Genomic DNA, 69,913 nt, shown 5'->3' on the forward strand with positions numbered 1-69,913 from the left:
TCTGCCCCAGCTCTGGGGCCTCCAGCCCCTTCTGGGAAGGACTCCCACCTGTTGTAACACCTCCTTCTTTGCATGACACCGTTTCTTCCCAGAGCCCGTGTCTCCTTCCACAGAACAACGACCACACAAGTAGTCAAGCTTTGGACAACTCAACCCAGAACGCTGTCAGAACTGGGTGGCCCGGCTGGGTACAGTGGAGACAATACGCAGCCACCCCCTGCTATGGAGAAGTGACCCATCCCCGCAGTGCAGGGCCCCAGGCCAAGGCGACCAGCAGGGGAGGGTGTGAGTGACGTCAGCACACGCCACTCCGTCCCCATTTCCTAGCGCTGTAGTACGAAGCAGCACCAGCTGTGTAGCTTAAAACAACAAATGTGTTCCAGAGGTCAGAAGTCCAAAGTGGAAGTGTCCCCAGGGCCATTCTCGGCCTGAAACCTGCCGGAGGGAACCCTTCCTTGCCTCCTCCTCCCTTCCGGTGGTGGCCAGCAATCCTTAGGGCTGTAGCCCCTCAAAGTTCCTGTGTTGACACCCCACCTCCAACGCAGTGGTATTTGGAGGAGGGGTCCCTGAGAGGTGATGAGGTCATGAGGGTGGGGCCCTCAGGGATGGGATCAGAGCCCTTGAAAAGGTCAGGGAGGTAGTGCTCTGTCTCTGCCTGGTGGGGGCGCAGGAACTGACCTCCACTTGAGGAAGGGGGCCTCGCTGTGGCTGAGCCACCGTTCAGGGCACTTTGTCACAGCAGTCCACGCCGAGACACCCGCTTCCCACGGCGTGAGCTGCAGCCCTCCCATCGCTGCCCCCACGGTCACGTGGCCTCCTCCCCCCATGTCTGTGTCTCCTCTTATTGGATCAGGGCACCCCCCGACACACCATGACTGCATTATAACTCACTCCGTCTACAGAGACCATATTTCCAAGTTAGGTCACATTCTGAGGTCCTAGGGGTCAGGACTTCGACACATCTTTGTGGGGAGGGGACACAAGGCAACCCGTGACCACCCCCGAAACCTTTCAGCGGCTCCTCTCCGCTCGGAAAATGAAGCCCATGCCACTGGGCCTGCGTCCAGGCCTCCGTGCGTAAGCAGCTACCCACCCAGCAGGCTCTGTACCCAGACGTCTGGCCCCGCACCTTCCTGGGTGTCCAGATGCTAGAAGGGAGTCCAGGTCACTGAGCACATCCATTTCGCAAACACCCGCAGCCATCCTGCCCACTTCAGACTTCTTCCTTAACGCCACTCGAGCACAGAGTATCCTGCCGTGTTGACCTCTGCGTGTAAATAAAGCTTCCTCTCAGTCTAGAACGAGTGGTGTTGACATTGGGTTCAGAGCTGGTTCTCATGCTTTGGTCTCAGCGGTGATGGACGGTCGGGCCGGGACCCCCAGGGCCTGTGCCCTCCCCTGGTGAAGACCGGGGCCCTCACAGAGGACACGTGCCCACGGGAACTGGCCCTGCCCCTCCCACGGTGCGCGCCAGCCCTCTGTGTATTCTGGCTGGATTTCCAGCAGAGTCCTCAGCACAGTGAGCATACTTACCGCTCGCTGATGGGACGACGGAGGCAGGGCACTAACGGGGCTGCTGCCTCTGAGTCGGGAGGCCTCGTGCCTGGGGACAGGCTGACCCCCCACCGGCCCCCGGGGCACCATTAGGTTTGAAATTCCACAAGTCACAATCTCTTCCTTCTGCTTCACCCCATCAAGCAGTTATCAAATCTTTTCTGAAATGTCTTCAGTGACAGGGTTTCCCCGCGTGTGGAGGCAGGTCAGCCCATTCTCAGCTCTCCCTGCCGGGCAGGAAAGACGATTCGCCGCGCCCCTGGTCTCGGCGCGCGCTTGAGTCACACGAGCTGGGATGGGGGACCTGGACCCCCACCCAGGCATGCGCCCTGACCAGGAGTCAAACCTGCAGCCCTTCTGTTCGTGGGAGGACGCCCAACCCATGGAGCCACACCAGTCAGGGCCCAGGTGCTTCTTGACAAGATCCTTTGGCAAACAGTACATTGGAAGCCATGGGGAACAGAACAGTGAGGCTGTGTACTTAGGCCAGGTGAGCAAACCGCAAAGTGAGTCACTAAACCTAGAACGTAAAAGAAGCTACGGCTCAGATTTCAGCTGGGTTCAAAGCTGAACGGGAACATGCAGCATGGCATTCTCAGCACTGAACTCCTGAGCCCCAGGCACCGCCCCCTGAGCCCCAGGCACCGCCCACTGGAGCCCAGGCACCGCCCACCGGAACCCCAGGCACCGCCCCCCTGAGCCCCAGGCACCGCCCACTGGAGCCCCAGGCACCGCCCACTGGAGCCCCAGGCACCGCCCCCTGAGCCCCAGGCACCGCCCCCCTGAGCCCCAGGCACCGCCCACTGGAGCCCCAGGCACCGCCCACCTGAGCCCCAGGCACCGCCCGCTGGAGCCCCAGGCACCGCCCACCTGAGCCCCAGGCACCGCCCCCCGGAGCCCCAGGCACCGCCCACCGGAACCCCAGGCACCGCCCACCGGAACCCCAGGCACCGCCCACCGGAACCCCAGGCACCGCCCCCCTGAGCCCCAGGTACCGCCCACTGAGCCCCAGGCACCGCCCCCCTGAGTCCCAGGCACCGCCCACCTGAGCCCCAGGTGCTCATTCGATCTCACCCCAATTCTGAGCTACCACCATCACCTCCACTTTACAAATGAGGAAACTGAGGGCCCGAGAGGTTAAGCAAGCTACCCGTTCACCTGGGACCGGGTGACAGAGCCAGGACTCGAGCAAGGCCGGGTGTCTGAATCCCAGACCCCTCGTCTGTCGCCCTGAGCCGCCTGCCCTGGGAGGGGAGGGAGGGCTGCACAAGGTTTGGAGAAACTGTTTGCAGTATCTGGATTTGAAGGAAATATGTCCCTCTCCTTTGCCCCGCTAAGTACCTCCTGGGAATCCGCCCACATAAAATATCCCAGAATATGGGGGAGAAGAGCTTTAAGTACGGAGATGCCCACTGCTTTATTATTTATTCAGATACCCTGTATTCAGAAAACATCTAAATGTCCAACAGTAGGGAGATGATGGAATACATTAAACTATGGTTTTATATGTTTTTATTAAAAAGATACTACTTAGAAAACACATTATAATTTTAAATAAAAACTTCCGTTAAATGAGACTACAAAGTGATTTATATCAGTGTTCTGCACGCTTATGCAAGGCCATTTAGGGAGCGCCATCTGGGTGCTGAGGATAAACCGGAAAACGGGAGAAGCTCAGATCCTGTCTCCTGGTGCCTGCAGCCGAGGGACCATTACACCGGGTTAGAAAACTCGTGCGTGGGACAAAAATAGGTGCAAACATACACCAAAGAGAGACAGCAGTGGACATTCGATTGGGAAAGTGAAGATAGGTTTTTAATTCCTCTCTTCTTTTTACTCTTGTTGCGTCGTTAAATGAGCAGCAATGAGTAGGTATTGCTTTCTTTAATAAGACATACACCTTATTGTCTAAAAAGCTTGTGCTCCCTCCTTGATCTCGCATCAGCCCCGCAGCCATGGTTGTGAGCGCCCCGAGTTGGGGACCAGGCCTGCTTTCTCTCCAAGGCCCTGCCATGTGCCCACCAGGCCCCGGGCATCTAGCAAATGCCCCCAAGGGAGCAGCGCCGTTCAATGAAGAGGCTCAGCTTTGCCACAGGGCGGGTCTCAGTGTGACTCCCAGGTCCGCCTGCCCCCCAGCTGTGTGGCCCTGGGATTGGGGTTCCCCAAGCCTCCCCCCCCCCCGGCCCCTCCATTCTCTGTCCCGTGGGATGAGCAGCCCTCCCGCGCAGTGTGGACCCCCGTAGACGGAGCGCACGCAGAGGCTCCCGGTCACCGCAGGTCACAGTTTGCAGGAATTCTCTGAGCCCCGGCCCCCTCCGGCTGCTGCCCTCACCGGGTCGCTCTGTTCTGTTTCCATTTGACAAATGTCACTAAGCCTGTTTGTCAGAAAGACTCAGGCTGAGGTACCCTGGTCCAGGAGGCGCTCAGCAGCCACGGAGCCTTTCAGCACCTCCCCTGGAAGGCAACGGGGCGCGCTCCGCCTGCTCCCCTCCTCGGTGGACCCAGAAGAGCTATGTGTGTGGTTGGCAGCCCATCTCCCGCGGAACCTGAACGCCTCCGGTGAGAGGGCAGTTTTCAGATGAGTTGATGTAAGCACTGTGCGATTTTCTCTGACCTTCCCCGTCAGCCTCACACAACGGGCGGATGGTAGCCTTTCACTGTCTCTGAGGACAGCCCCAGACGGCAAAGAATGAACCCACGCAAACACGCGATCTCATTCGGAGACTTTCAGGTTTGAATGTGTGGCTTTCTTGCATGAGGCACTTCTGCGTCTGAAGAGAATCCTTTTTCTTCCCCTTCCCCTTCCCCTGGAGAATGATGGTGGAGCATCCCCAGCGGCCCTCGGGATGGTGCAGGTCCCCCTGCCCTGCCCACGCCCGGCTGTGAAATGCCCGATCCGGGCGAGGTGGCCCCAGATCCCTGCCACAGGCCTCCGGCTGTGCTCAGACCCTTCCCAGCTTTTCTCCTGGCTCTTCTGACCCCACTTAATAGGTCGCAGTGCTTTCCTTCCCGTGTCACATGTACCTGCTCATTGGACCGATCTGCCGGGGATGGGAGCGTTTGGGAAAGAGAGACCCAGTGGCACCTGCCCCCTCTGAGAGGTGCCGGGAGGGCTGTGTGGCAGCAGGCAGCGTCTCGGGGACAGATGCACGCCCACTCTGAGACCCCAGACCCCAGAAACTGCGCAAGACCCTATCTCATCGGCTCGCCCCCCAGCCCACTGCACCCCGTGGGTGGCCCTGAGCCCGTGAGAGCAACAGCAGGAAGCATGTGGCCGCACGCTGCTGTCCTCTGCCCACAGACTGTGGACGTGTCCCGTCGGCATCAGCTGGCCAGAGCTGCCACAACAAAGCACCCCGCGCTGCTACGCGGCTGAAACGACAGAAATTTACTTTCTCTCGGTCCTGCGGGCCCGAAGCCCAAGGCCAGCGTGCGGGCGGGGCTGGGTTCCCCTGAGACCTCGCTGCTTGCCTTGCAGACAACCGGTCTTCTCACTGCGTCCTCCCATGGTCACCCCTTCGTGTGCGCCTGGGTCCTAACATCTTCTTGCCAGGACGCCGGTCGGTCGCATTAGGGCCCACCCATGGGACTTCATTTGACCTCAGTCACCCACCTCTATAAAACTCTAGCTCCAAATGCACCTTCTGAGAGAGTGGGGGTTTCGCCTGCAATGGTGAACTTGGGATGACACAGGCAGGTCGTAAAGCCATCGAAACTGTTAATTTACGGGCAAGAATGCCGCGCTATTTCTATACAGATCTCAGAGCCAAGCGGCATTGGGAGCCGGAGTCCGGGGCCCTGAGCCCACAGCCCCTGCCCCGCCGACCGTCCCTCCCATCATGCTGATAGCTCTGCCCAGTCCTGGGATTAATTACCTCTGTCCAGGGCCCAGGGCCCACCTGCTTCCTTGTGGAAGAGCATCAGAGCGGAAGGCAGGAGGCTCATGGATCCCACTCAGCCACCGGCTCTGGCCTTGGGCAAGTCATTTAAAGCTCGCCCCGGGGCCTGAATATCCTCTGCTGTGACGTGGGGGTTAATACTAAATTCCTAGGGTGTGACCTCTGCCAGCAGGAGAAGCCCAGAGGTTCCAGACCCAGGCTTCGTGTTGGTCCGTGATGTGGAAACGCCACTCTAGCCTCCGGTTACTCACCTGTAAAGTCAGAGAGAAGGCGAATTGTCGCTGAGCCCTAAGGCGGCCGGCGGAAGGAGAGAGGACGTGGCCTTGCGGACAGGCGGACGCCCTCTGCACCTCCACTAGGTGGCTGGCGGCCAGGGCCGGCTGCTCCAGGCGTTCGTGCGCACACTTGACCGATGAAGCCTCCCGCGTGGCTGTGCAGGACAGCGCGGGGCTGGCACAGGGTCAGCATCACGTACATGTTAGTTTCCTCCCCGTGTCCCAACGAGCCGGGGGCGGGAGCAAGGCCTTCTCCGCTCCAGCGCCTGCGGAGACGCTGACATCGCCTTCAGTGCGCAGAGGGGGTTGCAGTTTAGAAAGCGGAGCCCGTCGCTGATCGGACGACCCACACGGGACCCTGGGACCGCACCAGCCCATTCCATTCTCACCCGGAGAGGTTCCGCGGCCCTTCCCTGGGCCTGCTGACCCCAGAGCCAGGACGCTTTACCCATAAAGAGTAAAGTAAGCCAGGCTTCTCCTCTTTGCTGCAGAACGCCGCTGCCTGCCTGAGGCCTGCCCTGAAAGGTCCGCAGGGCGCACTCGCTCCAGGCGACAGGACTAAGATGACTTTCCAAAGTCCCCTTTAAGTTCACGCCATTCGGTTCCCAGCATTCTCCTCGCGTGGCTCTCTCTCCTTCTTTAAGCTAAATTCTTCCAATTATTAAAATAAAGGAAAGGAGGGAGGAAGGGAGAAAAGGGAGGGCGGTTATACAAGGCTGATGTAGGTTAATAATAATAATAAATAATAACACAGGAATAAACTCTGTTTCACATACTCACACCTGTAAACCTCCTTGTGCCCCACCCTGCATTTCTAAATCCTGCATTTTTCACCCTGATGTTCTATTTTCCTGTTTCTTTAATGAGATTTGATGATAAACTGAGTTTCCCCTTTGAGATTTGAACGTTTCTTTTGGCCTGCAGGCAATCAAAGAAATCCACCCTCACCAACCCCCCAAACTCCCACGGCCCCTTTCTAACGCTCCCTGTAAGTGTCGGGGGGATGGGCGTGGGGGTCAGCCTGCAGAGAGGACCCAGCGCCGCCTGAAAGCCTCCCGGGCTGCATTCCACGTGGTGAGTCAGGCCTAGCCGGCCTCCCGTCCCTTAGCGCTGGAATGTGCAGCACGTACGGCTCCTCCTCCTCTTTCTGATGAGGCTCCTGATAGGGGCGGCCCTCCTCCCGCAGCTGCGGCCCTTCACCTCCCACCGTGGGTGTCGGTCACAGGACCTCGCACGCAGGGTGCCAGCCAGCCCCGGTCTGCGAGGACGGCCACACCCAGCTCCTCCAGGCCAGGAACTCAAGAACCAGGCACCACGCTGCGGCCACAAAGTCCAGCCTTTGAGACTCATGGCTACATTCAGTAATAACACCACGACTTCACCACAGAGCATTATACTGAAGGCTGAGTTATATCAGGTGCTTAAGGTAACATCTTATCTGCACAGCGTGGTCCAAATAGATGGTGAGCGCACGATGGTTAGGCTCCTGATGTCCGTTAGCGTGAGCACTCTGGACGTGCGTGCGGCCTTCAAGCACATGGACAGCTAACACTGCACACACACGTGTGTGTCTTTTAAGGTGGTGGCCCAGTAGGAACAAGAGGGTTTGGGTTTCCATGTAAACAGGAACGTAGCCGTCCCCTCCAGCCCAGGGCGGTAGGCTGTCCTCTCCAAGAATGCTCTCTTCCGGAAGCCAACCCCGCTGTCCCCAGCTGCTGTGCTGTATGAATGACAGTGATTTCTGTTTATCGATGCCTCTGTGTGCTAGGCCCTGTGCTCGGCCCTGAACGCAAACACCTCAATTAGTTTGTCCTTGCGGCACTAATAACAACAAAGACCACTACCCCCGTTGGAAGAAGGTCACGTTGAGGTTCTAAGAGGGCAGATGACAGGTGTGAGGCCACACAGCTGGGAGCAGGACTCAGGTCTGGCTTCCTCCTCCCTCGGCCACCAGAGAGCTCTGAGTGACCCTGGGAGCGAAGACCCTCACTCCGGTACAGGGCATGGAGGGAACCACACCCTGAGGTCTGAGCCAGTAAGGACCACCTTCCCCACCATCCTCTGCCTCGTCTCCAGGGGCTGGGCAGCGACTGGGCAGCTGCAGGGGTCCTCAGAGGATGTGACTCCTTGGGCCCTGATGCATCTTGGAGTCACCCACAGAGTCACCATGTTCCTCCTCCTGCCATGGCCCATGGGTCCCCACTCAGATCCACGCGGGACGGCTCCCACCTGGACAAGAATCATCACTGCGTCTAATCCCCAGGGTCACCCGAGCAGGTGGTTTCCGAGTGGGATTTCTCTTCCCAACAGTGAAAGATATCCCTCCCTTCACACGGCAGACACCAAGCTGCCCTGAGGGCCCCTCACAGCTCACCGGCCCCCCAGCCCAAGACACGCCCTCCACCCGCATCAGACCGCAGCCTCCGCTTTCGGCTTTCGGGCCGCGCCAGCAGTCCAGATGCCGAGTCCCCAACGTGGAGGCTTGCCTAGAATTCCTTCCAGCGACTGCGGCCACCTCGCCCCTCTCTGGACTCAGGAGATGCGCTAACCAGTAGCTTTGACTAACTTGAGTTCAACTCTGACCCCTGTGAAGAAAGCCAGAGGGCTGGAGACTGCCTGAGACGCCAATTATACAGTAGATAGCAGCGCTAGTTGTGGGTTACAGTTCACACGCAATACACCTTCCTGTAACACGACACCTTGGATTATATTGCACGAAAGCAATGAATCGGCTCAAGTTCTTTAAAAAGTATTTTCTGGAAGCACATGAACACTGCACGCGAGGGGAATCCTCTGTCTCCATCCATGGCCCAGGGGGACCTCACCTTGGCCATGGAGCTCTGCGTCCTCGCGCCCTTCCCACAGAGGCTGACAGCGGCGCCTGCCATGTCCTGGCCTGAGCCTGGGCTGCTGACAGCCACCACTCAGAGATGCTGGAGGCAGGTGGCAGAGGCCACTGAAGAGCCTGCTGCCAAGGGGTCTCTAGAGAGCCCCATGCAGGAGAGAGCTGTCACCAGCAAATGGGATGGCGTGCCTGTCGGCTCGGCCGCCCTCACCCCCAGAGAAATTACGTTCGGGACCTCTATCTCATTAGAGCCAATCTGGAGTGACAAGTGTCCACAGAAAATCACAGGCGGCAGGGCAGCGGGCAGGGCAGCGTCAGGAAGCATTCACGCAGGTGTGGTCCTTGCTAACTCCAGGGGACGTCTCTCCGAGGTCAAATCCCAGCTCTGTCCTCCTCACCAGTAAAGCCTGGGCAGGTGTCTTTGCCCCATTTGTCACCTGGAGGTGACAGCAGGACGGACCCCACACAGCTGTCACGGGGGTTACATGGGAGACCCGTGCGAAGCCCCGAGCCCCGCGTCCACACTCAGGGAGCACCAGCCGGACAGCAGCCGGGGTCCCGGGCAGGCACAGAGGCGCGTTTCCCTGGGAGCATCGCCTTCCCCACACGGGTCGTCCTGGCAACACGTGTCTGCACTGCCCAGCCACAAAAAGTCCCCGGCCCACCGTCCCCGTCTTTCTAACCCCACCGCATCTTGGGGCGTCCTTGGACTTCCAATATAGATCGTGACGTCTGCAGAGGTCCCATCTGAGAGTCGCCAAGCCGAGTCAGGGACCCTCCCTGACTCTCATCGCTGCTCCGCAACCACTCCTGTGTCTGTCCCCACCCCCATCCTCTCTCTCCGGCTGTCCTCTCGGGCAGCACAGAGAAGCTCTGCAAACGTTTGCTTCATGCACAGCGCTGCCTCGCCTGCCCACAGAGGCACCCATGCGGGTCCCAGTGCAGTTCCTGCGACGGCCAAGCGAAGGGCGACTCTCAATGGCAACCACGCTTGGGTCTAGCACGCGGGGGAATTCACCCACAGCCCACGCCGGTCTTGGGACAGTCAGCCTTCTCCTAAAAATAACGAGAGGACGCTTCAGCACCCCGCATGCCGCAGGCCTGCGCCCCGGGGAGGACAGGGGCTGCCCAGGCCGCGCCGTCCTTGCCCGTTGAGGAAGGTCGGGCGGGCCCCACGGTACTGATGAGCTTGCAAAGGCCCGGCCAGTCCGCTTGGCCAAAGAGCACGCAGCTACCGGGTGTCGTCTGCCCTTGAAAACGCAAGAGCTGTCGATGTCTGTTCTAGGAATTAGGGACGCTGATGCCAAGGACACTTAAAAACAGGCCTGTGTGTGCTCCCTCTCCTGAAACGGTTTCCTAATGAAGGACGTCGCAGAAAAATCCAGCAAAATAACTCCGTTCCCAGCGAGGTGTCACTTCTCCACGTCCCTTTGGGGCAACGCCAGCAAAGGCTGCAAGAACAGAAACAGAAAGAGAGGTTCTCCGCGGCCTGAAGGCCGTCGCCCGCAGCCGCTCGGTCACTGGGCCCTCGCCAGGCAGGACCTGCCGTGAAGTCAGGGCGGCCCGGCGGTCCGCTTCCCGTCCGCCGAACACGCTGCCGCGCAGAGGGTCTCGGGCCCTGCGTCCCGGAGCTCGGCGCCCTGTCCGTGGCAGCCGGCTCAGGGGTGCCTTCGCCCAGAGGGAGCTCTGGGAGAGGCCACGGGGCTGCCTCGGGGCCCTCAGGACCCACGGGCTCAGGCCCTGCTCCCCCACCGCTCAGAGCCGCCCCTGCTCCCGGCCCGCACCTGCCCCTCTCCTCCCCCCTCCTCCTCCTCATTCCTCCTCCTCCTCCTCCTCCTCCTGCTCCTCCTCCTGATTCCTCCTGCCGCTCCTCCTCTTCCTCTTCCTCCTCCTCCCAGCAGGGCCCTCTGGCCCCTGGTGGCCGGTGAGCACCCCGCAGGGCCGCTCGCTGTAAGTGTTATCAGAGGAAACCCCTGAGAACCAAGAAGCAAACAGAAATCCTCCCACACCTGCTGTCCCTCGGCCACCTCCAGTGCCCCAGCCTCCTCCCAGGTGTCCTGGAAGAAAAGGTCCTTTCAGGACTCTGGCCGGCAGCTCTCGGGCCAAGTTTCTCCCACAGGACACAAAGAAAGGAAAGCAACCGGAGACAGCAGAGCGTGCTCAGGACTCGGAGCAGGGCCCAGCGGGAGCTCACCGCAGCTGTGGCCCGGCCGTGCGGCCCCAGGGCGCACGTCACGTTCGTGGCCTCAGTCGGGACATCTGTGCTTCAGGCTCCTAAGGTCTGGGACTCCTCACAGGGCTGTGTAAATGCAACACGAGGTAGCGCCCTAAACCACGGAACACTGCACACTAAGGTTCCCGAGGCCACGGGTCCGGTCCATTCCCATGGCCTTTCCTCGTATTCACAGCGACACCCCCTCTTTTCTCACGACCAGCAACAGTATGAAGAGCTGTAGTTCGCTTTACTGCTGCAAAGGGGGAGCGAGGCTCAGATGGGGGGGTGACCTGCCTGTGGTAGGGATGCGGTGACCTGGAGGGTCAAGGCCCACCTGGGTTATGCTGCCCCCCCCCCCGCTCCTCCTCCCAGAGCATCATGGAGACTGAGGGGCCCACAGGCTCCTCAGGTTAGGGGGTCCTGCCCTGAGGAGGCAGCGGCGTCACCCCAGGGTGGAAGGTGACATGAAGTCACATGTGTTGACTGTCCCCCGGAAGGAATGGCTTTAGGGTACCCTTTAATGACCTTCTGTCCACCCCAGTGATTTCAGGGACTTGTCCAAGGCCACACAGCTCGGGATTGCCTGTCCCAAGGCTCCTGTCTCAGCTCCTCTCTTTCACGAGTAATGGGGGTTTGCACCCACAGGTACAGTGGTGGGGTGCTGAAGCCAGCCAATGGGAGCATCGTTTCCCAGGTGTGCACTCGGCGTTAAAGTGGGGGAGGGGTGTCCCTGGAGCCCATGGGTGGACAGGCAGGATGGGGTCTCATCGTGAAACCTCGACCCCCCTCCCCGTCCCCCCTTCTTTTAGATGCCAAGGAGCCCAGCTGGGGACCACTGGACCTCCAAGGGTGACTGAGTGCACATATCACAGGAACGAAGCCCTGGGACGGGACGTGTGATCTCTTCCCAGCCCTACCAGTCACGTGGTCTCTAACGCAGCCCCTGTAGCATCACGGAGCTGGCAAGGCTGCCGTCACTTCCGCTGCGGGAGGAGGCCACCGCAGGGAAGAGCAGCAGGACAGGGCCCTGCGAGTCCCGAAGGCCGGCGGTCCACACCAGACGTCATGACCGGGCAGCCATCCGCTTCTGCATGGGCTTCCCCAAGCTACCCGCAGCGTTCCTCCTCCTGGCAGGCCCTCAGAGACCCCCGGCGAGGGGCCCTTGTCTGAGGAGCCCAGACGCAAAGAGCCGCTGTTCACAGGAGCGTGGGTAAGGCTTCCCGGCTCCGTCCCCGAGGTGCGCGCTGAGTGGCACCGGGAGAGCCGGCCCCCGGCTGCAGCCGCCTTCACGTTCGCCGCACCCCCGCCTTTGTCCGTGCGCAGCTGAGGCTCGTTCCAGGCCACGTGTCAGGACACGGCAAAGCGGGGGCCAGAGCGCCTGGTCCCCCTGTCCTCAGTACTACACGGCCGGCCAGCGCGCCGTTGGCACTGCCCCGGAGCCGGGCCCTCGGGGGTGACGCTGCTGACCTCTCCTTCCAGCTGACAGTCTGCCCAGGCCTCCTTGCAGCCGTTAGCCTGCACCAGGTGATGCTTCAGCGCGCAGACGTGCGGCGGGGGCCCTCCTCCTGCAGAGCCTGGCTGGGGCTGCTGCCGGTCGGGTCACGGAGACATGGGGGTGCAGCAGTGTTACAGGGTCTGCCCTCTGGCCCTGGCCTCCTGGTCCAGCTGCTTCCTGACCGCCGGATCGCGGCTTCGGGTGGCCGTTCTCCAGCAGCAGCAGAGACCGCAGCTTCTTGCCTCCAGCCCTGCTTGGGGAAGGGGGGGGGGGGGGCAGGGGTCAGAGGCAGCAGGTCTGCCCACACCAGCTCCAAGTTCTTCAGGAGTCATGCCAGGGACCAGGCCTAGGCCTTGCTCCTTCAGCACTTCCGTCCATTTTGTAAAGACCAAATTCCTGTGTTAAGACCCTTTCTGCTTAATGTGACTAGTGCGGCTTCTATTCCCTGTCATGAGCGCTGCCAAGCGTCTGCCCCGGGGTTCTCAGATCTTGGGGTGTGCTGTGAGTTTAAGGATCGGCTACCTGAGAAATCGGGGTGCCTGAATCCACGGCCAGCTCCTGTACACGGTCGGGGGCTCACCGCAACCTCACCCTCCCCTGGCTCTCTATTCATGAGCATCAGGACTCGCGGGGTGCTGGGTCAGGGCATGGCAGGGGCCTCTCTCACTCACAAGCAGGTCAGATACATGCTGGTATAGACCCCTCTCTACTAAAGAAAAACTCGGGGGCTCAAGCAAAAGCACCCCTCCCCTTAGACCTTGATGGGGAAGAATTCCCTGTAGATAGATCAACAAGAGCTGGAGGACCATTCTCCTTCTGAAAAACCCTACAGCTCAATTTTAAGACCGGGGCAAAGCCAGAATCTTCTATTGTCTGGTCCACAGACCAAATCTCATCCTGAGCGCAGCCACGGCACGCCCCCCCCCCCCCCCCCCAGGGCCACTGCAGATCATTCACAGGACAGGGGAGATCAGCAGCCCTGGGCAGGGCGACTGGGCTCAGCTCCCCTCTGGACGCCCCCACATGCACGGTGACACCAAGGCCCGCCCTCCTGCCCCCTGTAGGCGCACGCACCCCCAGGAAAAGCAGAAGCACGCGTCCCTTTGCTCTCTGCTGATTTCGTCGCTGTCATCTGGTTCAAGGACAGACTGAGGTCATCTTCTCATTTCTGCTTCATGTTATGTCATCCAAGACACGTGTCCAGCTGCTGAGCAGAGCTGGAAGCATGTGTCAGCCGCCATGGCAGGGCAGGGAGGGATTTTCCTGAGAAGCTGGTTTCAACACGGCTTTCTGGAAGGTGAGGCAGTAGGAAAGTCGCGAACCAAGTGTTGGACAGAGGGGGGCTCCAGCCCCCCAGCTGCCGGCCTCTCTGCCCCGGGCCCCGCCCCGCCCCACTGCTGCAGATGACCAGGGCAATCCCCACCCATCGTCCAAGGCCGATGACAGGCACCGGGGATTCCCCTCACACTCATCATCAGCCCACTCCCTCCTGGGCTCAGCCAGAGGAGCCCCGACACGGCCTGCTCCCCAGGGGCAGGAGCCTCGGGGCTCCCCCACACTGAGTCAGTCTGCAACATGGCGCCCCTGCATTGCACTGTTTCCGTTTGATTTCAATTGTTCTTTTAATTGAAAAAGTCATGCACACGCATGGTAACAAAAAAGTCAGAGCATGGAAGGACGTGTAATGAAAAAGCAAGCTGCGCCTCCCTCCCTGGGCCCACTTCCCATTCCTCAGCAATGGCTCCCGAGAGCCACCGTGGGCCCCTCCCCGCGGGCCCTTTCCGTGCTCGGGGCACGCGCTGCCTAACTGAACAGCTTTCCCAGAACCCTCTTCCTGGCTGGAGTGCGTGGGAGGCCAGGTGCTTGCGTTCACAGCCATCCCTGTCTGGACAGTGACATGGGGGCGGGGAGTGAGCTGGCCAGTGAGGGGGGTGGCCAGGTGACATCTGGGAAACTCCATTTCCAGATTTTAAAAAAAAAAAAAACTATTGTGTCTGGCACTGAGCGGTCTCCCTCCTCAGTTTTTGAACGTGGATGTAATGTCTTCCTCTGTGGCAGCTCTCTCAGCTCTCGACCATGAGGAAGTGAGTGTAAAAACCTTTTAAACCAACACCTCTCGTGAAGGTGGTACGGGAAAGAAAGAAGCCGGGTCCCCGTCAGCCTTGGTCAGCAGCAGCTGCTTGTCTCAAGACAGGGGTTACACGAGAGAAATAAACCATTATGTTTAAAGTCTGTGTTAGTCAGGGTCTTCCTTGCAGAAGAACTGACCCTGCATGATAGCACATAACAATAGGTTCCCTTTTATGCAAATAGCACATGGATGCTCTGGGCTCCGCACTTGGCTTTTCTCACTCAGCAGTGCGGGCATTTTTATTCGATTTATTTAAACTAAAGAAAAATAAAAACAGTTCACCCGTGGATCCCACCCCCACCCACCCACCAATCTGTTCTCTGTATTTACGAGCTCGGTGTGTGCGTATGTGGTGCGTAGACCTTTCTGAGTTTGTGTTTCTCTTCTCTTCAGATAAACACCCAGAAGGAGAATTGCTGGACTTATAACAGTTCCATTTTTAGTTTTCTGAGGAATCTCCACACCGTTTTCCACAGCGGCCGCACCAGCCTGCGTTCCCACCCGCAGGGCACAAGGGCTCCCCTCTCTCCACGTCCTCGCTAGCACTCATTCTTTGGGGACTTACTGATGACGACCATTCTGACCGGTGTGAGGTGACATCTCATTGCGGTTTTGGTTTGCATCTCCCTGATGATTAGTGATGCCGAGCGCCTTTTCGTGGACCTGTTGGTCATCTGCACGTCTTCTTCAGAAAAACGCCCGTTCCCATCTTTGCCCACTTTCAATCAGATGAGTTGCTATTGAGTGGTATGAGTTATTGCTAGATGCTGAACATGAGCCCCGTATCAGACGGGTGATTCACGGGTACCTTCTCTCCTTCAGTGAGTTGCCTCTTCATTTTGTGCGTGGTTTCCTTTGCTGAGCAAACGCTTTTTAGTCTGATGTCATCCCCCTTGTTTATTTTTGCTTTTGTGGCTTTTGCCTCTAGTGTCGGATTCAAACCTCATTGCCCAGACCAAAGTCAAGGCCCATCACAAACAGCTCCTTCCACAAACACCTCGGTAGGTGCATCTGTACGCATATGTGGGGATTCGTCTGGACAGGGATCTGTGCAATGATTTGTGCAGAAAGGAAGGCCGGAGACCCGCCCCCGTGGGTTGTCTTTGCTGCCACTCACGCCCTGGACTGGGCGCTCTGAGCCCCGCTCGCCCTGCCAGGCCGCCATCCTCGGGGCTCACCCTTGGATCCCCCTTTCCCTCCCTCCCTCCCCGCCCAGCCTCGACTCCTGGGGACCCGTGCCTTGGCTGGGCTCCCCCTAACTTGTGCCTCAGTCTGGGCAGGTGCCTTCAGCCTCCTTCCACTGCTGTCTGCCGGCCCTGCCTTCAGCCCTCTCCCCGTCTGCCCCCACCCCGTGCTAACCCCGACAGGCTGTGGGCACCTGGGTCTGTTCCCCAGCCCACCCTCCCGGGCTGCCCCTTCCTGCCTGGCCCACGGAGGCCCAGCTCCCACAGGAAGCTCAGCGACAGGCCACACCCCACCTACAGCCAGGCGGTGGCCCCTGGTTTCAGCACCTGTAACCAACCTCTCGGAAACTCACACCAAAAACCCAACCTCACACCCCAGCCCCAAGCCGGCGTTGTGACAGAAGCTGACGAACACCGCTGCTGGGGAGGGAAGGGCACACGGAGCTGGAGACCAGACACCTAGGGACCCGTACGACATGCATGCGTGTTGTGTGCCCACGAAAGCAAGGGACCCAACACTCCGCCAGCCAGAAGCGGCGCGTGGTCTCCGACCTGCGCCCAGCCAGCCGGGGCATGCTGGGGGCTGGAACACGTGGCGGGGGTGGGGGGCTCAGTCTAGACAGGCAGGTTACATTTTCCGTGTAAAGTGTTGTCTGTGGTCTTCTAGGGCCAAGAGCCGTCATCTCGGATGGGCAGGCTGGGGGGCTGTGGCCGGCCACGGGCCAGGCTGCTGGGCGCCTGGCGTCCTGCCTGCGGGCTCCCCCGCTGGGCCTCCGGGAACCTCAGGGAAGGGGCTCCTCCGCGAGCCCCCGGTGCGGTCCCCTGCCTTGACAGACAAGGAAACTAAGTTTCCAAGTGTCCAGAAAGCCTGCATGGTCACCCGGAGACAGAGCCAGAGGCAGGCCCGGGGACCGCGAACGCCCCACCTCCGCGGCTCTCAAAGCCCCGCCCCCCCGCGGGTGCCACCGCCCCCGCCCCCCCCACCCCACCCCCGCAGACGGGACACGAGGCTGGCGGAGGCGCAGGCCATTGTTCCAGGCCACACAGCAGGTCAGGAGCCGAGCGTGGAGACAGACGCGGCCCCCGCCTGGCCCCCTTACCTGTCACCGCGTGACGCCCACTCCTGGGACCGCAGTGAGAACCGGGTCAGAGAGGAAGAGTGGGCAGGGAAGGGGTGGGCCGTTACTATGAGACAAGGAAAATGCGCGCGCCCCCCGCAGACGCCCGCAGGGGTCGGCCCGGTGTCCCCACCGAGGTCCCTGGACACCCCAGTGTGGGGCGCGGTCACGGGGCGCAGGGGCCAACCTGAGCGCGCTCCCGGGGCCGGCGCCGGGCTCAGGCCAGCAACGAAGCAAGCGATGCCGTTTTAGGGTGGAACCCAAAGTTTAAAAGAAATGGGGGCGACGCTGCTATAAATCAGACGTTGACTAAATGAGCAACAGGGAGAAGAGGCCGTCTGTCCTGACAGAGGAATCCCAAACAATTTCTGCAGACGCTGCCCCCTGGGTGTGGGCTGCGCCCTGCGACTTGCTTAAAGGGGACAGTATGGCAGGTGGGGGGTGACACCACAGTGGCCGCAGCCAGGCTATGGGACGAGCACATGACAGCACCGTCCCTGCGCGGGGCCGAGACAGCATTGCGCCTCCGTGGCCTTCCTTCCAAGCCCCCCCCCCGTCTAACCGGGAGGAAAACGTCAGACAGGCCCAGAGGGCAGGCACCCTACGACACGCGCGACCTCCAAAGCCCGCGGTCTCCCAGAGCGAGGCAAGGCTGAGGGACGGCACGGAGCACAGGAGTCCCCAGAGGCGCGAAGGCAGATGTATCAAGGGGTCCTGGAGGGGACCCAGGACAGGAAGGGCCCCAGGAAAACCAAAATCCCGGCACCTATGAGTTAACAGCAATGGACAGATGCCCCCTGTGTCTGCTGGCCGTTAGCAAGAGGCGAGGGGCGAGGAGGGCAGGGGTGTTGCTCTAAACACCGGCCCGCAGTGAGGCGGAGGCAGGACGCAGAGGCGGCGGCTCCTGGCTCAGCCACGGCCCACTCGGCCCCTCGGAGGTGCTGCGCCCGGAGCCGCCGTGGCTCAAGTGCACGGGAAGACCTGGGCTGCCCTGAGCATTGAACATCCTCGAGTTCCCACGATGTCCCCGGTGCAGGCCGGGCCGAGACCGTGAGGCAGGTAAGACGTGAGTCCCCCCAAAGGGCTGGCTCCCGGGAGGCAGAGGGACTTCCGCGCAAGCGCCAGAGTTCTGACCGAGTGAAAAGGAGCCGCACTGCGCTGGTTCCTGCCCAGACCATGTCTCCAAAGCGTTCCTTGTCAGACCCTTGGCGCCTCTGGTTCTCAGGGTCCTGCGGTAACCAGGTGGTCAGGGGCTCAGATTTCCTTTGGGTGTGAAAATGCAAAGTGACCTGGGCCAGTGAGGAAAAGAGCAGGTGCCCTTCTTCATCCAGCTGGGGTCACTGTGCCCTAAGGGGCCCCGGTCAGCCCTTCCTGCCACACCAGGCCTCAGAGCTGGCATTCGGCCGGACTTGGCTGTGCTCCAGGCAGACTGTCATCCCAGGAGCGCACAGCCTGCAGCGGCCTGGGAAGACCTGGCCCCCAAGCCCGGACGGAGGGGGCAGGCAAGCTGGCCCCCAGCCAGTGGGTCCCCAGACACCATACAACACACACCTGAGCAGGTAAGAGAATCGGTGTGTGCCAACAGCGTTTGACAAAGAAACGAGCCCTTCAAATAAATACAGCACTTGTTAACACAGGTGTTTATAGGTGGCATTATTTTTCCAGGGCTCCTATCTCCCAACCTCCTTTGTAAGTCTCAGGTCACACCTGCGGGGACTTCCTGTTCCGTGAGGCGCAGGGGAAACAGATAGTCCACGTGGACCTCGCAGAGCCGGGGGTCAGTGCCCGGCCGGCCGCGGGCTGGGCTCCTTTTCCCGTGTCGCTCACTGCAGCCGCTTTCATTTCTTTAACCTGCTCTAACAGGATTCGGCCTGTTCCCTGCGTCCCGATAGGCTGAGACGCTGCGCATGGCCGTCCGAGGGCTGTCACTGTGCCACCGGCCTGCCTGGGGCCCGCGGGTGCTGGTCGCTTTCTGGGCTTTCTCTTCCTCTATGCTCTTTCCCTGGGGAAGGCTCCCGACTTCTATTTTATGGACAAAAAACCCAAACACACTTGTCTGAAGTCACAGAGCTCATCGGTGGGGCATACCAGGGCCGACACCCAACCAGGACGGGACTTAAAACTTCAGCTGCAAAGGGCTCCAGAGGTGTCCCAGAGGGGACTGAAGTCACCCACGGCCCCAGGGCTCCTGTGGGGCACAGACACAGTCCCCTGAACAATGGGGGGCTCGTGATCTCGTCCTCCCTCAGAGGAGGCCGCATGTTGGGTGGGGACAAGTCACCAAGGACGGAACACTAGACGAGAAACTCGCCCCACGGAACCCACGCTTAAAGATGGTTAAGACGGTGAATTCTCATGTGTGTGTGTTACCACAGCTGAGAGCACGTGTGGGAGAGAGACTCAGAGCTGAGAACATCCCACCCTGAGCGGGGACCTAACGCAGAGGTGGTGACATGTCCTCGGTCTGTCTGCCTAGTGGGGACTGACCGCTTTTGTGTCCGGAGCGGCTCTGTCCTCTGGAGAGACCTGCTCTCAGCTGAGACTTTGGTTCGTGCGGGCGGGGCCAGGAATCCCCATGGGGGGGGGGGGGCTAAAAGGCGAAAGGCCGCAAATGCAGATCCTTCTGGCTGAGGTGAGGGTTCTGTTGCCCAGTCTCAAGGACAGGGACAGAGGGAGCAGGGAGGGGTGGGGACGCTCATTTGGGGAAGGAGAGCGGCCGTGGCCACTGTAGGGACAGGTGGGAAGAGCCTAAGGGCCTGGCTCTGGGCCCCGGGAACAGCCCTGCAGCAGCCGCAGCCAGTGAACTTGGCAGCCTGGGGGACTCGGAGGCTCTGACCCCCCGGAGGGGCAGCACTGGGAGAGCAGGACCACGGACACTGGGACCAGTGGGCAGAGGCCCCTGACGGGCAGGCCTGACCATGGCAGCCTGGCCGGGTGACTGGGCAGAGCAGGATGCAGGGACCCTCAGCCCAGAGCTCTCCGAGAAGCCTGCATGCAAGGGCCCGAGCTGCCTGCAGGCACACGAGAGAGGACAACGGGACAGGGGACCCACCCCAGGCAGTGGGGAGCTCGGGGTCACGTGCCTCCCGCGGCCTTTGAAGCCACTCCATCCGCAGGCCAGGCGGAGACGTTGCCTGGTTGTAGCGGCCACCCTTCCATCAGGAACATCGGGCAGAACCCATCGTTCTGTTCTGGCCTCCCGCTTTGACCTCCGCTCACAGACCACCCCCATGTCACAGATGAGGACACTGAGGGTCAGGGACAGTCACTGGTGGGCCTGGCTCTGGGAGGCTGTCCAGGGTTGAAGCCCAGGCGTCCTGGACCCCAGTGCGGGTTTTCTGTCCTCTGTGACACTCTCCCCATGAAGAAGAGGGTCCCCGTGAGCAAGGGGCTCTGGCCCTCCCTCCAGATCCCCACAGGCCTGGGCACCCCTGGAGGCCAGGGTGCTGGTCTGCTCTGTCTCTTGCCACGGGCCGTGGAGGGGGACGGGGAGCGGACACCGCTTGAGAACAGAAAAGCTCACCCCCAAGAAGCGGATCTGTGACAAGGCTCTGAAAGATGGGACAGGGCCTAATGAGATGTTATTTTATGTCGTTCTAATCAAGATGACCTCATATCATAATCACAGACCCGCTCCATTCCTTGGGCACAGTTAGAACGCTGGGGTGTTCTCCGCCCGCCACGTGGGAAGCCCAGGCTTCACGCTGACACCCTCAGTCCACCTCAGTCGCCTTTGGGAGGGACAGAAGGCAGAGCCCGGGGACAAGCAGCTGCCTGTCCAGCCCGCGTCCCCACCAGTGAGCACATGTGCAGTGAGCCCTGTGCGCCGAGAGGTGCGTCACGCAAAGACCTGGATCCGTCGTGCCGGGGTCGCGGCTCTAACTCGCTCTCGGTGCGGGGACTGCCACCAAAGTGCCGCACGCTCACACTCACGGCCACGTGCTCACACACAGTCACACTTGTACTCACACACAGACACACTTATACATGCTCACATAGTCACACACATACTCACACACTTATACATGCTCACAGTCACACTCATACTCACACAGACACACTCATACACACTCATACGCACTCATACATGCTCACACACAGTCAGACACGTACTCATGCACACACACTCATACATGCTCACAGTCACACTCGTACTCACACAGAGACATACATACACACTCATACATGCTCACACACTTGTACTCATAGACACACTCATACATGCTCTGTCACGGACGTACTCACACACACTCATACATGTTCACAGTCACACATGTTCTCACACAGAGACACCCATGCATGTTCACAGTCGCACAGAGAGAGACACGTACACACTCATACATGCTCACACAGTCACACTCGTACTCACACACAGACACACAATCTCACACACACACAGGGACACACAGTCCACACACTCCTGGGACACTTCTCTGATGTGAACTCTGGCGTCCAGCTCTGAACTTGAACCTACACCCACGCCGGCCGTGCCTGCGGACCGTCCCTCCCTGCCCAGTGCTGGCGTGATGCCCGGGGCCACCCGGGTCTCCTATGGATTGTTCAGTCACCTGGGACAACCTGAGCCATACAGGGGTCCTCTCAGCTGACGGTGCGTGAAGCACCTGCGACTCTGAGCCTGAGGGAGTGTCTCGCACCTGCATGCCCTCCGACCCGGCAACTCCACCTGGGACAGCATCCCATGCGTGGGCACAGCCCAGGGGCCCACGTACCCAGGCAATGGGCATCTCTGCGCATGTCCGGGGCTTGCTGGGCGGCTCACCGTGACCCAGCACTGTTTCAGGCCGCCCGGGCTGACTCCTCTCATGCGGTGTGAGGACATGTCACCCATGAATAGCCGTGCGATGAAGGGCAGTAATTAATATTTAGCTTTGCCAGAGGGGAGCGCTTGGAGAGAAACCATGAGTCTGGGGCCAGTATCTGTCAGCTGGAGGGCAGGGCTAATTAGAGACATCAGCAAAGATGACGAGGAGCGGAAGAGAGCTTGTCAGCTCCGAAGTGACTTCCCGGGGACGCTGAGGTGCCGAGTGGTGCCTGCAGAGGCTGGCCCGCACACAGGTGAGTCTTTCACTCCCCACGCACGTCCGAGCTCCGAGGGCTGAGACCAGGCCCAGAGCCGCGCAGGCCGTCCCTTGCTGGTCTTTCCCCTCCCTCGGAGCCGGCCTCAGGGTCTACCTGAGTGGCGTGGTGAGCGGGACGGGCCCAGGCAGGCCAGCCCTCTGCCGTGGTGCACCAGACTAGGTCCCCCCAGAGACACATGCCAAAGCCCTGGCCACCCGTGTGATAGCGTTTGAAGACAGGGCTCTTAGGAGACCCTGAAGGTGAGATGAGGTCAGAAGCACGGGGTCCTAACCCAGCGGGATTGGGGGCCTTATAAGAAGAGAAGGGACCAGAGCTCTCTCCCGAACCTGACCGTGCCGACACCTTGATCTGGGACTCCCAGCCTCCGGGACCACGAGCGTCTCTGCTGCTTAACCGCCCAGCCTTCGGGCATTTGTCCCGGGAGCTCGAGCTGACGGAGCTGCTCTCTCCCTGCCCTCCCAGGACACTCCCTCGAAAAAGCCCCCTGACGAGGCTTGATTGACTACCTGCAGGGATGGGGTACCCCCACCCAGGGCCCTCCTTTCTGGGGAAGGGTCTCAGCACACGCACACAGATGTGCAGACATGTGCATGTGCATACATACATGCTACATGCATGCACATGCACACACATGTTTGGGAGTACACATCCCCTCCAGCCATTCTGTTCGGGGCCATTGCTCTGACCTCCAACAACTCCTCCTGGGGTCCCGCAGCCCCGCCCGGACTGACCGCGACAAGCCGTGTCCGTCCTTCAAGTCCCGGTTTGCTCACCTGTCAAGTGGGAATGATACAGTCGTACCTGCTCACTGGGGAGTCACGGGCTTTCCATGGAAGGACGCCGATAAGGTCCCCGACACAGTCTGGGAGGTGTAGGGTCTGATGAATCCTGGCTGCCCTCCCTCAGGAAAAGGCAGAGCTACAGGGCAGGGCACGTGGAAAAGGGGAAAGAAAATCAGAAGGGGGGAGCGGGGACATAGGTTCAAGGGGCAGCGGGCCCCAATCCGTTAGCCTAAAAGGTCACACTAAGGTCTGACAGGTGCTCATCTGTTCACTCTGGAGAGGGGCGCTTACCCAGTTCTCTCTGGCACTGGGTCCTGCTGGACTAACACTTCTCTCCATGCGACATTGCCCTCTGGGACATCAACTCCCCAACACACACACACAAGTCAAGAAATGAACCCCAGAGCAAAGCATCATGGGTCAAACCCACGGGGGCAGTTCTGGGGAGCAGAGGCCTCCTCCCATTGGAGGCTCTGGACGGGACAGAGGGTCTTCCGGCCCCGGTGTCTGCGTCGGGCCTGGTTCCACAAACACACAGGGCAGTGGGGCCCCGCGTGGCCGTCATCGCTGGTGGCGGCCTTGCCTGACCGTCCCCACCGACCCCGCCCCGCCCCAGCCACACAGGATCCCTCTGGCCAACTGCACTCACCCCAGGTCCCTACCACCCCGCGGTGTCAGCCCGCCCCCACAGCCCAGCTCTGCCACCCAGCTCTGCCCCAAAGCCGTCCCTCGCTCAGGGCTCTGGAAGCACCCAACGGTCAGTAGGCTGGGGGTGCCAAGGCAGCGTCCAGGCGAGGATGCTGGGGGATGGGCAGAGCGGGGACCCAAGAGCTGGGCCGGAGCACCGGGGTCAGCGCGTGGGTGTGGAACTAGAGGCCGGTCAGGGCAAGGGAGGGCCCCTGCTAGCCCGTGCAGGGAGGCAGGCCCAGGGGGCAGGGCCCTGAGAGGCTGCTGAGGTTTCATACGAACGAAGCCCAGCACCCAGCGCTCAGCGACCGCCAGCTGCGCGGAGAGAGGCCTGAACACACCTGGGCCACAGCCTCGGTGGGAACCCGCCCTGCCGGCACCTTGATCTTGGCCCTCGTCTGCGGGCTGAGCTGCCTGGCCCACTGTTGGGCTGCGGACGCCCGAGCGGACCGGCGCAGCCACCCGGGAGACCTGGGGCGGCGACTCCCGGTTACAGGGAGGACCCGGGAGTCTGGGAAGCTGAGAAATTCACCAAGGCCGCGCGGCCGGCTTGGTGGACAGCGGAGCGGGGCGCCATCCTGCACCTGGGTGGGTCCACCACGCCACGGAGCCCGCGAACTTCAGCGGGTCCAGCGGTCTCTTCGTCTCCCGGGCAGCCAGCACCCAGTCCAGACCGGCTGGGAAAGGCGGCTGACCCCTGGCACGGTCACCCCGGCAAAGAGCTGAGTCAGCGGTACGTGCGCCTCCGGGAAGGGGAGCCAGAGGCCAAGGGCCCTCGGCCGCGTCAGCCGGCGGGGGAATCAGGAAGTAGGTCCCAGCTGCCTGGCTGAGAGGCTTCTTAAGCTGCTGCCACCTCCCCGCTGTTTTCCCGCTGCAGCCGCCCTCCTGCCCTGCGGGCCGTCAGCGAAGCCTCACCGGGGCACGGCCCCAAGTGGGGGGCCCGCCAGGCTGCAGGGAGCAGGCTCCACGCTCCGGCTTCCACCCTCTGTGTAGGCCAGGCCGGCCCCCCAACAGGGTCCTGCAGACAGAAATGCCCTGGGCCCCAGCACCCTGGGGGGGGTTGGGGGGGACAGGTGACCTGAGGGGTAAGTATACCCTCCATTCCCCCTGGGGTGGGGGCCCGGGTGCTGCTGAAACTTCCAGTCCCGACTGCTCAGCAAGGGTCTGCCCTGAGCGAGCAGCTATCAGAGGAGGAGGCCAGAGACCCCAGAGGCTGCTTTGCTGGTCACGTGCTTTTTCTGCCCCTCCCAGCGGCTGCCCGGCCTCACCCTCCTCCCGTCCTCTGCCCCGGGCTCTGGCAGGTGAACCCAGGTCTGGTGGTCTCTGCTCCGCGGCGGAAGGGGCAGGAGAAGTGGGTGATCATAGGAGAAGAGCAGAGCGCTCCCCAAAACACGCAGCAATTCATTCAGACCCAGAGTGCGCACACATGTGCGCTGGGGTGGTAGCATTCAAGTAGGTATTTGGGAACTAAAAATGCATTTTTTACATACATGATTCCCTGCAATCCTCACAGCAATCCCATGAGGTAGAAATTGTGTGAACACACAGGTGGGGACACTGAGATTTAAGCCGGCTCGGGGGCCCGGGGGCCTCTCCGTGGTGCCCGCAGGTGTCACGGAGCCCGTCTTGTTTCCAGGTGGATCTCGGCTCCGAGGCAGCACCTCCCCGCCTGTAAGAGCAGAGCTGACCCCACCCCCGCCAGCTCCCGTGCCCCCCTCACCCTGCCGGCTGGAGTCTGAGCCCCTTCCTGAGTGTGTCCAGAGCGGAGTCGCACCAGCCACTCCACACCCGCCATCAGCGTCCGCCCGCTCCTGCCCACGGCGCCATCCTGCATCCGCAGGCTCTTCTGCCCCCAGCCTTCGCTGCTGCTTCTGATTTGTCAGCCTTTGCTAATCTCTGGGGGCAGCGGTCTGGGGGTGGGCGCCACGTGGGGGGCAGAGGCCGCAGTTGGAGCTCTCGGCCGCAGCGTCCTTGGGCTCCTGCTTCCAAATAGCAGCAGCCCCACCCGTGTGGGCAGCGGAAGGAGGCCATCCTCAGCCCAGACTGGCAGAGGCTCCCAGGCCACCGGCCAGCCACAGCAGTCCCCGCCGCCCTCCGCCCGCGCCCCGGCCCTGCTCTACCCGTGGCCACTCCCCCATCTCTACTGGTCCCCTCTTCTGAATCGGCTCTCCCTGGCCGAGCCCCGCCCCACACACCCTGGGGTCCTCTGCGAAACCTGGCAAGTGTCCCGTCCTCTGTCCTCAGGGTTATGACACCGGCAAGCAGGCCTGGGCCAGGGGGTCCTTGTGAGGCCCTCTCTGTGTGGGTGGGCACTTGGGGGCTTTGGCCCACCCAGCTTGGGCCTCAGAGATCTGGACAAATATCCTCCGTTTTCTGGTGGGCGTGACAGACAGCTGTCGCTCTCCTGCAACCTGCAAGCGTGTCATTGCCTGGGAGGATGTGGGGAGTGAGAACCGGTCCCCAGAGGCCCCGGACGCCCAGCATCTTGTTCCCTTGTCTGCACCCACAGCGGCTGACCCCCACGGGGCGGAAGCAGAGGCAGGCCGCCCTCTCGGGAAGGTTCTGTCCCCCCTGCCGGCCAGCCCCAAGCCGTCAGCTTTCCCAGGCGCCCCCTCCAGCCCCTTTCCAGGTTCCGATTCCAGCCAAGCCCTGGGACACCCCCGCTAGCCGTTGTCACCTCCCCTGGGTTCTCTGCAAAGGAGCGTGGCCGGCCCTGTCACCTGTGCCCCCCAGTTGGAAAGCTCGCCCAGCACAGAGCTGCGAGCCCCCTGCCCCTGTCCAGTCCTGGCTTCTGCTTCCCAAAATCAGTAATACGGCGGGACTTGAGCCATGAATGCGTCGTGGCCTATTTTCATTTCACGCAGTTGGGAGAAATTAATAAAGAAACCCTCCGTTGCCCTGGCCCGTGTGGAGCCGAGGGTTGGGCGTCACCCTGCAAACCTAGTGGTCGCCGGTTTGATTCCCGGTCAGGGCACATGCCTGGGTCTCAGACCAGGTATCTGCTTGGGGGCCGGTGAGAGGCAGCTGATGGATGTTTCTCTCCCTCTCTTTCTCCCTCCCTTCCCCTTTGTCTAAAAATAAACAAATAAAATCTTTTGTTCTTTTTTTTTTTAATTCTCTTTTAAGAGATGAAAGCCAGGCAGCAGCATGTTTAGCAAGGGTCTGACAGCCAGGTCTCGCCCTCTGGAAAAAACAGGGCTCCCAGGTTCCACGCAGACCCCCGCCCTGTCAGCATCGGAGAAACAACTGAACCCCGAGAGCTCACACAGCCCCTCCGCCCCTCGGCCTGTCCTCTCCACAGCCACAGTCCCCAGGGAGGGCCGTTCCCATTCCAGTGCCAAGGCGCCAGGCTGGGATGTGCTCCCTGAGCGGGTGCTCCTGGGACGGGGACCAAGGCTGCCGCCAAGAGTCAGGGGCTCGGGGGTCCCCGCTGTGCTGGCCGTTCCTCTCCCACTGACCCCCACCACCTGGACGCCAGCCTGCCCGCGCCCCTGACCGGTCCCTGTCCCTGACAGAAGGCCACCTGCCCTTTCTCTCCAGGCCTAGCCTGGATGAAACGAGCCAACTCAGCCAGAGACTGTCATCTTCCGAGGAGCGTCATCTCCCCCTGGGTCCCGGAGGTGAAGAGGGAGGAGCCGAAGGAGTTGTCCCCACCGGGTGGAAGGCTGAACCTGACAGTCCCCCCAGCCAAGGTTCTGGGAGTCCCCAGGGAAACGGGATGCACTGTTCGGTCACCCCCCAGCCAGCGGCCTCGCCCCCTCCTCCCAGCGCCTGCAGAGCCTGGCAGCCACTTTCAAGGAGGAAAGAACCCAGAATCATGAAGCGGAGGAGAGACTTCATCAAAGCGGGCTTGGCCAGTCCCCATCACGGTCAGGTGCGGCTCTTTTCATTCCGCGGTTTTCAGTGGGTCACGTCTCCGTCTGCCCTAACCCTACCGCACTGAACGCCTGGAATAACTAAAGCATCTCAGAAAGGTTACAGCCCCGCCCCCCGGCTCTCCCCCACCCCGGCCCCCACCTCCCCGCTCTCTCTCCGTGTCTGTCCTGCTGGGCCAGTCCTCATTCCGCTCCCTCCCCGACACCCCAGCCCCTTCCTCCCGACCCGCCCCCCCCCCTATCTTTTGTCTCTCCTTCTCCCCCCAGAGGGAGCTCTGCTTTTTCTGCCCCGCTCCCCAAATGAATGTCTCAACATCAACGAATGTTAACCTCATTACTTTGGGGAAAGTTTATCAGTGCAGAGGTTAATTGTCTTTCTCTGACATGTTTTCACTGAATACATCTGGGTGACAAAAATTAATTTCCTCATTAGCTATTTTTGAAAGTGGAACAAGATCAAGGGGAAATCAGGGCAGGCAGGCCTTTGCAGGGCACGCTGTTCTGCCTGGCACCCGGGTGCCCCTCCCCGAGGTGACAGAGGAACCGGGGTCAGGGGTCAGGAGCGGGAGGGATTCCTGGCAGGAGGAGAGCCTGGTGGAAACCTGAGGTCGAAGTTCCGGGGCAAAGACTGGTCTCCATGGTCCCTCCCGGGAGCTACAGGGAGGCCACGCCAGGGAGAGGCCTGGGCCCAGGGACCAGGACTTGGGACCCCCCTTGGCTGCTCCAGACCCCACCCCTCCCCATGACAGAACACTGCTTCCTAGTTGGGCACCCATGTCATAGCTCTTTGGGGCACAATAAGAGCAGCAGATAGAAATGGACAGGACATCAAAAGAATCTTAGCTCCGAGACCTGCCGCACGGAGCCCGGGGACCCGGCTCGCTGTGTTCATGATGGATGGTGGCCTCCAGCCCAGACGTCTCAGCGGGAACGGCTCCTGAGCTGCGCCCCACCACCACACAGGCCCTGAAATTCAGAATGGGGTCATCCCAGGACACCTGATGAAAGGTCACCCGTGGGGAGGCTGGTGGTGTCATGTAGCTGGCAGCCATGGGACCCTGGGCCCGTCACTCAACTCTTGTGGCGTCAGTGTCCCAGGCCATGAAGGAGACAGGCCCACTGCCTCACACCAATCCTGGCTGCACACGCAGAGGTCCCGGGCGCTCCCGCCACTGGACCCCACAGCCGTCCCAGCCCCTCCCCCCTTCCAGGTGACCTTTCCCGTCACTCTCATTTGACGCGTCAGTTCTGATCGCCCAGGACAGAGACCACCGGGACTGGGAGGCCCGGCAAGACAGGAGTCCAGAGCTTTCCGAGCCGAACCAGCTCCTTTCAGGCTGGCAGGCTGGTGCTCTGGGCCTGGTTCTAGCAGAGAGAGAACGCCAGCACCATGGGCCGGGCCAGGCCATGTCCAGAGCCCCTTCCTCCGGGCCCAGCCCCAGTCCAGGGCCCTCACCGAACGTGGGGCAGCTGGGGGCAAACTCGGGCAGGGAGTCTCGGGTCTCTCCGCAGCACAGCCCGCCTGCAGCTCCTGGGACAGTGGAGACCAGTCTCCCAGAGCTCAGGTCTCCCCCAGGCCCTCCTCCCCCTGACCCCTGACCCCTACCCTCTGCCCTCGGTGCCTCTCTCACCCCTGGGAGGGGACCTGGGGCAGATCCTCACTGTCAGCCCCACCCCAGCCTCTGCCCCTCCTCTCTAGGACACTGGGCAGCCCAGGACAGGGGCTGATACAAACCCTGAATTTCCTGTTTCTATAAACTGAGATATCACACTGCGGGGCGGGGGACGGGGGATGCTCCCCAAAGACCAGTTCTGGCCTGGAAGAAACTGCCTTTCCGCAGCAATTTCAGGAACAGGAAAAACCAGACCCGGGAGCTGTCTGAATGTCACCAGGCAGCCCGGGGCAGGAATGCGCAGGCACCAGCAGCTGCCCTGCCCCTCTGTGTCTCCGCTCCATGGGGCCTCTCCTTTCTCACGGCCCCTCCCCCGCCCAAGACTGCTCAGCTGGGGCCGAAGGCTCACTCTGGCAACCCCTGGCCCCCTGACAGAGCAGCCCCCAGCCGGCCAGCCCAAGAGCAACTCCTGGTCTCATGCAGGCAGGAGGCGGGCGCTCGCCCCCCCGGAGCCCCCCCACCCCCCTTCCCAGGAACCCGCCCCACCCAGCTCCATCCAGTACACTTTGAGCCTGAAAGGCCTGCCCCTGCCTCCGGCCCTGTGCAGGGCCCCTCCCTGCTTCCAGGTCTCAGGGCACCTTGCAAGCCTCTGACGCTGAGCCTGAGGACGAAGGAACACAGGGGCCTGGGAAGGCTTCCCGGTGGGGATGGTCAGAGTGGGTTCTGCAGGATGAAGAGGAGTTTGCTGAGCCAATCGGAGAAGGCGTGCTGCAAGGCGGCAGCATGTGCGGAGTCTGCACCCCGAAAGGAGCCCAGGGACTCGGGACCTGGGAGCTGCTGGGAGCACCGATGCGGGACTCGGGGGCCTGGCCGTTCTGCAGACGGCACATAGGGCGGCTGGGTCTGCATGTGGACTGTGAGAACCACAGGAAGGCAGTACCGAGGCCGAGCTGGGGCTGAGAGCCACAGGGACACTGCTCACCTCAAGGTCAGGGCATCCCTGTCCTAAGAAAGAGAACGGAGAAGCATCAGGGCTCTCAGAGAAGCTCCGGGAGGAGACGGGAAGGCTCTCAGGTCCCAGGGCACAGCAGGCAGGCAGGCAGGCAGTGTCCTGGCCAGAGAAGTCCCATCGTGCCCCGCTGTGGAGATGGGGAAACCGAGATAGAGAGGCCGCGTGTCACAGCCAGGCAGCACCCGCGCGAGGAACCGCGCTCCCAGCAGCCTGGACTCCCACACCGGACCGCACGCCTCTGATGTGGCTGCCCCAGCTGCACGCACTCTCCTGCGAATGCACCTGGGATGTGCGTCGCCTCCAAGCGTGGGCGTCCGGGTGCTTCGAGGTGCCCCACCCGGAACGCGCCGCCCCCCCTTCCGCAGCCGCCACACAGAGTCGTGCAGGAAGAAGAAGGCGTGAGCAAGACGTAAGGCCAGAAAGGAGAGTGGGTGCCGAGCTCCCCGCCGCCAGAGGCTCTGTCCCGCCCGTCCTCGCCCACAGACCTTCGTGGGTTGTCTGTTGAACGCGTCTGGCCCAGTAGACGGGATGCGCTAAGGACAGGGGCATGGACAGGGCCACCGTCGCGCGTCTGTACCCAGGCTGCCCTGGGACGGGAGGGCCTGAGGGTGGAGCTGCCCCAGAAAGTCCCAGGGGGCTTCCCAAAGGCTCAGCTGCCCTGCGACCTGCTGCTCTTCTTGCTCCTGGGTTTTGAGGCTGGACAGACCAAATCCTGGTCAGGTGTCTCTTCCTCAGTGCCCAGAGCCACGCCGGCCAGCAGGGCTGGGACACAGGTCACCCGGGTGGGGACTCCCAGAACTGGTCCCAAGAGCCACCACGAGGGGCAAAGCCACTGTTTCCCCGCATTCTGGGCCCTGTGACTTCCATGCGGGAACACAGGGTCGGCTCCTGCAGTTCTGCTCTCCACCCGAAGGAACGCTGCCTGGGAAGTGGCTGGGGTCTGCCAGCGGCGGGAAGGCCCAGAACTATGGCGATGGGGAATGGGGTCACGCTGTAGGATAGAAGATGTCCCTCAGACATGTCGTAAACATGGGGACAGCTTGAAATATGAAAGAACGTGTGTCTTTGCTCACCCCAGAGCCTGTCCTGGCCTGACAGCACAAGGCATCGCCAGGGGTGGTTGAAGCATTATGTTCATGTCACGCAACCAGCTAAGAAACCCTCCATCGCTCCCAGCTGCCCTTTCGGATGCAAGAATTATTCTTGCCTTTATTCAGTTTACTGAGGGCTGTGCGAAGCGCTTTGCGTGTACAGTGGACCCCTGAACACCTCAGGGGTGGGCGTGACGAGCCCCTGCCGTGGCGCTGTCACTACGGTCAGCCCCTCCCCCGCGAATCGACACAGCCCTTGAACACAGGGCTCTGACCGACGCAGAGCCACGGGCACATGGACGATTTTGGTCATCATGCACGTGGGCCTCACGACTTCAAATCCGTGCTGTTCAAGCGTCAGCTAAATCACGTCATGTCGAGGAAAATGTCATCACACCCATGACACGGGTGGGAAAACTGAGGCAGGGGGAGGCGCAGGGACTCGTCTGAGCTGACCGTGCCACGCCCCGTCAGAGCTGGGGTGAACCGCAACCCTACGGAGGCCATTCCCAGCATCCCGCCCCCCCACGCCGCCATCTGCCAACTTCTCCCGCCCCTTCCCCGAGTTCCCACCCAGGACGAATGCGCTCAGGTCCCACTTGCTGCCCCAGGGAACCCTGCCTGCCCCGCCCTGCGCATCCGATTAGGGAGCTTCTGCTTCTCCCCCATGAGGAGGCACCTGACTGTCCCTTCGGTCTGCTTCCTCCACCCGGGGGCCCCTGAGGACCAGGATTGGGGCTCGGGCGCCGGGGGTCCCTTTCCTCATCTAGCACAGCGCCTGGGACTCGCACAGGGAGGCAGCCAACACGTGCGGAATGAATCACTCAGTTCCTCACTGGAGTATCATCTTTATTCTTCACAAAACTAGTAACAGCTACCAATGACGTCTAGCGTGTTGCTTCTCACGGGAGAGTCATGTAAAAGCTGGGCCTGCTCAGAGGCTTCGCTCCGTGGGCCGGGGTGGGGCCTGTCCAGGCTGGAACCCACCCTCACCGCCACTTCGGGCCCCTTGGAGACCGGTCCGCAGCAGAAGACAAGGAACGGACCGCCCTAAGGTTTCTATTTGAAGGGCCCGCTGCTAGGGTGGGGGCTTTTCCTCTGCATTTTTGAAAATGCCAGAAAATAAAACTTTACCTGTGATGACAGCGCCCTGACCTGGGCCACGGCGAGCTCACCGCAGTCGCCCCTCAGAGAGAAGCCGGGCGCCCCGAGAAAGCGGCAGAGCCCGGGTGGCGTTCTGTGCTGACTCCCCACAACACGGTGCCGCTTACACTGGCTCTGGGGCATTCACAGAAAAATCCCTTCTCGCCCCACGATGGGCTTTCTGTGTGTCACTCGGGGGGGCAGGGAGGGGGCCTAGGGGACGATGGTGCTGCCCTCTGCGCTGCAAGGGGCCGCCATGGCAGGCCCGCGGGCTCCCGACAGCCAGCGCTGGTGAGTCACGCGGCCCCATGTCCTCGCCCAGTCCCGGTACTGGTGGAGCTGACTGGGAGACCAGTAGCAGCTGGCAGGAAATGGGCGAGAACAGTGACCACAGATAAACGGTGGGACCCACAGGGCGGCGGACAAGCTCCGAGACAGGAAGCCGCGCTGTCAGGCCTCCGCCGCCTGCTCCCAGGGCCACTCCCAGGGCCTCCGGAGGCGCCCACCCTGATAAGGCCCGGGGACACAGCTGCGGGTCACGAGGCCCGGAGGCTGGCAGGTCCGGGCGGCCCTCCCTGCTGCCGGAGGCTGCAGTTTGACTCATCTGGCCTGTGAGGAAATGGCAGCAGGCAGGGGCTCAGTCCACCGTGAGGACCCAATCAGCTGCAGCCCGTGCATTTCTTAACCCGGGTCCCTGTCGCAGACATGACCAGCGGTGGGGCGTGGCAGGGGAGGGCACCCTGAAAAAGAGAGGTGGGGGTCCTCCTTTGCAGAGTGTCACCCCTAAAGTCTCCCAACACTCCCGCAGCTTTTTGGCCAGTCCAAGGAGCTGGCCCTCTGCCCTGACAGCGTTCACAGATATCACAGAATGTAGGTCAGATTAACCCCCATTAAAAAAAAAAAGATTTTGTTTATTTACTTTTAGAAAGAGATGGGAAGGGAAGGAGAAAGAGAGAGAGAGAAACATGGGCCAGAGAAACATCGATCGGTTGCCTCTCACACCCTCCTTTGGGGGACCCGGCCCACACCCCAGGCACGTGCCCTGATGGGGAATCGAACCTGAAACCTTCCAGTTTGCAGGCTGGCGTTCAGTCCACTGAGTCACACCAGCCAGGGCCAATGGTCCCCATTTTACAGACGTGCAAACGGGGGCTCAGGGTCCGCACACCCTGCCGGGGGACACAGCACTCATTGGGGCAGAGCTCAGGCTCTAGGTCTGACTGCCATCTCTGCCGCACCCCGAGTTCTAGAGCCTCTGTTCACAGGGCACCGCCCACACTGGGGAGGGAAGGAAAGGCAGGGGAGGGGAGCAAAGCCGAGAGCTGAGCGCTGTGGTCACTGTTTGGTAACATCCTCCCGAGGCCCTGGCTGGATGCCAGGCCAAGCAGCCCTGTGAGAGGGGAACCCCCTCTTTGCACCCCAAGGCAGACCCATAGATCCTGCAGGGGCACCCAGAGCGGGGTGGCCTGCCAGCGGCTCTCTGTGACATGCTTTGCAACAAGCTGCAGGAGAAGCCATGGCTTCTGCACGTGACTCAGGACCTGGTCACAGCTTCCACGGGAGAAGAGTCGGCTGCCTCTCTAGCTCCCACAGTTGGCACCGCTGGGGGCGGGGTCCCCTTCCGGTCTCAGAAGCAGCCATGCACCTGCCCCTAGGGCATGAGCAGTCCCCAGGGCCACCTCTCAGGGGCCAGCTCTCAGGGAGCAGGAGGGCAGTTCAGCTGGAAGACTGATTCACCCGAGTTCCTGGAACTCTGAAGGCGAGCGAGGGTGCTGCGGGTAGGTTCTAACTGTATCATCTGGGCTGGGGCCAGTAGCAGATGGTCCTTACTTAAAAAAAAAAAAGAAAAAACTTCCATGTGGGCTTAAAATAGCCCAGCACTCACCATCAGCTGAATGGAGAAATGTACTGGCCTGGCGTCACATGGGGGTGGGCGCTTGCTGCCGGCTGCAGGTTGGGACATGAGGCCCGAGCCTGGGAGGCAGAAAAGGGAAGCCTCCGGCGCCCACTGCGTGCCTGGCCTCATGGTGGCCAGGTGGCGGGTCTGGCCGCTGGAAAGCCCCGTGACAGTCGTGAGCCCATGTGACCCACAGAGAGGACCTGCAGCCTGAGAGGAACACAGCAGGGACAGTGAACACAGGCGGGAGCAAGGCGGGGGGCCCTTCTGAGTCTGTCCTGGGTAAATCTCGGCTCTGCCACTCAGCTCGGCGCCCCCAGGACCCCGCCGGCCTGTCTGCAGGGTGGAGGGGGTGCCGCAGCGTCCGATGGGGGTGGCGGTGGGAGCTGCTCAGCAGGCGAGCTCCCAGCTGGGCAGGTCGCCCCCCTCCCAGGCACGAGGCTGCCCTCCCCTTTTGTCCCCTTGTGTTGAAAACTCCTCTGTGTCCCCCTTTAATCCAGGCAAGGAGACGTGACAGTGTTGGAGGTCTGGGTCTAAAGTTACACCCTCCGGGCTGATGCCATGTGCACGGGGAGCGAACATAATGACAGGAGGCGCCTGCGGTGACAGTGATGGTGGAACCCAGCCCAGCTCAAGCCAGCAGCCCTGGGCAGCAAGGACTCCCCTGACTCCCCGGCCTGTGCCCCGAGCTCAGCACAGGGAGCCCAGGCCACGCGGCCTGAGGGGTGAGGACCTCCCAGCGGCAGGAGCACGGCGGGGACCCTGCAGGGGAGACGCGAAACTCTCAGGTCCCTCGTCTAGGACGGAGGGTTTCTCCCGAGTGACCTTGGTGTCCTTCGGGGATGAGCAGCGTGTGGGGCCGGCGAACCTTGAACAACGGGCTCTGCAGGAGATTCAGAAATTGCTCTGGTGTCTGCCAGCTGCCAGTCTCCGTGGCGTGAAGGCCCCCGCTGTGGCCGGTGCGACCGTGGAGTGTGGAGCTGGAACGTCCAGGGCATCCCTGGTGATGAACAGACCAGCCCCCCACGCGGGGCTCCACACCTAGGGGGTCGGAGGGGGACGGACACAGAACAAGGACAAAGGCCCCGCTGAGAGGCAGGGCAGCCTCGGGTTGGAACGCGGCTCCTCCGTGACAGTGTGGGTAACTGTGCCTCCTGTTTACATCGATTGCCCGCAGTGTGGCCGTGGGCAAGTTACGTGCCCACGCGGGGCCTCCTGCATGGAGGGAGGGCGAGGATGGCCGGGGGCCGCCCCTGCAGTGACCGTCGCGGTAACGCTTTCGTTCCGACAGCCTCCGTGCTTGGGGGCCCTTACGTTCAGGTCAAACGTGTGGGCGTCCCTGTCCACGCTCCACTGTGAGGAGCCGGTCAGGGCCTCGCTCCCCCAAAATTAAATAAACGCCGCCTTCCCTCAGCCCCTGGCGCCCAGCACCGCCTTCTCTCTCTTCCCCGCGGGCACTTCCTCAGAGCTTCTCAGGCCGTCAGGGTTCCCTCCCGCCCACTTGTCCCGCCACCGCCACAGCCTCTGCGCCCAGAGGCACGCCACGCGGCGCTGCTGGCCACGCGGCTTCAGAGGCACGTGTCCCTTGGCTTCTGACAGCTGTGTGTCCTGCGGCCCCGCCCCCTCGGGCTTCTCTCTCCCCCCAGAGATCTTTGTCCAGATCCTCTTCCTCACCTGGGTGCCGGCTGATCTTCTTCACCCAGTGTCTCAAGTCTCGGGTGGGGCAGGTCTCCTGTTGCTAAAGGTGCTCTGGGCGAGACCCCCCCCACCCCCCATGGTGGCCTCCATTATCCAGACCTAGACCAATCTCGCCCACATTTTACCTCCACCCAGACTTCTCTGCCTCCCACGGCGACACGCCCGAAAGTCTCTGCCACCACCCCCTTGGCTGTGCCTGGCACCTCAGGCTCCATTCGCCCAAAACCGGGTTCACGCCCGCCCCCACCCACCACAGGCCTGCTCTGCTTCCAGGGCCTGTCCCTTACTGAGCAGCCACTGTCACCTCGTCACCTTTGCCCCCAGTGAGCCCCAAGCCCAGCTTCCCTCCTGGCTTCCGGGAGACGCATCCCCCTGGCCATCTCCCTCCAATGGCCCAGCGCGAGCAAACCCTGCCCTGGGACGGGCGGCCGCAGCCCCGGATGGCTCTCCCCACCTCGCCCCTTCCCCTCTGGTCCGCCCTCCATATCCTTCCCGGTCTCAGGGGTGGCCGGTCACCCTCAGGCAGAAAACTCTGGGGACCCAGCCCAGGGCCCAGCATGGCTTCTGAGGGCCCGCAGGACCGGCCTCCGCCCCTCTCTCCCAATTGCTCGTTCTCCCTCTCCCCCTCTGGAGAGGTCTTCTGGGGTCTCCACCCCTCAGCTCCCCACCCCTCCACTCCGGCCAGCACACGCCCCTGCGACCCAACACTCCTCTGTGCTGCTTCCTTGGGAAGCCACCCCTCCCCCGCATCCCCATCCGCCCCACCTAGGAAGGGTCAGTCAATACCATTTGTAATGATTCACTGATTCGTGCGGTTAACCGATTACCGATTAGCTCTCCCACTGGGCTAATGGAGCTGGCCGCCGCGGGACCAGGGTAATTGTTACCCTGGGGTGTGCCGTCTGGGAACGGGGGTGTTGTCTGGGAGCGGAGAGCCCACCCCACCTGCTGAACGCCTGCGGCCTCCCGGCCATGGTGACAGCACCCAAGCCTTCCTGCATCTCCTCACACCCTGGGAGGCTGGACAACCTTGAGGACAGGAATGCCACCGGCTGGGTTTGTCCAAGCCCGTGTCTAGAAGGCCCAGCACACAGGATGCTCAGAAAACGCAGGTGGCGAATCCACGGCAGCTCCTGCCCGCTGGTGTTTGAACAAACTGTCTGACCGCTGTGGCAGGTGTGAACAAGGAGCTCACGGGCCAGGCAGACGTCTTACCTGCTGCGGCGGACTAGACAGTGACCCTCCACGCGCTGGGGGGGGGGGGGGGGGGGCAACCCTGTGGTGCGGGCCCAGAGCTCCACAGGCGGGACCCAGAGGCGCCCTCTGTCACCTCCCTGCCCCATGGCGCGCTGTCCGTGATGACAGGTGACAGGGCGGGGCCTCCCTCCTTCCTGGACCAGGGACGTGCTGCGGGTCCTTTCTCTGCCGTCAGCACCTCCGCCTTCTCCCTCCCCCTCCCAACCTCCTCCTTGGGCCTGCCCGCTGCGCTGCCCCGAGGACACCAGTCCAAAGTCCAAGCCAGGACGCAGGCCACCGCGTAGACTCCCACCCTGAGCACCTCCCTCTGCCAGGCTCCGCTCTTCCTCCCCGAGGGATGAGCCTCTTCCCTCTCATCCAAACTGCAATACCCTGACCACATTCGGTGAACTTCCCTGGAGTCCGCCGGAATCCCCCTTGGCCTTCCTGTTCCATGTGTCAGGCACCCCTACCCCCACCCCCGTGTGCTGTCTGGGCCACCCACCTGCATGGGCCACCAGGCTCCCGCCCCCGCTGGGCTGGTGCATAGACGCTGCCTCTTGCCTTGCATCTGCTCCCTCCATCCAGTTTAATGAGATTGCTCCACCCCAGTTCTATGCAGGGACAGTGCCAAGCCCTGGCCACAGGGCAGCCAGCAATGCCACGTGTCCCTGGCCTCGGCGAGCTCACAGCGGCTCCTCTTTCCCTTTTCCTCCGCCCCTGTGACTTCATCCCAGCCCCTTGGGCCGTGTCCTGCTGGAGACCCTTCAGGGCTGGGAAGGGTTTATACGCCGAGACCATCCGAGAACCAGCAGGTGAAGTGCAGACAGGACGCCCGCAGAACTCCAAGAGGCAGGGGTCCGCGTAGGCCAGGGCAGCCCCACCAAAACTGCAGGGGGGCTTAGCGTCAGGCTGGCCCCTGAAAGGCCGGGCACTACCAGGACACAGCAGCCAGGACTCATGCGCTGCTAACTGCGACCTAATCCACGTGCACGGACGGCCTCCCTAACCCCCACACTCACCTCTGACGCAGGCGTTATTGGTGCCCCCACTTCACAGAGGAAGGCACAGAATTAATAACAAACTGGCGGCTGTGCGGCTGGTACGTGGCAGGGCCAGGCTTTGAACCCACGCAGCCCGGCTTCGGGCCCGGTTCTCCGAGACCCCATCAAGAGGGTTTGCGTGGATCAGCCGTTGATGGCTGTGTAACAAGTGTCCCCGAATTAAGCGGGTCAGGAACCTGGGAGTGGCTTAGCCTCTGGCCCCTGGCCTTCCATGGGCTACAACAAGGTGACAGCCTGTGGTCACCTCCGGACTCGCCTGGGGAGGATCCGGCTGTTAAGCTGACTCCGGGAGTTCCTGGGGGCCTCCTGTCCTCTGTGGCTGTTGGCTGGAGACCTGTGCTCCTTGCCTCATCACCTGGGCTCAGGGCGACCGACTCACACCATGACAGCCAGCTTCCCTCCGAGGAAGGAAGAACCCTACAGAAGCCACAGGCCCTTCACGGACTATTCGCGAAGGGTCATGTCATCCCTTTGCTGACACCTATTCATGAGAAGCCTGTGGCCCGGCCCGACCCACGTCCAAGGGAGGCGTGCTGCAGGAGGCCACGGGCACCGGACGTGGGGGCCCCCGGGGGCGGCACAGCAGCGAGGTGGGAGCTCCCCACCCTAGGAACCCTAACTGCATGTTCGTGAGTGTAGAATAACCCTCGCCTCGAAGGGAGCTGAAACGTGACTCCCAGCCTGGGAGAATTTGTCCTCCCGGTCTCCCAGAGACCCAGTGCCAAGAAGATGAGCACCTTGTAAGGATCGCCGGCACCTGCAGCTACGGGAGGAAGCAGGGTGTTTGCGTCTCACGGGCGTCAGGCGCCACTCAGAGCTGCGTGCACACCGCCCGCAGCCCGGCCGCCCGGCTCCAGTCGGTCCCAAATGCCTCCAAAGGCTCGTTTTTCCATCTTCCCCCTCTCCCCAGGATGAAGGGGCACCCTCACGGTGCCAGGCAGCACTATCAATGTCCCTTTTAGGCACTCCCCCCCAGGTGGCCACTCAAAGCCCACCCCTGGCTCCCCGTCTGGGATGCGGGGCTGCCTGCACTGCAGCCCAGACCTGCCACCCCCCACAGCCCCTGGGCTCGGTCAGGCTCCCCCACGCGCCCAAGTCTGCGTGCCTCCACGCCTCCCATCCCCTCACCCCCCAGCCCCTGAGTGCTCTTCCTGCTCCTCCTCGCTTACCCAAATCCTGGTCACCCCTCAAGGTCAAGGTCATGCCCCACCTTTCCAGTGAACCTCCCCAAGTCTCCGCCAGCTGTCCAGGCCTGAAGCGGGCGGGAGGCAGCGTGTGCTGCACGGGCCAGCACAATAAAGACGTTCAGGACAGCGAGCGAGCTGCTTCAGAAAGGCGGCCTGCGTCCCCTCCCTAAGGCTGCGCCCGGCCCTCGTCTTCACTACCTGGCTACTCCTCTGGGCCGCCTGGACTCTGCTTCGCACCGCACCCGGGCCACGCTTCCCAAGGCTCCTCCACCTGCCCCCCGGCTGCTGCGAGGCCCCCCGCCCCAGCAGGCAGCTTTCTCCAGGCCCTGCCCAACTACTGCCCCCCCCACCCCACCCCCGCCCCCAGCTCTTCCCAACGCCTCTCCAAGGAGCGTCACGGCGGACTCTGCCCGACATATCTCAGAATCCAGAACAGGACGGCGATGCTGTTAATATTCTCAGCAACGGTGAGCAAGATGAGGCCTGGCCACAGTGGGACACCCCGTAAAAGATACACCTGCGGTGCTTCCCTCTGTTCTTCAGTGCTCAGAAGCGCAGAAAGGTCTCTCCCCTTAAAACCTAATCTAACCTCAGTGTTATCCTAGGGGGGACAGAGAAGCCTGGGGCTCACTGAGGTCAGTAATGCCGAACCCCTTTAATACAAAGTAGCTGCAGGGGTCCTTGGAGGCGTGTGTGTGACGAGGCTCGTTTTTCGACCCTCGGAGGGGAACAGACTGGAGGCAGCAAGCAGAGCGGGAGACGGAGGGGCAGGCAGGAGGGGCTCTGCAGGGCCCACGCCCCCCTGCCAGCGCCTGCCGTCCCCAGCCCCGCCGATGACACCCGCGTGACTCTCCGAGCCGTTCCCCTCGGACTTCGTGTTCTGCTCATCCCTCTCTGCACAACATTCAGAAATAAACACCGGTGCCCACGTTCCATTTCGCTTTTAAATAGCGTGCCGGCGAGGAGCCACGCCCAGGAGCCCCAGCAGACGGGGTCCGGGGCCGTTGGCATGAGAGGCAGAAGTGAGATCTGGGGGAAGCCCACAGGTAAGGGCCGGCGGAGACCTGTCCCCGCTCCTGTCCCTGTCACAGCACACCCAGGGCCTGCCAGGACGTCTCGTCATGCTTCTAAACTGAGGCCGGCTTCTCTGAAAAGCTCCTGCCTCAGACCTTTCAGCTTGAAGGCCACTTTCTACTCTTAAACATGATGGAGACTTCCAGAAAACTTGTGTTCGTGTGGGTGGTATTTGAAGATATTTATTGTGTTAAAAATGAAAACTGAGGGAATGTTTGCATAGTAATCAATTTGGGTGAAAAATAATAAACTGCCCTGGCCAGGTGTCTCGGTTAGTTGGGGCGCTGTCCCGTACGCTAAAAAGCTGCGGGTTTGATTCCCAGTCACGGCACATGCCTGGGTTGCGGGTTCAATCCCCAGTCTCAGCGCACACAGGAGGCAACTGACGGATGTTTCTCTCTCTCTCCCTCCCTCTCTCTCTGAAATCAATAAACACATCCTGAGGTGGGGATTATAATAAGAAGAATTCATTACATATTGGCACACATTCCACATTTGAAGAACAAATAAATTATATTCTGCAAAAGAAAAACAATGGAGAGCAGAATGCACTGGTTCATACTTACACCAAGCTCCTGGAGGTCGGGGAGAAGACAGCTGGTGCTCCCATCACTTCTGCGCCCCGACGGAGGCGTGACGTTCTTTCCGTGGAGATAGGAAAAGAAAAGTCATCCTCAAACAAACACTCGGTTCGGAAAGAGAGGAGGGCTTTGTAACAGGCTTTTCAGAGCATGGCGGCTGTTTTCTCCAACGCGACCGCAAAACTGAGCAAGGGTAGCTTCTTAACCCCTTGAGCGCCGTGCGTAATTCAAACTTTGGATCAACGTGAGAAAACGTTATATCAATATATAACCGGGAGTACAAAAAAGAGAACAAAACATAAAGTACAAGTTATCCCATTGTTATTTACATTTACAGCCATCGAAAAAGGCATCACTGGGAGCAACACTGGCACTTTGGGGAAAATTTGTCATCATCGCTCACAGCGACGCTGGCTCTCAAAGGGTTAAAGGGTGGTGGCAACGCGGGGTCTGAAATCAGCCATTTTTACACGCTGTTAAATTAGAACCCATTTGCTGTCACGCACTTTGGATAGAGTTTTTATTTTTTCCCATTCCTGAATTGGCAACACCATGTGCTGGTCATGAGGAGAATATCAATTCATTGAGTAAATCAGATCTGTGACCTGTTGACACGTTCCATCATACAACACACAAGCCATCGCGTGACCGTTGCCCCTAATCTGACCAGAAGAGTCGGCAGCTGGTAGGAAGCTGTCAAGCTCCTGACGGCGGATACAGGTTTTCTAAAGTTCCGACTTTCACTTGAAAGCTTCCATTTTCTGATTAGCGACCAATACTGCCGGTTATTTTTCGGGAAGGGACAGGTTCACGCTGTTTATTCCCATGGACACGTCTGCCAGACACCCGGCTCCGAGTCACCTGGTGGCCGGTCGGCCCGTCGCACAGACGGCCCGTGGCACCGGGAGGCCCAGGCGGGAGCCCGGCCCGGTGCCGCGGTCAGCGCGGGCGTCTGGCTGGTGGGCAGAGCTTCATTCATACTCCAGAAGCCATGCCATGTAGGGGGAAAAATCAGTCCCTTTTCAGCGTTCACACACGTTTTGGTGAATACTTCCAATGGTTCAATGTAACTTTAGAAGACACGAGACCATTTTTCATGGAATCAGAAATTTGTGAGGCCATTTTGGTCATTTAATTCTCCTTCACTCAATAACGTTCCAAAGAGCCGGCGTCATGCTTCCGCCTTCTCGTTCTTTCTGTGTCCAGGCACGGCAGGACCCCGGGGCATAAGGCCGTAGCCTCGGGCTGGGCAGCTGGACTGGACTCCTGCCCACCCCACATATCAGCTGAGGGATGGTGGCACATTCTCGGTGACTCGGGTCCCTCCGCTGGGAAACGGGTGGATCATAGCATCCCTGTGCGAGCTTCAGACTGCGACACTCGGCAGGGGCAACATGGGCCCACCTCGCCCTTCACACGTGCCCGCCTCCGCCTCACACGGCGTGGGACAGGCCCCCCACCCCGTCTCGGGGGAGGATGTGGATGCCCAGCCCCCTCCGGCTCCCTCCTCCTTGACCAGAACAGGCGGCGGCCCCTACGCTGTCTCTCCAGGGCTCTCTCTTCACTTGGGGAGCCAAGAGGGGGCAGAATCCAAGAAGGCCAAGTCCTCCTAGTCCCCCAAGTCTGTGCCCTCTCCGGGCAGGCTGAAGACCCCAGACCAAGGTATCTGTCACCTGTTTTTGTTCTGCTGTGCCTCTCACATCGGCCTCATCAGAGGTCCCTTTGGGCAGCAGCTGAGCCTCCAGAAGGTGCCCTCTCAGGTGGGAGACCGGAGCTCCGCGGGCACAGAGCCTTCCATCCAGCCCATGCTGGGCACACCCACCCGGCGCCCTCCTGCCTCTGTGGCCCCACGTGCCACTCCCTCCTGGCCCAGTGCTCTCAATGTACACAGCAGGCACTCCGAGAAGGCTTGTTACATTGAACTAACTCACGGCCAGCTACGGATTCTGCCAACGTAGCAAAACGACAGAGCTGTTTGCTACAAAGAAATTCATGGGTCAGTGAGTGTTCCCAGGATCCCAGAACCTCTGACTCCTCCACGGTCTAAGCTCCTTTTGGATTGTTTTAAAGCCTCCTTTAGTTCTTATAAAGGCCTTGACCTTTCAGCCCTGAGCTGTGCACGGCCTCTGTCCTTCTGAACCTTGCTCGGTTCCCCAAGGCACAGAATAGCATCAGATCAGGGAAGCAGGAGGACCCCTGGCTACAATTTCCCGGACGGGGCTGCTTGCTTTTCACGACCACGAATTGCAGGCAAGCCAGCCGTGCCATTGTGCTGAGCGCGTCTAACTGGGCAGCCTGTCACCATAGCAACGCTGCGCTCTGCCAGGACCTCAGAGAGAGAGGACACCTTTTCAAAGAAGTCTACTTAGCAACACGTCACATCAGCTTCTGGGCTTCTTACAGGTCCTCTCAGGAATCCAGGCCTGAGTCCCCTGGTCAACGGTGGCTCTGTGGACAATCTAGAAGCCAGTGCCACACCACAGCGGCCTTTTCCTCGACCTGCCCCCACCTGTCCTGGGAGGAGTAAGGTACAGGGCTTCCCCAAACCACCGCCCCTTGGCTCTGCATCAGGGCAGGTATGGAGCCAATTATTACAAAAATAACAGGCCCAGGCGGACGCCCTGAGAGCCAGGCCATGCTGCGTCCCACTGGGGGACAGTCTCAGAACAAGGGGGCCGATGAATTCGGAAATAGCGCGAGTGCTGCGTGACAGTACAGGCATGCCGCAGGGACACGGGGCGTGGGTGGGCTCAAGACCCCCACAACACGACAAGTCATCGTCCTTTTGCTGGTGCAGGGCCTTGCCTTCCATTTGTAAAAAAAACACATCATCTGTGGAGTGCGATCAAGTGGGGTCTGCTCATGCTGCTTTCTTAGGTCCTGGAACCATTCGATAAAACCACACTGACTACCTCTGACTCACAGAAATGCCAACTGCGTATCGTCTAAAACTCCTCATTCTGCCTCGAATTGTAGGTCATACGAAATAAAGAATAGTCCTCTCTCTTACAGATCTTCTAGAATGTTCCTCCTCTTACCATCCCATCTACTACATGGGCCTTGGGCAAGTCACTTCACATCCCAAGCTTGGACTGGTGACAGTCGAGGGACCTCAGCTGCCAGCATCTACCGAGTGCCGGGGGATCCCAGACCCTGACCCGGGAGCCACCACGGAGAGAGAGAGGAAGGGAGGAGCAGGAGGGGCTGACCACACTGTCCCGGGAGGGAAGCCCCCTGTAGACAAGGCCAGCGTCACCTCGGAGACTCACCACAGCCCCTAACCAGCCGTGGGAGGAGCACTGTGAGGACCGAGGCACGCAGCAACCTCCGTTGGGGGGTGTTACAGGGGCACATATTTGTGAACAGCAGCCTCACCAGCTTCCCTGTGGTTCTGTTAAATAATTACTGTTGAGAGAAAGTCACAACCACGTGCGTACGCCCGCGCGCACACATAGCCAACGTGGCCTCTGAACACTGTTCCCGAGGAAATGCACGTCGTGAGAGGAGGAGGATCACCAGAGACCAGAAGCGCCGGCGTAATTCCAAACACTTGGCTGAAATGGCCGTGAACCTCAGGAAAGTGACCACAGAGTGACCTCCCGGCCTGCTTCCTGGTGGACCAACGCCCCAGGTGGGCTTGCCGTCCTCGGAGAGGCGGCTTCTGTCGTCGCGGTCAATCCGGTTCCGTTTGCTTCGTCTTCGTGAGCTAGAAGCTCCGCCGGGGGCGTCCACGCCCAGCGCGATTCATTCCACCGGGAAAAAGAGAGAGCTTGTGGGGGGGCACCTGCACAGTCACCAGATCTACGGCCCCCCAACCTGAGGCCACTTTTCACCACATCTGCACCTCGGGTTTCTCTCTGCATTAAGGACCCCAAGACAAATGTCACCGTGGTGGCTCCCCCTGGTGCCCACCACCCTAGAAGATGGGGTCTGTGATCTCCTTGGGCTCCCAGAAGGCCCCCCAGTCTGGGTGGGCTCCTGAGAGCCGTCCTGAGGCCTGGGAGCCTGCGGTCAGGTACAGAGGCCCAGGGCCCTGCAGCCAGTCGCTGGGCGTGCAGGGCCGGCTTAGAGCGCAGCAGGGTCCACGTTCACAGGCCCACGAGACCGCTGGCTGTGCTCAGCGTGTGGGCCGGGCACCCGGACCTCCTTGCCGCCAGACAAGACCCGCTTGATGTCACACACCTGCTGAGACACACGACATTTCATTCAACACACCAAGTGCGGATCTGGTGCCTTTGGCTTCCGCAGCCACGCGAGGCTTGAGTGGCAGAGGGAGCGCCGGCAGTGGGAGCCCAGCCCGCCACCCACAGCGAGGCCCCGGAGCCGGAAGGGGGTGAGAGCAGGTTGACGTGAGACCGCGGCCCCGACGCCCGAGCGGCATCATTCTGCACTCCAGTCTGTCCCTCCGTCGTCTTTCTGCCGTTTTCACCCCACTTTCCATTCCCGCTGCATTCCTGCATTTTTATACCCTCCGCAGCCATGTTAGCTCCATTCCTGAACAGGGAGGGACGCGGCGAAATACATGAGAGGAGATGAAGAGTGAGCTGCAGACTGTCCCCTGATGACGGGGGGCAATCAGGCCCCCGTGTGCCGTCCCCGCATGGGTCCCCGTGGGGCGTGGGTCCGGCAGGGCCAGCTGAGAGTGGGTGGTTTGGGCAGGTGCCTCCTGGGTCATGGTGGGGGCCGTAAACTCTTTTCAGCTCGGATGGCTCCCAGCCCCAAGAGAAGTGTTTCTGCTGCATCAAGGACCAGCAGGGTCCGAATTTTCTGGGGGGCCGAAAACATGCACACAAAAGTGAAATGCACGTTCCTGGGTCCCCTGAGAAACAGCTCCCCTGGCTGGATGGGACCGAGGCTCTGCACTTCTGCCCGGTAACTCCTAGCTCCGTACAATGTGAGAACGGTTGCCCTGGCAACCTCTAGCAGCCCGCCAGCCTCCGCGTGCTGTCCGGGGCCGTCACGAAGGATCCCGCATCCCCACATCCAAGCTTCGCAACTTCCTCCCTCCCCATGACACCTGCTCCCCCTGAAGCTGGTGCCCCCCTTTCTGGCTCTTATCTGGCACGCTCCTCCCTGCCTGACCCCCATCCCGGCACGGGATACCCCAGGAGACCGACTGGCTCCCAGCCCAGCAGCGCCTCCCACAACCTCAGGCTGGCCTTCACCGAGCTCGGACAGGGTGCACAGCCAGTAACTGTTTATTAAACAAACAGATAAACTTATTACTTTCCTCCAGGAGCTCACTTGCCCTAGACCCACAGCGTGGGACAAAAGAAAACCCAGCTGAACCTCTTCCTTGACCCCGGTCTGGAAGCTGTGTGCATTTCCAAGTTTCTGAACCTGGACTCGCCATTCTCTGTCCTCTCTCCCTGGTCAGGTGTGACTTCATGTCCAGCTTCGGTTCAAATGCCATCTCCTCTAGGAAGCCTTCTTTGATTTCCCCTTATTCATTCAACAACCATTTGCTGAATGTCCACCTTGGCTCAGGCCCTTGGCTGGGCCGAGAACAAGCAGAGGCAGACCCGGCCTGGATGCCCCCGGGGCAGGTAAACACCCGTGATTCACACCCCACGCATCTCACACACAGGCGCCCACACCCACAGCACACACCCCCTGACAGTGAGTAGGGCTGAGGCCTGTGCAATAGCCCGCACACTTATAAGGAAAAGCTCCCCCGGAAAGTTTTGCTGAATAAACAAAGCACAGAAAGAAACCAGGCCCACAGCAGGGGCATCTAGTGAAAATGAAAACGAACCCCCATGACAGTCACGGTGAAGGACCGCTTGATGCACACCTGTTAGAACAGCCAGAGCCCAGAACACCGCCAGCACCGAGCGCCGGGGAGGGCGTGGAGCCACGGGGACTTGGGGGGAGACGCAGCGCGGCGCAGCCAGAAAGACAGCTGGGCAGCTTCTTACAGAACTAGACACAGTCTCACCTGCCATCCAGCACCCCTGCTCCTTGGTACTCCCCCAAACGACCCGAAAGCTTACATCCACAGAAAAGCCCGCGCACACACGTTTACAGCTGCTTTATTCGTGATCGTCAAAACGGGGAAGCAACCGAGACGTCCTCGAGTAGGTGGCGGATAACTAAGCGAAGGTCCGTCCCGACAGCGGACTGTGGTTCAGCGCTAGGAAGGAAAACGCACTGGGAAGCCCTGAGAGGACGGAGAGGGAAGAAGCCAGTCTGGAAAGTTACACCGTCTGTGGCTCCGGCCACATAAGATTCTGGGAGAGGCAAAACCAGCGGCTGAGGAGGCGAGGGGGAGGGGAGCAGGGGGGGCACAGGGGCCGTGTCCCGTGACAGACGCCGTGGGACACCGTAACGACAGGCGCGTGTTCATTGCCGGTTGTCCAGACCTGCAGAGGCGCTGCGCGGAGGGTGAGCCCCAGGGTAACCGTGGGCTCCAGGTGACCAATGTGCCAGCACGGTTCACATTTGTTGTGACAAATGTCCCGCTCTGGTGGGGACGCTGACCGTGGGGAGGCGGTGCAGGTGGGGACACAGGGGCTAGATCTGAAATCTCCGTCTTCCTCTCAATTTTGCTGCGAGCCTAAAACTGCTCTTAAACAATGTTTTTCAGAAAAAGAACACCCATGAGAACTGTAGCCTCTCATTGCCTTATTCTCACTGGTGACAAAATGGAGGTCCCCGTTTATAAAGGTCCGAGCTGGGATCCGGGCAGCTGTGTCTGCCTCTGAGGCCACACGCTCCCGGGTGCTGGCCTGCTGCAGGTAGGACCGCAGGACCCGGGGACCCACTGGGGACGTCAGGGGACAGGAGCTGCCGAGCGCCCCGGCATGCACAGGGCGACCACGTCCTGAGCAGAGCAGAGCAGAGCGAGGACGGCGCAGGCCCTCACACTCGACTGGCCGGGTACGAACGCATGTTACTTGGCTTCTCTGTGCCTCAGTTTTCCCGTCAGTGAAATGGGGATGATCGTGCTCTCAGCATGGTAAGATTGCTGTGTCATTTAAATGCCATGGGGCCTGCTAGCCCTCTGCAGAGCTGAGATGTGGTGGCCGGCAGCAGGTGGCTGCTGCTTTACCATCTGCCGCCCCTGACCAGGCACCGGCCCAGACCCTTTGTGTTCCTTAGTTTACTCAGTCCTTTCCCGGAGTCTCCAAGGAAGTACGACCATCCTCGTGCTCAGAGGACGTTCCCAAAGCCACCCAGGTGATGACAGGGACTCAGACCTCTGATGCGGCCATTCTGCTCTGCCTTTTGGGGTGCAAGTCCCCACGGAGGGCGCGTCCTCCTGTGCACGTGGCCTGGGAATAGCGAAGTCCTGGCTGCAGGGGACGGGAAGCTGGACAGAAAAGCCCCAGGTAATGGAAATGGAACGTCTAACAGCCAGCCCGCACCTGGTGTTTTTGCATTTCCCAAGCCAGCTGCAGGGCCAGGCCATGAGGAAACGAGCTGAGGCCCCGTCCACAGTCACGGGGACAGCTGGAACCGGCCCAAAAGCCACTGGGCGTCCCAGCCTGGAAGAGCTGTGATGGAGCCTCTTCAAAGGCCATCCTGTCCCTCAGGTGACCTGCAGAACACCCGGGAGGCCCCCCAAGTGTCCGCTCCATGCAGGCCAGTGGAGGCTCCCTGGGCTCCAGGCAGGAGGGAACCTGCTGTGACCGCCCCACCCCCACCCCTGCACCAGCTCCCCGGGCGTCCAGGGAGATCCCAGAGCCACTTGTCCAGGCTGCAGGCCATGCGAGGGAGGCACCCACAAACTGCCCCCAGGAGCCCCAGTTCCCATCCCTGGGAACCCTGAGCCCAGCTCCCTCTGACGCCAAGTCTGTGGGCAGCACACCCCAAAGACAAGAGCCTCACGAGGGAAGTGGGGCTCCAAGAGCTCACAGAGTCTGCCCGGGTGACACGTGGCTCAGAGCTGGCCTCTGGGTCCTAGCCGTGCAGCCGGGCGTCAGCCACCCCCCTCAGGGCAGAGCTCATGCCTGAGCCTCTGACTAAACCCCAAAGAGCAGGGGACAGAGCCCGGGCCTTGGACTACAGCTGTGTGCAAATGGCCAGAGCCAAGTTCTGCATCAGCAGGGGCGCCCCCGCTGTGTCCGAGGGAGACAGGCACGTGCACAGTGGTCAGAAGCCCCAAGGGGCCCCAGGCAGCCTCTGCAGCTGGGGTGGGGGAAATGCCTGCCCACCCTCCGAGGTGGCTGCAGAGGACAAGGAAGTGCAGTGGCCAGCTCGCCACAGCCAAGACCAGGCCCAGAACACGCTGCACGGAGAAGGGGGCCAGACGCCCTCCACCCCGGTCGGAAATGAGAGGCAGGTGGGGAGCACCTTTCAGAGACGCAAGCCACACAGTACAGACAGAAAGCCTGTGCCTCGGGGACCTTCCGTGGCGTGCCTGCCGGAGGGGGGCCCATGGGGCTTCAGAGGCAGCAGCCTCTGGGGGACTGGGCTGCAGTGTCCTGAGCGGGATCGGAGCCTCACTGCCCCCCAGCCCCCAGAGAAGGCACAGCAACATCTGTTTGACCTACCTGTGTACACGCACCCAAAGCAGATTCCTGCCCACCGGGCGTTCCAGGCCGGGAGGCTGCTCAGGCGTGGCTTACGAACCTGCCTGTCTGTCTCCATGGACCACAGTGGCACTGGTGACAGTTCCCCAGTAACAGAAAGTTCAGGGGCAAAAAGGCAACTCAAGGGCAGATGCTGACTCAGAGGCGATCTCCAATTCAACCCACAGCTCCCTGGATGGCGCGCCCCACGCCCATGCCTGTCCTCTCACGGAGCACGCTGTCCCTGCCGTCGGGGTCCCTGGTCACCTGTGGATTCAGAGGACACAGCTCCTGGGTAAGGTGACGCCCCTGGGTGAGCAGCCCGAAGTCTGCTCTGACACGCCACCTCCGCCGGGCAGGCTGCCAGGAGCAGCTCCCGTGGGGGAAGAGGGCCGGGCCCATGAAAGCAAGACCCAAACCAAGGCCTGCAGGCTATTTTTATCAGCCCGTAGACTGTGGCAGAGACCCGGCAGCTACACGGGGCAGGTGTCGAGCTCTGCCCCCCCAACCCCCCGCAGGAAGCTGAGAAGCAGACCAGGTCAGGGCAGAGCAGGCCTCCTTCCCCCATCTCCACAGGGGAAACTAATTAGCCGCCAAATATTCAGAACGGGTAATTGCTACCTGATTAACAAGGGCAAACAGCCGGCAGGAAAGCAGTGGTTTACTATTTTGGAGAACTGGCCTCCCTTTACCGGAGTCCCAGGCTCTGCTGGCTGCCCGGGTGCCGGCGACACACTCCGCTGGTGGCCCGCAGGACGGGGCCACACAGCCTGGGGCTGGCCCTGCCCCGGGGTCAGCACAGACACTTCTGCGGCTGAGGCACCATTTGTCTCCCATTACACAGGCACATACGTGCACTGTACACACACCACACGGTGTCATGTGCCACACGTGTACATGCACATGCACATAAGGGCACCATAACACGTGTGAGCGCCACACGTGCGTGCGCCACACACATGCCACGTGCGCACGGCACGTACGCACACACAATCACAGCCCGGTTCTGAGGAGGACGCATCAAAGCGGGGTCCTCCCCGGGGTTTTCACCAGGCTGCCCCAAGTTCCTCTGCTCTGACTGGGGGTGTAGGCCTGGCTCAGGGGTCGCAGGAGGGAGGAGCAGGGGAGCAAAGGCAAGGCGCGTGACCCTGAGGAGCACACAGGCAGGCAGGAAGGCCGGGAGGGACCGGCTGCACCCCCATCCCCCAGCCTGAGCACAGACGCACACCCCAGCACCATCGCTGCCTGGCTGTGTGACGGAGGACAGGGCACCTCCCCATCTGGGCCTCGGTTCTGCCTGGGCAGGAATGAGTCACGGTGCCCTCGTGTGAACAGCTCTGGGGCACTGTCCTCCGCGAAGATTCAGCTCAGGTCTGGGGTCCGCACGGGCCACCCCGCCCCTCAGCCCCCGCCCCACCTCTGCGGGAGGACTTACCGCCGACTTCCCCTGAGCGGCAGCAGGCGGCATCCTCCGGGATGGCTGAGGCTCTCTGGGGGCCCGGTGGTGTCCTGCGCAGCGGGGGCCGGAGCCATCCGGCCCTGACGCCACCGGGAGGGCCGCACGGGGATCCCGCGCTGAGGCTGCATGGGCCGCCCGTGCAGCCAGCGGCGCGGCCACGTGGGGCTGCTGCGAAGATGAGGCGTGTCTGCCTGGAGCAGACCATCCCTCCTCCATGTTTGTATCTAAGGACACCCTGAACACAGCTCTCACGCTGTGCAGAGAGAATCTCTCCCTGAGAGCCAAAGCATAGCCCCACGGCACGGCACATCCCAACCGTCCACGCCCGCGTGGCTGCGCCATCTGCTTCTCTGTCCCTGTTTCCATGGAGAGGCTCCATGTGCGGCACCTACACGCGTGCACACCCTGACAGGTTCCTGTTCGGCCCCAAAGCACCGTCAGGAAGGAAACTCAACCCTCTGCCAGCAAGTGTCACTTTGTAGTTTTTTTACAAAGCAATGAGGCAAGGGACAAGCAAACTGACTGCAGTCCCCATTTCAGCACCGTCGGAGTGGTTTTCCTGGCAGGAGCCGGGAGCAAGGTGGGTGCGTGGGTGCAGGGAGGGCCGGGCCCCACCTTGTTCTATGAGGCCGGCTCGCCCCGCCCTGGGGGTGGGGGTGCCGAGGGGACCTGGGTTCACATCCCGACCCTGAGCACAAATGGGCACCTGGGTGTTATCCAGGCTCTCAGGCTTTGTGTCCTCATGTGACCGGGACAGCCGTGAGGCCACGTGAGGCACACAGAGCGCCTGGCCCAAGGCCTCCGTGGGCACTCTGTCCTGCCTCTTCCTTCCTTCCCCGAGGGGCAGAGGAAAAGAAAGGCCGAGTCACAGGCCGCTCCTCGGGTGCCCTGTCCTCTCCAGGCTCCCGCCTGCCCTTCACCCAGACGCCCCCAGCGAGGGGTCCCCTGGTTTCTCCTGGAAGTGGGGCATCCCCACCGCAGCTGCCAGCACGCACGCAAAGCCGGTCTGGGCACGCCTAGAAGTCCCAAGAAGATTAATAATTAAGACAAGGCCTGTTATAAAAAAACATATATGTGGCAATAAGACGGTTGGACAGTTTTTTAATTTTTTTTTTTTTCAGGAAAATGCACAAACCCAAGAATGCAGAAACACAGCAACTCCAGGATTAAGGAGGAATGCTTTACATAATCTCCATGGTGTTTATCAAGTTAAATGATTGCTCTGCCCCACCGATCAGCCCCAGGTGAGGAGTGAGGGCAGATACCGGCAGGCTAGGGCCCCCTCGCATAGGGGACCTCACACATCTGTCCAGCTCAGTCACCAAAGGCTGAGCAGCCCGCACCTCCCGAGGACCTCGCAGTCACCAGCCCCCAACCAGGCCCCCAGAATCAGCCCAACGCACCCACCACCGCGGGGCCTCGGGAATCGATGACTTGAGCCCAAAGGCCCAGTTTCCTCCTCTGTAAGGAAGCGCGTCCTTCCTCATGGGTATGGAGAGGACTCGGTGAGAAATCTGATGAGCTAAGGGCTCAGCAAATGCTGATGGGGCCGCGTTGCCATGTTCCCACAGGCCTCGGGGGCCATGAGCAGGGGCAGACGGGCTCCTCTCTGTGCCAGGCTGGGCAGAGACTCGCGTCACTTTGCGGCTTTTAGTCACTTCCCAAGAGTAAGTCCTGGGTGCCCCACCAGGCGGAATCCCCACGGCTGGCCGGGAAGCTGCCCAGATTCACTGCCAGTCACCGAAGGACCTGCGACGACATTCCTCCTCGCCCTTGACCTGCACCCGCCTCCCAGCCTGTCCTCCAGCCAGGCCCTTAACTGCCCCCTTCCTGCCCCAGAGCCTGTGTCCCTCCGGGCCCTGAGGCGCCCAGGCAAACAGCCTTCGGCCCAGTCCCAGGAGGCACTCGGAACATCTCCCGCGCCGGATCCAGGAAACACCAAAGCCAGTGGGGCTTCCCGCGTGACCTTCAACCCATGGCCTATGCAAGTCCAGCCACCCAGCGCCTGTCAGACGGGCCTGGGAGCCTGGCTTTGATGATGAGTCAGTGCCCACCCCCAGACCCCTGTGCCCCAAGTTCATTCCCTGGGCAAGTGACCTGGCCCCCCCGTGGGGGGAGCCGGAAGGAGCCACCCCTGGAATCTGCACCCACAGCCCACTGCAGCCCTAAAGCCTGTCCCGCGCTTTATCGTGGGTTAACCGGTGAAACATCTTTGATCTCACGAACAATCGCGACAACCGCAGAGCGCGCACTGCCTCTGCAGCCCCCGGTCCGTGACCTCTCCGTGCGCAGGGACGGCGGTATTTTTAGGGCCTGGTCCCGTTACCCACCCCGGCTGCAAATGAAATATTAATTGAAGGTTATGCTCTCAGCCTTCGGAAAATGATCACTCAAGACAGCAATTATATGTCCCTCCTTTTAGTGTCATAAAACCGCCCCTTGCTGTGCGGCAGGAATGAGCGATTCTGAGCCCTGTTGGCACAGAGGTGGCATCAAGGCAGAGGGTCTGCCCCAGCGAGAGGGGGAAACAGAGCCGGCGGGGCCGTTAACTGTCCCCACTGGTGGCCTGATCGCCAAGCAAACAGAGAAACAGAGATGAGAACGCGACGGAGCCAGCGCTCGGACGCGGGGCCGCCCAGAAGCCGTGCACAGCCTGCAGCCTGCGCACACCTGGACCCAGTCAGCCAGCCCCCCGGGTCCCCGCAAGGGGCCCAAACACCCAGGACAGCCAGCTGCGTCAAGAGCCCGCACCCACGCAGCTCCCAGGCCACTTCACGCGAGGAAAGAAAGGGCAGCACAGAGCCTGGAAAGAGCAATAATAGCCGCTCCTTGTCGAGCACCTACTGTCTGCCAGGCAAACCCAGCGAGGCAGGAATTCGTGCCTTCATCTGACAGACAAAAGCACTGAAGCTCAGCATCTCCAACAGCTTGCCCGGGGTCATAGGGCAAAGGGCAAAAGGGGGATTCAACCCAACTGGCCAACCATCCCATGGGGGGCAGGCCGTGTCTGTCTTATTCCCCACTCGTGCCCACAGTCCCCCTAGCACAGTGCCTGGCCCAGAGCAGGTGCTCACGAAACTTCACGTCTTCAGCACAGGCACGAACTCCTGAACTGGCCAGCCACGCTTGGAAGGGAACACTGTGATTTCCCAACAAAGCAGACTTTTAAAAAAAAATCGTTGCATCTTTGAGTGTCTCCGCCTGGAGGGAGCCTGGCTCGGTGGGGGAAAGGGCAAGCGTGTGGGTTTGCGCAGGTCAGGACAGGAGGCCCGCATCGCCGGCAGCAGCGAGCCTGGCTCCGTGCCTGCCCGCGGGGCGCCGGCCAGGGCTTCTCCTGGGATGGAAGACAGTGGCCTGCAAACTTAGCGGGGGCCTAGGGTATAAAACAATCAGGGTCACTCGGTGCTGTGACAATGTGAAAATCGGAAGTTTCTCACAAAGCTTGCTGGGAGGGGAGTGACCCCACACGGACCCCAAGGAGAGCTCCCCGCCACCCTCCTGCCCTTTAGGGAACTCTGGGGCCAAGCAGAGCCTCGAGGCCTCGGGTGAGAGGGCAAGGATGCAGTTGCAACAGGACAGGACAGCGATATGGGCGCTGTGACGCGGGTGTCTCAGATCATGTGGCCTGCAGCCAAGGGCCCCACAAGCAAAGGGATTTGCTGACCCCATCAGAGGTGGAAGAGCTGCTGAGGCAGGGGAACAAAGCTGCCCTGGGGTCACTGGGCAGGGGTGGGGGCCGGGGGGCAAGGCCTTCCCCTTCAGGCAGGGCAGAGGTGGCTTCCCAAAAGCTGTGAAAGTGGAGAGAAGGCGGGGGGGTGGGGGGTGCTTCCTGATCTGAAAGCAGGAGAAGCAGAGGGACGGGAGGAGGAGGCTGCAGGCTGGCGGGGGGACCTCACTGGCTCTCGGGCGGAGGGAGGCGGCCGGATGGACTGAGTTTCCTAAGGCAGGCAGGCAGATAAGAGCAGCCCTGTCCCCAGAGCCCCAGCCACAGCAGACAGCAGGCAGGGGGACACGCATTCCTGAGTGTCCAGGATGTGTGGCCCCGTGCCAGGCACTGCACACCCCGTCACACACACAGGCCCAGCCCTTAAGGGTCACACAACCTTGTGAGCAGACAGTCGGTGCACGGGGGGGCAGGAACAGAGGCCCAGCACCTCTCGGTGAACCTGAGGGAGAAACTAGCCACCTACCCCGCCCCTTTGCGAACCCCTCCTACAGAAGGCAGCGTTTTCACAGAGGGCTCCGATGGCATGCACACAGGGGAACCTGAGCTACCTTCCAATCCTGGGTCCTTCGAGACCCCTTCTCAGATCACCCTCTAGGATGAGGACACCCTGGCGGGAAGCATGGAAGACACCAAGGCCAGGGACACCACAGAGGGAGAAATGGAGGGATTCCTACCCACCTCCTGGAAGGGAGACACAGAGCCCCTGCTCTTTCTGACACCGAGTGAACCCCATGACAGGCATCCTTCCTTAGCACACTGAGCACAGGCACGAACGAGGTCCCAGAGCCCTGAGGTCCACGGCCCTGAGGCCTCAGGGCCACCACTTCCTTCTGCTCTTACCTCTGAGTCCTTCCCTGCGCAGCAGGGCTTGGCCAGAGAGGCCGCACAGAGAGAAGGCGCAGTGGCAGGAGGGGGTTGAGGGGTGGCTGTGGTCAGACAGTCAGCACGCTGGGCAGAGCAGGGAGGGAACTCACTGGCAGCAAACAGAGGCCCCACTGCCAGTTACTCAGGAAGCCCCCAGGAGCCTCAAGAAAGGAGGCCACCTCCGAGCAGGGTCCAGGGATCGCAGGACACACGTAAGAGAGCAGGTGGTCCACAAAGAGAGCTGGAAGGCAGTGCAGTGGGAAGGGGGGGTTGCTGAGCCTGGCAGGCTTCCTGGTGGAGGTGCCTTCGTGGTGGCAACTGCACAATTGCCAGGCATTGGTCATTAGTCAGTGCTGAGGTCAGGGAACTGAGTGAGTGGCCTCCTGTGAAGAGCAAGGGGGATGTTCCAAGAACTGGATCCTGCCCCTTCTCTTCCAGCAAATGTTCCAGGAATGTTGAAGACATCGAAGCTGCAGCTTCCACAGGCCTGAGATGCAGGGGGGAAGCGCTGCCCCAGATTCCAGCCATGACTCAAGCGCCGCCAGGGGCAGGGAGCCGGTGCCCCAGGCCAGGAACCCAGAGAAGGAGGCCCGTACCCAGGCTTCCCGCAGGACAGCCACCTGTGGGAAAGGGCCTTCAAGAGCAGTTTCTGCCCCAGCTGGTATGGCACAGTGGGTGGGGCGCCAGCCTGTGAACTGAGCGGTCACCAGTTCGATTCCCAGTCAGGGCACAGGCCTGGGCTGCGGGCCAGGTCCCCAGTTGGGGGCGCGCGAGAGGCAACCACACACTGATGTTTCCCTCTCTTTCTCTCCCTCCCTTCCCCTCTCTCTAAAAAATAAAATCTTAAAATAAAATAACCATAAAACCAAAAAACTTTATTAAAAAAAAAAGTGGTTCCTGCTTCTCCCTACAACTGAGGCCACTCCCGGCACCGGGATGACAACGCGGGACACAAGAAGGACACCTGAGGTGTGGGCCCCCTGCAGCCCAGGGATGGAGGAGGGAGAGACGCAGCTGGGGCCCCAGGTGGGAGGAGGCACGCCCCGCCTGCACCCTAATTGCCTGGCGCGGGGAGGAGGGGCGTCCCGCTCACTGCCGTACTCATTAGTAACTCTGCTGGACTCTATCGCCGTGCAAAATCGTAAAACTGAAGCAGCAGCTCTCTGATGCCCAGGGGACAGACTTGGTGACACAGCTGATCGGGGTCAGGACGGGGACACACGCGGGCGCAGGCACAAAGGGCACAGAGGGGCCTCTGCCAGGACCAGGGACGCGGACAGGGGTGCACAGAGGGAGGGAGAGGGGTGCGGGGACCGAGGGACCCCGGGGCCCAGCTGCACCGGCACCTGTCTAGAGCCTGGATTGAGGAAGTGGGGGTCAGAGCTCCAGACTGGAGTCCCTTCGCTGAATTCCCCTTCCAGACATCAGAGGCAAAGAGGAACATACATTCCGACACCACCTGCAGCAGCTCTTCCCCTTGAGTCAGGAAAAAAAATAAAGAGGTTTTCTTCTTCCTCCGGCGCAGGCGCAGGCAACGGACCCCTTAGACCCCTTAGCGCTGCGATGGCCCTGGCGAGGGCTCGGGGGCGGTGCTCGAGGAGGCTCCGCCCACCGCCGGAGCCCCACCCCCTCACTTGGCCTGGCCACGCCCCACCCACGCCCCGTCCACGCTACCCGCCGCCGGGACCCCCGTTCCAGGTTTGCTTCCTCGCTTCCTGCGGGACAGCCTGACGCTCCGTCCGGGCGTCCGGCCTCCAGGCCTGGGCTCGCCTCCTCCTGCGTCCGGGCCTCCCCTGTGCCTGCCGAAAGCACCTGTCATTGCTTAAGACCTTTTCAGACGAAGCCTTTCGTGACTCCTGGCCCCGGAACCCCCTTTCCTTCCGTGGCCCACCCACCCCTACCCTCGCCGTTGGTGCTGATGAGCCGATCAGCCTCGGGCCGCTCCGTGCGGCCGCGGGGCGCAGGGGCTCCCCCGAAAGCTCTCGTGGACTTGCATTCCGGGTTCGCACACACTGCAGGGCCTGCCGAGCCAGGGCTCCGGGCACGTGCCCGGCTTCTCCGCGCACCTGCACCCTCGAAGGGCAGCTCTGGGCGCGCCGCGTGCCCTGGGCGTCGGGCCGGGCCCCGTGAGCGCCCTGAGACGCTGCTGGTCCGGGAGAGGATGTGCACCCAGGTGTGAGGAGTGCGACCCCCGCAGCCCCGGTTCCTCCGGCCCTGGGATGGGGCTAACCCCGCGCAGACTTGCTACGAGGACTGCGGGGAGGGTTGGCACCTGGCCGCTTCTCGGAAGACGCGCGCGGCTCTTGGATGCGCAGGTCAGGACGCGGATTAAGACCACAAGCTCTGAACCCAAACTACCCGTATGCACACCCTGCTCATCACGGGCTTGCTGTGTAACCTTGAACGACTTTCCTCGCCTCTCGGCTCCTTCATTTTCTCGCCTACAAGGTGCGCGGGTAACCTGCTCATCGGTCCCGGAGTATCTGTTTGAGCGGAAGGGAAGCATGCTGGAGGTAGTGGTGATGGCTGCACATTGTAAATGTGATTCATGTCCCCGGATTGTACACTTAACATGGTGAACGCGGAAATTTTTGTTATATATATCCCATTGCAGCTTTACAAAGTTAGTAATGTAATATACCAAGAAGCGATGGATTGTATACTGTTAGTGGGTAAATTTATGATACGTGGATTATACCTCAATAAAACTATCTTTTAAAAGTAACAATAAATGGGGATAATAATCATGCCTACGTGACAGGGTTGTTGGAGGGGATTAAAGGAGCCCCGACAAGAGCTTGGAAGAGCTCGGTGCCCAGCACACAGCGAACCGTCAGCCAGTTCTGGCTAGCCTGTCAAATACACCTCGCGCGTCATTCCATTTCATCTTCGTAAGTGCCCTGCAAGGTTCAAAACTCTAGTTGCTCATCCCATGGGTAGGAAAATTCACAATCAGAATAAGTTAGCCACTTAGGCACGGAGCTGCAAAGCCAGGATTCGGACCCCAGGTGTGTGGGACGTGGAAGCCTGCGGCCCAGCCTTGGGGCACGTGTGGAGGAGGTGCTGACAGAGCCTAAGCAAGCAGCAAGTCATGGGCCGCAGGCCTGTCGCTCACGGCGGCCGCCTGGGAGGCACGGCAGCCCCGGGACTGCAGGCGGGGCACCCACAGGCCCGCAGGTGGACGGGAGCGCACCCAGCTGGCCTCAGAGGCCGTCCAGGTAGGCCAGGGCACCCAAAGCGTTGGCCCGATGTTATTCTAGCGGTTTCTATGAGAGTATTTTTTTAGAGGAGGTTAACATTGAAATCAGCCAGCTGGGAGCCAAGCGGATGCCCCTCTGTAATGGGGGTGGGCCTCGTCCAGTCAGTCGAGGGTCTGGATAGAAAAGCCTGATCTCCCTGGAGAAGAGGGAATTCTGTCGGCAGACAGCTTTCAGAGTTTGACAGCAACATCCCTTCTTCCTGGCTCTCCAGCCTGCCAGCCCACCCTGCAGACTTTGAACTTCCCAGCAGCCCCCCTCCACAATCTTGATCTCATGAGCGAATTCCTAAACATGAACCAGTCTCTCTGCCTCCCTCCCTCCCTCCCTCCCTCTCCATCTTTTTCTCTCTCTCTCTCTCTCTCTTTCTACACACACACACATACACTTCCTATTGGCCTCTGCCTCTGTGTCTCCCAAGAGCCCCGACTAGTACACACCGCAACTCCCCTGGTCCACTGGGGACCAGAATGACTCCCTCTGCTGCCACAAGCTCCCGCCGTGGCTGCGTGTCGCTAAGGACAGCTTGAAACTGTGTCTTTTCTGAGGAAGGAGAAGTGCTGCTGCATTTAGGGATCTGTGAAAGTTTGGGTTTTCTGGGGCCTTTTCCATTTTGTTTGAGGATCCCTTTTTGTTATTATTCCAGCCACTTAGAAATGTCTGAACTTCCCGCTGCCAACCGGCTCTCGGTCCCCTGACGTGGGCATTGCCAGGGGAGAAGTAAAGAGCTTGACTCTGGAGACGTCCTCCTGCTCAGACACAGGAGAGTCGCCATCTTCAGGGCACCCCGTTAGGGATTAGGGCCCCGGCTACTGAGTGTGGAACTCCATTCCCCAGAGGCAGCACTCACAGTAATGCCCACAGGACCGGGGCTCCTCTAGAAGCTTCTCTGAGACACCTGCTGCCGGGCCCTCCTTCGGCGCAGCTGGGCTCCCCAGCGGGAGCCTGGCCCTCAGCTGCAGGGCTGAAAGGGAGGGGCTGACAGCTCACGGGGCTCCGGGGGGGTGGGGGGCATGGCGAGAGATGCCCACCTGCATCTGGATGTCTGCTCAGCTTGGCCTGCCTGGAGCTGAGCCCACCTTGGACCCCTGGGAAGGCTGGGGTAGGTCCCCACACACCACAGAAGTCACAGTGCCAAGAGTCCAGAAGGCAGGACTCAGGCCTGGAGCCAGAGGCAGAGCTGTGGGTCCGGAGCCCATGGGGCCTCTGGGTGACTCTTCCTGCTCAGAACAAGAACGACCATAGGGAGTGAGCAGTGCAGAGACTCCCAGAGGAGCAGGGCGGAGGCAACAGGGCGGCCAGTGGGACCGAAATAGCCTGGCTAGGAGGGTGAGCAGGTGCAGTCACTTCCAGACACTGGGGCGGGGGTGGGAGGGGTGCAGGGTGCCCAGCGGAGCAGCCCCAGGTCAGGTCACCTCTCGGGATCCAGAACAGATCGTTCCAAACCAAGACAAGGGACAGACTAGACAGCACACCTACCAGCCCCAAACTCACCCCGAACTGGAAACAGGTGCGCCCGTAAACCCGAAGGCTGGAGGTGGGAGGGTCAAAAACAGTCCAAGTCTATACACACGTGTGTCTGCTTTAAAGGGAGGACTAGGAGGGCTGAGAGAACACTGTCAGCTTGTGCCGTGTGAACTGCACGGTTCTAAGGGAGGGATGCATGTGAGCCAGGAGACCCCTCCTCCTCCCTGGCCAGCCAGTCGCCTGCAGCACGTGGCCTCGCTGGGCTGCCGGGGAAGTATGAGCGGGGACAGCCCCAGCCATCGGCCCGGCCTGGCTGGAAGGGCCCGCCTGACCCTCTGGCCTGAACCTGGGAGTCCGGGGCGCAAAGGAGTCCAGCATGCTGAGTGAGCACCAGGGAGGGGAGGAAGCTCCAACTTCTGCTTCCCCTCCCCCACTGGGTGGAGCTCTGTGGGAGCTGGGTGACCCTGCTCTCCCCTAAAAGCTCTGCTTGGTAGGAACGTGCCAGGCAGCGCACCTCGTGGCCACCGGAGTGGCACAAGCAGCCTGCGCTCTCAGATCCACCCTGTCCTCTAGGCCCCAGCTCATCACATCACAGGAGGCGTCTTCCAACAGCCTCGTCCCTGGACACAGGGACAAACGACACCAGACCTGCTAGCACTCCATGGCAGAGCCCCAGCTGGGGGTGCCCGAGACTGGTGCCAGGGCACCCCCCAACCCTGGTGCTGCAGGGCCCAGGTACAGCAGGTGAAGCCCTCGGGGGGCAGGGGGGCCCGGCCCCCCCCTTAAGCAGGGCTTCGGTCCTGAGCTCCACCTTCTCTCCTGGCTCTCTGGTAACCACAGCTCAGTGACGAATGCCAGTTTCACACACGACACTAGACACTTAATGCCACTCTCTCTAGTCCTCAGGCGGCTTGGTGGAAAGTCATCCCTGTTTTACAGGTTTGGAAATCAAGACCCAAAGAGGCAGCGGGAAAGCTAGTAACTGACAGAGCCTGGTTTGAAGCCAGGGTCCCCGGCCCGTGCCTCGCGCCCTCACCCTTGGAACAAGTGGCCCTGAGCATGCCCTGAGCGGGCCACCTCCCGCTCCGCACTCAGGTGCCACGCGGACCCCGCCAGCTTTCCCAGAGGCCCCTGGAGGCCCCCAGGCCCTCAGGTCAGAAGCCTCTAAAACAGTTCAGCCAGAACCATCTTTCAACCCAAAACAAAACACGGCTCTGGAAGGGGAGGCAGAAAGCAGCTCATGGTTTCCCTTCTGGCCTCCGTGCGCGCTTCTTCCCCTCTCCCTGAGTCTGCGCCCCGGTCCTATTTATTTATTTAACAACTGCCTCCTGGGGAGAAAGCAGGCACAGAAAGGCTGCACAGACCCCCCAGGGCCCACCCGTGCTGAGGGCCGCCGTTAGGAGCCGAGCCCAGGCCACGGCGGGGTGGCGAGCCTCAGACACCGCCTGCGAGATGGAGCTCGTCACCCTCCCACTCCCGGGCGGCTGTCTTCCCTCCTCCCAACTGCAGTGTTGGGACCAGGCTGCTTCTTGCGGGGCAGGTGGAGCAGGGACAGAGATGCAGAAGCCCTGAGGGCCCGTGTGACGCCTCCGGGGCTCTAAGAAGCCGCGTCCTCTTCCACCTGCTAGGAATGGTCATCCGAGGGCCGGCTGACTGCACTGATCCACTGATTCTCGGGCTCCGGGAGATGGTGTAGAAATGTGCACCGTCTTAGGCTCCCAGGACCTTTAGGACACCCATCCTCGCAGCCCAGGAAGACGCTCACATACAGCTGTCACGCAAGCAGGGACAGTAGAAGTATTAACTACAAGGACTGTCTAATAGCATCAGTTCCCTGGAAATGCAAACAGGGATCAAAGGCACCGGCAGGCGCTGCGTCAGAAGCTGGTGGGCACTCAGAACAGATGGGGTCTAAGGGGATACCTGGGAATGTACCATCTCCTTACACATCTGAGGCCAAGAAGTCACGGTAAAGAGGAGTCAAAGAATTAAAGGGTGCAATGGCATCCCAGAGAAAGGACGCACCGCTTGTGATGTTTAAAAATGAACCAGCGATAGCATCCTCTCTCTCCCTCTCTCTCCCTCTCTCCCCCCTCCTTCTTTCTCTGCCCCCCACCCACCCCAACACACACACAGATCTTCTGGTATGTCACAAATCTACCCCAGGTCTTAAGATTATCTTCACACCTCATGTGTGTGCTTTTTAAGGTTGTATGTGTGTAACCCTGGGTTGTTAAAATCTAGCACTTAATAAACTAACGACTGCTCCTTGGGAAGGCATCTTGATGTTCTAGAGGGTTCTGGCTCATGAATGGAAGCTGGTTCTTAGAAATCTGGAGTTAATTAGCTGCACTAGCTGAAATAAATAGTTTGCACTCTGTTTTTACGGCGCTTCACAGTTTGTGGAAGCAGTTTGTACGAACGTTAGCCAGTGACTGCGACACAACCGGCGCTGAATAAACTTTCATTCAATCCAGTCGGATCATTTCATTTGGCTCTCACTACGGCCTACGAGGGGTTGCGTTTTGGGGGAGGGAAGGGCTGCCTTTTTACAACAAAAATCTCACGTGTCCGTGGTGAGCAAGTTGGATCACGACAAAAGGGTGTACTTTTCTGCCCAGAGGTAACACCTTCCAGAAATTTCCCATCCACCCAGACACCGACACGTGTCTTTTTGCACAGAACAGGCGCATGTCACCACCACAAATGTTTGCCTCTGACTCAAACGCTTCCTCCTGCAGCTGAGGCGACAGAGCCGTGGAGATTTCGGATTGTCGGTGACTCAGGGGGAGGAAATCGTATCGGCTGAGGGGGGATGGAATCAAACCTACAAATTTAGGCTTGAAAATTCAATAAGCTAATCAGAAATTGGAATATGCATTTAACTAGGAACTGTGCGGCCTGGAGGTGTTTTTACTGTCAGTTTTACTACAGACCTGCAGGGCTGATGAGAGCCACGCCTGGGGGCCAGGAGGGCCGGCTCCACTCCCGCCAGTCCTGCTGCTCCCCGCCCAGCCGGGGGCCTCGCTCTCCACGGTGAACGGAAGACCACTTCCCGTTGCCCAAGAAAAGGTACCGGACGGACAGCTGCAGGAGGCTACACCGGCAGGCGGCCGACTTCCCGTTTCTCTGGAGATCCGCCTTTGCTCCGGGTTCACTTCGTGCCGCTCAGAAGCCTCCCTGGGCCGTGACCGTGAACCTGGACTTCAGCCTTCTCCAGGAATGTACCTTCATCACCCAGCGCCCACGAGGTAGCGGTCCCGGGGGCCTCCCCATCCCCGGCAGGAAGCTCATGCCTGATAAGACCCACCTCCCCCTCAGGGAAGGCACCTGGCCCCAAACCACCCTTTCTTCTCCTGAGTAACCCCAATTGTCCCACCCAGCGTCTGCCTGGGGACACGCTCCCCCGTGCACAGCTGCCCCGGCCCCTACAGCTGCAGGATGGTGCTGCCTGGCGCGTGAATCGCTCAGCAGAGCCAGGTAGATGAGCCAGCTCACCCGGCCAGATGTTGCTCCTCCGCCCAGCCACGTGGGTGCCCCAGCCCAGAGGTGCGGACCTCACGGGTGCACGGCACGCAGTTTTCCCCGCAGTGCTGGGTCCTAGCTTACCTTTCTCCTCGGTTAAACCCAGGACTGACTCCAGGAGGGGGCCTCTGCATCCATCACCCGCCACGGAGACGCCAGTGGGGATGTCAGAGGGCCGGAAGCTCAGAGACAGGGGACACCTACGCATCCCCGAGTCCAGCTTTCCAGCCTTGACAGGAGCTCGGCCCACAAAACGCTCTGGGCAGAGGGACCAGCAGAGGGGACACCGAGTGACAGGGAGCCCAGCCACCACCCCGCAAGGCAGCTCTCCCAGCTCCAGGGTGGCTCTGACGGGTCTGCATCTCTCGTGCGGGGCTGAGGGTCCCCACAGGCATCCCAGTCTTTGGCTCCGAGCAGCACCAGGACTGGGTCTACCCCAGGTCGCACAGAGTCCTTCAGACACGTCACCACGCGTCAGCCAGAGCGAGGCCACTGCGTAGATGTGGTGGCACTGACAGCGGATGGACCCAGGCACAGAGGTGAAAAGGCCGACTAGCCAGGTCCCCACCTCCAAGCCGGTGTGACTTGGGGCCGGCACTTAAACTCTCTGGTGCCCACAAACAAAATCCCGAGGCGCCCTTCCTCACCTGCGCAGTCGTGGGAAGCACCCTAAGAGACCCCGTCGGGCTCAACGCAAACCTTCCTTGTTTCCTTGTTTTCCTGTGTGTGTCCGTTTTGCTTGTTCTGAGAGAGAAGCACCCAGTGGCGTCTGTACAGGCCTGCAGGCCAGGCCGGGACCCGGGCCAGTCGCCGACGCTGCCCACGAGGTTCCTCCTCCATCCTCGCAAACGCTCCCTCTCCCTGACCAGCCCTCAGGCCAAGGCACCTGAGCGCCACCCGTGGCACCTGCCAGGAGAGTCACTCAGCGTGGACAGAGGCGGGACGCTGTCAGCTGTCCCTGGGCGAGTCCACTGGCCAAGTCACAGCCCTGTCCGGCACCATCCCCAGGGGCCTCAGTGGGCGCAGGTACCAGAAAAGGGCTGGGATCCAGGTCTGTCCTGCCCCCTGCCCCCAGGCCTGCCTGCTGAGCACCAGAAGCGAGGCGTCATCTTGATTGCCGTGAAAACCGGGCTTGGTGGCGCCGAAGCCCGTGACCAGCCAACGAGCTGCCCAGCCAGGTGGACGGCATTGGGGGTAGTGTTGTTGATTTAGCAACACAGCCTCTTCCTTTATTTCTTGTGAAGAAAAAAATGTCACCTTCCTGAAGCTCGTCTGACTGCCAGCTTGGAGCCATTCATTCCACGCAGGTTCTACCACGGTGTCCTATGATTGTGGAGGTAAACTGAGGCACAGCAGACCATGGAGAAAGACGCACTTCATGTGGGTGTGGTCACAGGACCACATGCTCACGTCTCAAGACTGCAGAGCACCCAGCGGCAAAGCCCGAGGACCCACCTTCCAGTCCCGGTTCTTCCACTCCTCCCTGGGTGACTGGGACGGAGCACTCAGGGCTCCCGACGGGGAGCCTTGGGGACCCCAGCGGAGAATCTCTGCCACCTAAAGCCAAGACCGTGCTGGGCCAAGACGAATTCCATCGCAGCCTGAGGGTGGATGGCAGTGCAGGGGACACGCGGAGGCTGTGGCCACGTGACGCTGCAGGGAAATATGCTGGAGAGAGAGCCGTGGGGGCGGAGGGGCCCAGGGCAGGGCCTGCAGACAGGTGGGCACCCGAGGCAGCGCCCAGGGGTCTGGAACAGGTAGGAGGGCCCGCGGGAGGCAGGGCCAGGACCAAGGTCCGGGTGGGTGCTGCGGTCAGACAGAGGGTCTCAGCGTGCCCCTGAGGAGGCGGACCAACTGCCTAGGCACAGAGCAGGACAGATGGACAGGAACGGAGCGCCTGCCCGGCCGTCCCCTCGATCGGGTAAGCTCCTGCGTCAGCCCCAGACAAGGTCCCGGGGCTCAGCACCGCAGGGGAAGGCAGCAGGGCTGGTGCTGGAATAAGGGCGCCTCGGGGCCTGGGAGCCAGAGCCAGGGCGGTGCCCGCAGCATTTAGCCAAAGGCCGCCTGTCCCTCTGGGTCTTCTGCTCCCCGAGGGCCCCCCAGAGCACCCCACCTCCCGCCCTCAGGGTTCCTGCAGACAGCCCTCAGACAGGGGCACCATTCCTACTTCCCGCTGGTCTCCTTCCCACATGCACTGCAACTGTCAGCCTCGCAAAGGCCCCGTGCGGCTGCCATCACTGTCCCCGTTCTCCAGACAAAGACGCTGAGCCTGAAGGGGTCCGTTAGCCTTCACCGGCTAGTAGGTGACAGCACCAAGGGTCCTGCAGGCCCTCGGGCATCCCATGCCCCCCCCCACCCTCCCACCCTCGGTTATTGACCAGGAGAAACTGACTCAATGACCCCCAGCGAAGAAAACCCCTAGAAAAGAGGCGAGGGGCCTTCTTTATATTTTAACTTTGTTCCTGATGCCCCTTAGGGAGAGCTAATCCTTTTGGAGCCCAATAAGGCCGGACTGGGTCCGTTCCAAGCGAGCCATGCCCTGATCCCACCCACAAGGCCTCTCTCACCGCCACGCTGACTGTACTACAATCGCCCAAGGGCACGGGCCGCTCTGGGTGACCGCCCACCATCCATCCACCACCCACTCCTTCGGGTCCTCACTCACTCCTTCACCGGGACTAAGGCGTGGCCTTGGCACTGGGCTGGGGGCAAAGGGAAGCCACCACGTGGCACCCACAATGAGCCCGCTGATTGACAGAGAGCCTTTCGTCACATGCCCTCCACATCCCTTTGAGGTCAGAGTTATAATCTTCACTTTAAATCAGAAAACACAGAGAGGTTGGATAACTTGTCTGAAGTTACTGGGCTAGTTTCAGAGTGAGAATCCAGGCTGACTGGGTCTGACTCTAAAACCAGGTCTCTTTACTCAGCTAGACCCCCACCAGCCGCCCTCTCTTCCCTTTCTCCTGCGAGTTACAGACCCGCGAGTCAGTTTCCGGGGACGTCCTTGGCCCCAGCCTCAGATCCGAAGGCACCTCTTTCTCGCACGTTGGGGAGGCTGAGGTCCCACAACCTGTCCCGTCCACCCCATTTGTCACCACACCAGCAGGAGCTGTAAACTGGAGGTCGTAAGGTCACGTGCCCTTTGGAACTTTGTCCCAGAAAGGGGCCCACCTCTGTGAGGAAGATCAAGGTACAAGTCTCCCTGATGTCCGCTCCGTGTGACCCAACCACGCACAGAATTCCCTGCTGATGGGACAACTTTAGGTGCCACCAGGAGAAGCCATCGGCCCCAAAAGGAGGCACCTCTGTCATGCCCCCACAAAAGCCCACGCACCAGAGGCCACCAAGCCCCGGGTGCTCTCAGTAGGAGGGTTCCAGGCAGACCTCCTGCCGGTACCTGGGTCAGCTCCCCACAAACCAGAATTCTGTGCATGGCTTATCGTTTCCCCTGATAGGAAGATAACAGTGGTCCTCAAAACGTACAAATTGTGAAAATCTGCCCCTAAGATCATCAGATAATGTGGCTTCGTTGGGCCCCATTCAGTCTTGGTTTCTGGTGCGCTTCTAGCAGGCAGATCGTGCAAAGCCGTGGTCTCAGGGAGGACTCCTCAGGCAGGCCGAGTTTCTGCTGGAGCCTGAGACCCCTGTGCAGGGGTCTCCGTGTGGCTCCTCCTCTGGCCAATAAACGGAACCCCCCGGGCTCGCGGCACAGTGTGGGGAGGCACCCGCGTGGGGCTGGGCTCCTGCAGGGCTGGAGCCGGGTTTCGGCAGGAAGGTCGTGAACAGGAGGACCATGAAGGGAGCCTGGGTCCTGGGCGACAGAGCACAGGTCAGCAGTAGGGGACCCACGCCGAGGTTTTTCTCATCCTCTTACGTCCTATACGACCTCGGACAAGAAGCTCACATGACCTTCCCTCTCTCCAGTGAGTCCCTCCTGTAAAGGGAAGTAATGGTGCTGACGTCACCGTGTGACGGAGAGGGTTAGAGGGGAGAACTCGTGTGGCGCGCCGGGTACCCCGAAGGCACTGCGGCCACGCCGGAGGACCGAACGGAGCTCCAGGACAGCTGCACATGGCGTCCCCAGCAGGAAACGCCGCCCCTCCTGGTGGCCGTGCTCCCCAGACCGCACAGAATAGATAATCCGACGGCGGCCGTGTGCTGGGTGCCCACTGTGGCCACACAAGACCCCTCTGCTGCTCACAACAGCCCCCCTGGCGTCTGCGCTCCCGTGTCCTAGAGGAGGAAGCGAGCCATCTGGAAGGTTTGGTTACTTGTAAACATACAAGATGCGGGGCTCATGACCTGCTTTAAGAAGTGAGGCGCCCTGGCTGGGGTGGCTCAGTGGACTGAGCGCTGGCCTGCAAAACAAAAGGTCGCCGGTTCGATGCCCAGTCAGGGCACAGGCCTGGGTTGCAGGCCGGGTCCCCAGTTGGGGGCGCGTGAGAGGCAACCACACAGTGACGTTTCTCTCCCTCTCCCTTCCACCCTCCCTTCCCCCTTTCTGTAAAAATAAGTAAATAAAGTCTTCTTGAAAAAAAAGTAAAGAGAAGGAAGAAGCTACCCAGTCCAGGTGGGAGGAGAAGCTGATCCTGCTCAGAGACCTCCAGCCCTGGGCTCTCTGCCCTCCCACCAGCCTGTTAAAGGCAACCAGCCCTGTGCATCCAACCATCACCCCCAGAGGCAGGCTGGGCGCTGGGCCCTCTGCCAGAGTCTGCCACATGACCGATCGTGGCCCAGGGAGAAGGGGATGCGAGCAATGGCTGCAGGCTTGCTTGGGGGTGAGTCCAGGGATCTGCAAAGCCCAGCTGGTCGCAGCCAGACCGTGACCTAGTGGGTCTGCCTCTGCACCCACAAGGAGAGGGGGTTGCTGTACTTGCTGACTCTACTTTAACCCCTAGATGCTGGGGGCAGGGCTTTAACCTTGAATGGTGCACGTGCAGGGAATCACTCCAAAGATAAAGCGCCTGTGTTCCACTTAGAAGCTACCAGACATCGTCCTTCCTCTGGTCCGCGGTCAGAAGCTCACGCCCCAGGACTCTGCAGACTGGAAGAGATCAGAGTGTCACTGAAGGTGCTTCTAGCCAAGAGGACGCTGCTGCTATTATCAGGACCAAGGAGAAGTGTTTGGCCTGCCAATATCAAGAGATAAGTGAGTTTGTCATCAAACATTGGGAAACCTCAGGCCACACGGTGGACAGTGGCCCTGAACACTGGCCGCCGGGGCCCGGAGGCAGCATGTCATCTGAACGGGATGCTTTCATGGGTCATCACCGTGCTGTGATCTGGCCTGACCCTTGGTGTTAGTCATAGGGAAACTGAAACCCGGCAAGGAGAGGACGCGTCCAAGGCCACAGAGACCGTGCCTGGGAGGGGCTGATCTGTGGCCCCCAAATTCGCATATGGAAGTCTTAACCCTCAGGACTTCAGACTGTGGCTGTGTTTGGAAATAGGGCCTCTGACAAAGCAATTAAGGTAAAATGAGGTCACCACGGTGCGTCCTAGTCCAACATGACTGCGTCCTTTTAAGAAGAGGAGACTGGGACACGGGGCAGCACTGAGGGACAGCCAGCTGCACGCCAGGAGCAGGCCTCAGGAGGGACCACCCTCCCCGATGCCTTGAGCTGGGACCCTGGTCCCCAGGCCTGGGAGACGATCACCGTCTGTTGTTGAAACCACCCGGTCTGTGCTGCTTCGGTACTAAAACCGTGACCCTCTCTGCTTTCCCCACGACGTGCAGCCACGGAGGGAGCGGCCATTTTTGAACACCCCGTGTTTGCCCACTTACTGAAACGGATGGTATATCGGGCAAAGCGCTCTGAACTAGCAAGCATGGATTTGGGAGGACCCCGGGGTGCTGTTTGCTTTGCCAGAGGGCACTGCAACATCGAGGCAACAGCTTTCCTGGGTGACGGGTAGGCTACCTCTGCAGTCGGTCCCCAGAAGCCACCCACAACGTTCCAGGTGGCGATGACCCTCCTGGGGTGACTGTTCAGGGGGTGCAGTGCTCACATTTATACTCACTTGTTTGAAAAAGTAGAGCAAGCGTCTCTTGAGTTTATTTTCTCACTTCTGAAGTTATAGAAAGGGATCGAGAATAGGGGGGCTTCCCAGGCAAACATGGACGGAGGCTCACGTGCACACCCAACAGGCCCCAGTGGCCAGCATTCTCTGGGGAAAGACATGGACGTGGAGAAGACGCATGGCCGAGGCTGCGGGTCACAGAGGTCACACAGCACCGTGGCCACACGTGAGCGCTGGGAGCCAGCCCGCCTCCAACCCTTGTTGCTGTGTGAGCTTGGCCGACTTCCTCAACCTCTCTGTGCCTCTGATGAAACTCACAGT

The 69,913-nt window shown here is 60.9% G+C and overlaps 2 long non-coding RNA genes across 2 annotated transcripts; one reads left to right on the forward strand and one right to left on the reverse strand.

Moving 5' to 3' along the window:
- Positions 1-9,921: 9,921 nt before the first annotated feature.
- LOC150005588 (uncharacterized) lies at positions 9,922-50,908 on the reverse strand. Its single transcript, XR_016511677.1, has 3 exons — positions 50,705-50,908; positions 10,583-10,872; positions 9,922-10,024 (listed from the first exon to the last, which is right to left on the reverse strand). It is a non-coding gene; the product is annotated as an uncharacterized LOC150005588 (long non-coding RNA).
- Positions 49,446-55,976, forward strand: LOC150005589 (uncharacterized). Its single transcript, XR_016511676.1, has 3 exons — positions 49,446-49,564; positions 51,850-51,972; positions 55,758-55,976. It is a non-coding gene; the product is annotated as an uncharacterized LOC150005589 (long non-coding RNA).
- The last annotated feature ends 13,937 nt before the right edge of the window (positions 55,977-69,913 follow it).

This window comes from Furipterus horrens, unplaced genomic scaffold, assembly GCF_987537825.1.
Source record: "Furipterus horrens unplaced genomic scaffold, mFurHor1.1.pri manual_scaffold_6, whole genome shotgun sequence".
Classification (NCBI taxonomy): Eukaryota; Metazoa; Chordata; class Mammalia; order Chiroptera; family Furipteridae; genus Furipterus; species Furipterus horrens.